The sequence below is a fragment of the Lolium perenne genome, chromosome 5, assembly GCF_019359855.2.
Source record: "Lolium perenne isolate Kyuss_39 chromosome 5, Kyuss_2.0, whole genome shotgun sequence".
Taxonomy (NCBI): Eukaryota; Viridiplantae; Streptophyta; class Magnoliopsida; order Poales; family Poaceae; genus Lolium; species Lolium perenne.
This window is the reverse complement of record NC_067248.2, coordinates 187,791,280-187,863,368: the sequence shown is the minus strand read 5'-3', so window position 1 is coordinate 187,863,368 and position 72,089 is coordinate 187,791,280. Positions and strand designations below refer to the sequence as shown.

At 45.5% G+C, this 72,089-nt stretch overlaps 2 protein-coding genes and 5 pseudogenes across 2 annotated transcripts; all 7 read right to left on the bottom strand.

Moving 5' to 3' along the window:
- Positions 1-30,346: 30,346 nt before the first annotated feature.
- On the bottom strand, positions 30,347-31,331 carry LOC127303917 (uncharacterized; annotated as a pseudogene).
- A 1,845-nt stretch (positions 31,332-33,176) lies between these two features.
- Positions 33,177-34,259, bottom strand: LOC127303916 (uncharacterized; annotated as a pseudogene).
- A 1,940-nt stretch (positions 34,260-36,199) lies between these two features.
- On the bottom strand, positions 36,200-36,871 carry LOC127303915 (uncharacterized; annotated as a pseudogene).
- Positions 36,872-39,066: 2,195 nt separating this feature from the next.
- On the bottom strand, positions 39,067-39,957 carry LOC127303914 (uncharacterized). The gene has a single exon (XM_051334629.1). It carries the CDS (start codon positions 39,955-39,957, stop codon positions 39,067-39,069), a length of 891 nt encoding a protein of 296 aa, XP_051190589.1.
- A 6,962-nt stretch (positions 39,958-46,919) lies between these two features.
- Positions 46,920-48,014, bottom strand: LOC127303913 (uncharacterized; annotated as a pseudogene).
- A 9,004-nt stretch (positions 48,015-57,018) lies between these two features.
- On the bottom strand, positions 57,019-58,113 carry LOC127303912 (uncharacterized; annotated as a pseudogene).
- Positions 58,114-59,985: 1,872 nt separating this feature from the next.
- On the bottom strand, positions 59,986-61,080 carry LOC127303911 (uncharacterized). The gene has a single exon (XM_051334627.1). It carries the CDS (start codon positions 61,078-61,080, stop codon positions 59,986-59,988), a length of 1,095 nt encoding a protein of 364 aa, XP_051190587.1.
- Between the last annotated feature and the right edge of the window lie 11,009 nt (positions 61,081-72,089).

Here is a 72,089-nt window from a genome sequence, read left to right as displayed (position 1 = left end):
TTGGCTCCGTTTGCTTTGCCAACTGCGCAAAACGGGGCCGCCGGGACATGCGGTATGGCCGTACCGGGCGCGCGACACCACCCCTCCGCCAACGCGCGAAACGGAAAACATTTAGCACATAAAATGACGCGGCCTAGACCGAAAAACATTTTTTCCTCCATTTATTGAGCGATGGAAAGTGTCGCCCCGATTCAGATCCGGACGGTTTCCGGCGGATTCGGCGGGGCACCGCAGAAGCGGGTGGGATTCCCGGATGGCTTCCGCGCGCATACGGCATGTGATAGGTGGTGCGTAGGAGGTATCCTACCGCCGCTCGGAGGTCCCGCGCGATACGAAATGCGCGCCATGTAGTCGCTTCACAAAAAAAAGCCCTTCCGGCACCCCGAAAATGGAAAAACTGTCGCCCGTGGTTCGGATTGGAAATCCGCGACCGGGGCCTTGCTTCCCATCCTAAGGCCCACGCACGTGCCAAATATGGCCTCGTTCCGACAAACTATGTGGTGAAACGGGCCGTTTCCTACTCATTTCCCCTAAAAGCCATAGAACTCCGGACGAGATAGCCCTGTTCGTGAAGGGTTCTCCAAGATAATTGCCGTATCCCAGTTCCGTCTTTTGCAGTGGTTACCAGGACACATAAAATGACGCCACGCGGCTCCGCTCGATTTTTTGGCTCCGTTTGCTTTGCCAACTGCGCAAAACGGGGCCGCCGGGACATGCGGTATGGCCGTACCGGGCGCGCGCGTGCACCCGTCCGCCAACGCGCGAAACGGAAAACATTTAGCACATAAAATGATGCGTCCTAGACCTAAAAACATTTTTCCCTCCATTTATTGAGCGAAGGAAAGTGTCGCCCAGCTTCAGATCCGGACAGCTTTCCAGCGGATTCGCGGGGCACCGCAGGAAGCGGGTGGGATTCCCAGATGGCTTCCGCGCGCATACGGCATGTGATAGGTGGTGCGTAGGAGGTATCCTACCGCCGCGCGGAGGTCCCGCGCGATACTGAAATGCGCGCCATGTAGCTGCTTCACAAAAAAAAGCCCTTCCGGCACCCCGAAAATGGAAAAACCGTCGCTCGTGGTTCGGATTGGAAATCCGCGACCGGGGCCTTGCTTCCCATCCTAAGGCCCACGCACGTGCCAAATATGGCCTCGTTCCGACAAACTATGTGGTGAAACGGGCCGTTTCCTACTCATTTCCCCTAAAAGCCATAGAACTCCGGACGAGATAGCCCTGTTCGTGAAGGGTTCTCCAAGATAATTGCCGTATCCCAGTTCCGTCTTTTGCGGTGGTTACCAGGACACATAAAATGACGCCACGCGGCTCCGCTCGATTTTTGGCTCCGTTTGCTTTGCCAACCGCGCAAAACGGGGCCGCCGGGACATGCGGTATGGCCGCACCGGCGCTGCGCGCAGCACCCGTCCGCCAACGCGCGAAACGGAAAACATTTAGCACATAAAATGATGCGTCCTAGACCTAAAAACATTTTTCCCTCCATTTATTGAGCGAAGGAAAGTGTCGCCCAGTTCAGATCCGGACGGTTTCAGCGGATTCGGCGAGCACCGCAGAAGCGGGTGGGATTCCCAGATGGCTTCCGCGCGCATACGGCATGTGATAGGTGGTGCGTAGGAGGTATCCTACCGCCGCGCGAGGTCCCGCGCGATACTGAAATGCGCGCCATGTAGCTGCTTCACAAAAAAAGCCCTTCCGGCACCCCGAAAATGGAAAAACCGTCGCCCGTGGTTCGGATTGGAAATCCGCGACCGGGCCTTGCTTCCCATCCTAAGGCCCACGCACGTGCTCAAATATGGCCTCGTTCCGACAAACTATGTGGTGAAACGGGCCGTTTCCTACTCATTTCCCCTAAAAGCCATAGAACTCCGACGAGATAGCCCTGTTCGTGAAGGGTTCTCCAAGATAATTGCCGTATCCCAGTTCCGTCTTTTGCAGTGGTTACCAGGACACATAAAATGACGCCACGCGGCTCCGCTCGATTTTGGCTCCGTTTGCTTTGCCAACTGCGCAAAACGGGGCCGCCGGGACATGCGGTATGGCCGTACGGGCGCGCGCGTGCACCCGTCCGCCAACGCGCGAAACGGAAAACATTTAGCACATAAAATGACGCGTCCTAGACCTAAAAACATTTTTCCTCCATTTATTGAGCGAAGGAAAGTGTCGCCCAGCTTCAGATCCGGACAGCTTTCCGGCGGATTCGCGGGGCACCGCAGAAGCGGGTGGGATTCCCAGATGGCTTCCGCGCGCATACGGCATGTGATAGGTGGTGCGTAGGAGGTATCCTACCGCCGCGCGAGGTCCCGCGCGATACCGAAATGCGCGCCATGTAGCTGCTTCACAAAAAGCCCTTCCGCACCCCGAAAATGGAAAAACCGTCGCCCGTGGTTCGGATTGGAAATCCGCGACCGGGGCCTTGCTTCCCATCCTAAGGCCCACGCACGTGCCAAATATGGCCTCGTTCCGACAAACTATGTGGTGAAACGGGCCGTTTCCTACTCATTTCCCGTAAAAGCCATAGAACTCGGACGAGATAGCCCTGTTCGTGAAGGGTTCTCCAAGATAATTGCCGTATCCCAGTTCCGTCTTTGGAGTGGTTACCAGGACACATAAAATGACGCCACGCGGCTCCGCTCGATTTTGGCTCCGTTTGCTTTGCCAACTGCGCAAAACGGGGCCGCCGGGACATGCGGTATGGCCGCACCGGGCGCGCTGGCACCCGTCCGCCAACGCGCGAAACGGAAAACATTTAGCACATAAAATGATGCGTCCTAGACCTAAAAACATTTTTTCCTCCATTTATTGAGCGAAGGAAAGTGTCGCCCAGTTCAGATCCGGACGGTTTCCGGCGGATTCGCGGCACCGCAGGAAGCGGGTGGGATTCCCAGATGGCTTCCGCGCGCATACGGCATGTGATAGGTGGTGCGTAGGAGGTATCCTACCGCCGCGCGGAGGTCCCGCGCGATACTGAAATGCGCGCCATGTAGCTGCTTCACAAAAAAAAGCCCTTCCGGCACCCCGAAAATGGAAAAACCGTCGCCCGTGGTTCGGATTGGAAATCCGCGACCGGGGCCTTGCTTCCCATCCTAAGGCCCACGCACGTGCCAAATATGGCCTCGTTCCGACAAACTATGTGGTGAAACGGGCCGTTTCCTACTCATTTCCCCTAAAAGCCATAGAACTCCGGACGAGATAGCCCTGTTCGTGAAGGGTTCTCCAAGATAATTGCCGTATCCCAGTTCCGTCTTTTGCAGTGGTTACCAGGACACATAAAATGACGCCACGCGGCTCCGCTCGATTTTTGGCTCCGTTTGCTTTGCCAACTGCGCAAAACGGGGCCGCCGGGACATGCGGTATGGCCGCATCGGCGCGCGCGTGCACCCGTCCGCCAACGCGCGAAACGGAAAACATTTAGCACATAAAATGACGCGTCCTAGACCTAAAAACATTTTTCCCTCCATTTATTGAGCGAAGGAAAGTGTCGCCCCAGTTCAGATCCGGACAGTTTCCAGCGGATTCGGCGGGGCACCGCAGGAAGCGGGTGGGATTCCCAGATGGCTTCCGCGCGCATACGGCATGTGATAGGTGGTGCGTAGGAGGTATCCTACCGCCGCGCGGAGGTCCCGCGCGATACTGAAATGCGCGCCATGTAGCTGCTTCACAAAAAAAAGCCCTTCCGGCACCCCGAAAATGGAAAAACCGTCGCCCGTGGTTCGGATTAGAAATCCGCGACCGGGGCCTTGCTTCCCATCCTAAGGCCCACGCACGTGCCAAATATGGCCTCGTTCCGACAAACTATGTGGTGAAACGGGCCGTTTCTACTCATTTCTAAAAGCCATAGAACTCCTGACGAGATAGCCCGTTCGTGAAGGGTTCTCCAAGATAATTGCCGTATCCCAATTCCGTCTTTTGCAGTGGTTACCAGGACACATAAAATGACGCCACGCGGCTCCGCTCGATTTTTTGGCTCCGTTTGCTTTGCCAACTGCGCAAAACGGGGCCGCCGGGACATGCGGTATGGCCGTACCGGGCGCGCGCGTGCACCCGTCCGCCAACGCGCGAAACGGAAAACATTTAGCACATAAAATGACGTGTCCTAGACCTAAAAACATTTTTCCCTCCATTTATTGAGCGAAGGAAAGTGTCGCCCCAGTTCAGATCCGGACAGTTTCCAGCGGATTCGGCGGGCACCGCAGAAGCGGGTGGGATTCCCGAGATGGCTTCCGCGCGCATACGGCATGTGATAGGTGGTGCGTAGGAGGTATCCTACCGCCGCGCGGAGGTCCCGCGCGATCTTGAAATGCGCACCATGTAGCTGCTTCACAAAAAAAGCCCTTCCGGCACCCCGAAAATGGAAAAACCGTCGCCCGTGGTTCGGATTGGAAATCCGCGACCGGGGCCTTGCTTCCCATCCTAAGGCCCACGCACGTGCCAAATATGGCCTCGTTCCGACAAACTATGTGGTGAAACGGGCCGTTTCCTACTCATTTCCCCTAAAAGCCATAGAACTCCGGACGAGATAGCCCTGTTCGTGAAGGGTTCTCCAAGATAATTGCCGTATCCCAATTCCGTCTTTTGCAGTGGTTACCAGGACACATAAAATGACGCCACGCGGCTCCGCTCGATTTTTTGGCTCCGTTTGCTTTGCCAACTGCGCAAAACGGGCCGCCGGGACATGCGGTATGGCCGTACCGGGCGCGCGCGTGCACCCGTCCGCCAACGCGCGAAACGGAAAACATTTAGCACATAAAATGACGCGTCCTAGACCTAAAACATTTTTCCCTCCATTTATTGAGCGAAGGAAAGTGTCGCCCCAGTTCAGATCCGGACAGTTTCCAGCGGATTCGGCGGGGCACCGCAGGAAGCGGGTGGGATTCCCAGATGGCTTCCGCGCGCATACGGCATGTGATAGGTGGTGCGTAGGAGGTATCCTACCGCCGCGCGGAGGTCCCGCGCGATACTGAAATGCGCGCCATGTAGCTGCTTCACAAAAAAAAGCCCTTCCGGCACCCCGAAAATGGAAAAACCGTCGCCCGTGGTTCGGATTGGAAATCCGCGACCGGGGCCTTGCTTCCCATCCTAAGGCCCACGCACGTGCCAAATATGGCCTCGTTCCGACAAACTATGTGGTGAAACGGGCCGTTTCCTACTCATTTCCCCTAAAAGCCATAGAACTCCGGACGAGATAGCCCTGTTCGTGAAGGGTTCTCCAAGATAATTGCCGTATCCCAATTCCGTCTTTTGCAGTGGTTACCAGGACACATAAAATGACGCCACGCGGCTCCGCTCGATTTTTTGGCTCCGTTTGCTTTGCCAACCGCCCAAAACGGCGCCGACTGGACATGCGGTCTGGCCGTACCGGGCGCGCGCGTGCACCCGTCCGCCAACGCGCGAAACGGACAACATTTAGCACATAAAATGACGCGTCCTAGACCTAAAAACATTTTTCCCTCCATTTATTGAGCGACTAAAAGTGTCGCCCAGTTCAGATCCGGACGGTTTCAGCTGGATTCGGCGGGGCACCGCAGGAAGCGGGTGGGATTCCCAGATGGCTTCCGCGCGCATACGGCATGTGATAGGTGGTGCGTAGGAGGTATCCTACCGCCGCGCGGAGGTCCCGCGCGATACTGAAATGCGCGCCATGTAGCTGCTTCACAAAAAAAAGCCTCCCCAGTTTAGGGTTTAGGGTTTAGGGGAGCTACTTTTGCACCATTAGACCTTGCACCACACTTTGACACATATCATAGGTCCACATGCAAGGTTTGGTGGGGTTCCGGTGCTCCGGCGGTCGTTATCCCCCTCCTCCCCCAAAACAGCGGAACGCGTGCCCCGGCGGGTCTACCCCCCTAGATTTCTCCGCGCGAGGGTGCACCAATGTAACTTTTCATTCTTTTAGGTTTGTTTAGTACATATACACATGTAGAACCAAGATTGGGACCCTTTGGCACATATACCCGCAGCTAGAGCCATTATCACACGATCGAGGGTGTGCCTGATCTACTGGTTAGGGTTAGGTGTAGGGTTAGGGCTAGGGTTTAGGGGCTAGGGTTTAGGTTAAAGGTAAGTATTTATGGTTAGGTATATGTTTAGGGTATAGGGTTAGGGTTAGGGTTTATGATGCATGGTTCTGCAGCTCCGGTGTCGTGGTTTAGGGTTTTAGAGGGGTTTTAGTGCTCGAAGCCTCCCCAGTTTAGGGTTTAGGGTTTAGGGGAGCTACTTTTGCACCATTAGACCTTGCACCACACTTTGACACATATCATAGGTCCACATGCAAGGTTTGGTGGGGTTCCGGTGCTCCGGCGGTCGTTATCCCCCTCCTCCCCCAAAACAGCGGAACGCGTGCCCCGGCGGGTCTACCCCCTAGATTTCTCCGTGCGAGGGTGCACCAATGTAACTTTTCATTCTTTTAGGTTTGTTTAGTACATATACACATGTAGAACCAAGATTGGGACCCTTTGGCACATATACCCGCAGCTAGAGCCATTATCACACGATCGAGGGTGTGCCTGATCTACTGGTTAGGGTTAGGTGTAGGGTTAGGGCTAGGGTTTAGGGGCTAGGGCTAGGGTTTAGTTTAAAGGTAAGTATTTATGGTTAGGTATAGGATTAGGGTTTAGGGTTAGGGTTAGGGTTTATGATGCATGGTTCCGTAGCTCCGGCGTCGTGGTTTAGGGATTTAGAGGGGATTAGGGCTCGAAGCCTCCCCAGTTTAGGGTTTAGGGTTTAGGGGAGCTACTTTTGCACCATTAGACCTTGCACCACACTTTAACACATATCATAGGTCCACATGCAAGATTTGGTGGGGTTCCGGTGCTCCGGCGGTCGTTCTCCCCCTCCTTCCCCCAAAACAGTAGGCGGGTCTACCCCCCTAGATTTCTCGTGAAACTTGAGGCATACACATATATTATGGAGATGTACATGTAACTTCAAATTCAAATTCGACATTTTTTTTTCGAAATGGGGGTCATCCCCGGCTTCTGCATCATGATGATGCACACATCCTTTTATTAAAAAAAATTTAAAGTATAAATGTTTACAAATCACTCATCATCGAGGATTGATACAAGAATCAACCATCGAAAGAAACACATAGTAAGACTACACATCAACATAGTCTTCTAGTATGACGCCAACCAGCTCGGCACAAGATATCCCGAGCGACCATCGTGAGCCGTGTGCATCCATAAGCAATGGCATCCCGCTGCCCCTCCGGAGAGAGTAGGGCCCAAAGTTGGACCCAATGGGAAACCATATGAATAACCTGGAAAAAATGAAAGGAAGGTTTTTTATTAAAAATTATGTCATTCCTACTCTTCCAAATAGACCAACATAAAGCAGAAACCCCAATCCGGATAAAAGCTTTTGATTGTCTATCGACTCCATTCAACCAATTACCAAACATATTGGTAATATTGGTGGGAGGTGGGAGAGCATAAGTAAAATTCACAAGACGCCATAAGAGTTTAGCTAAAGGGCATTCAATAAAAAGGTGTTGAATGGTCTCCTGCTCCCCCAGAAAACACACTTTGTACACTTAGAGAAACAAAAAAGATAAATCTGGGTGTGAATATTCAACCAGATCCGACAAGATTTATTCACATCAGAAAAGTATGATTTCTCTCGATAATCTGAGACGATAGAAGCAAAGTTTCTTGACAAGCAAATACAAATAATTAACTAGGCATGGATCTTGGAGAAGTCGTCGCAATTGCCTGGCTTCGTCCGCCACGGATTATCACTCTTCGGCTCGCTGATCACTCATCTCCGTCGTCCACGGATCATCACTCTTCCGATCAGCACCAGTCCACGATCGCATCCTCGTGTTCGCCAATAATCACTACTCTTCGGCGCATCACTACGCTCCAGCCATCGCTCATCATTCATCTTCGTCCGTTTGCCATGAGGGGGACTTGTCTGCTGGGTGTTGTCGCTGAGGAAGCTGGTGCCTTCAAGATTGCTAGTTCAGCCAGCGCGCTTGCAAGTTCACCATTTAACCTTGCTATTTCAGCCGCAGCATTTCTCTCGTGCCTCGTTCAGCTTCGATCTCTCGCTACCCTGCATTTGCGACACAGACGTCCCCTCAGCTCGTCTTCCATCTTGCAACCGGGGCAAAACACAAGGTAACGCATGAAGAACCATATCTTAACGTAGAGCTGGTAGCTCACGTAAGCATCTTTAGCTGCATACTCCAGGTTTAAATCAGACAACGGCTGCTCTTCCCGATAATTGTGCCTCTCTCGAGGGAATTTGCTCTTCATCCTGGCTGTACGACTCGTCGATGATGCTAGTTGCAAGACTAGCCATTCCATCCCTCATTAAGTTTCCTCTCTCGTTGAGACCTTTGACGATGACAATTTCCTGGATATCGATCCAGTTCTGCCTTGGAATTATAATCTTCTCGTAATATAACTTTATAAAATCTGCTCTCTTGTCAACGCTAGAACACAATTCCTTGATCTTGAAGGAATGAGCGCAGCGCCGGACATTCCCCGTTGGTCCTGAAAGCAAAAATTTAGTACTTGCGAGATCAACACTTGAATAAAATTTGGGACTACGAAGCTAGTCTATATGCAATCTCATAGCTTGAATATAAAATTTGAAACTACATAAGTTTAGTAAGTTCATGATCAACAGTCTGAAAATTATCTAGTCATAATTCATTTGGTACTAATAGAATGCATGAACAACACTTTTATGAAATGTGTAAGTGCAATTGTTTAGTCATTGAAATTTCATTTTGCATCATATAATTTTGAAACTAACAAAATTCTATTAAATGCAAGATCAAGACTCTGAAATTTGCTTGTCATAATTAATTTGGTATAATGAAATCCAAGACATGCTAGATGAGCATATGGATAGATTCAATTTGATGCAAAAATTTAGTACTTGCGAGATCAACACTTGAATAAAATTTGGGAATACGAATGTTTAGTCTATGCAATCTCATAACTTGAATAAAATTGACATAAGTTTAGTAAGTGCATGATCAAGAGTCTGAAAATTATCTAGTCATAATCCATTTGGTACTAAAAGAATGCATGACCAACACTTTTATGAAATGTGCAAGTGCAAATTTTTTAGTCATTGAAATATCATTTTGCATCATATAATTAATTTGGTATAATGAACTCCAGTACATGCTAGATGAGCATATGGATAGATTCAATCTGCAAGATCAGCACACCATGCTTTGTGGCTTTTGTTACACAAAACACATAAACAAAACTAGTTTTGCAGCTAGCACGGTTTGTAGTTTAATTTGTTGCACTCGAGATTAACTAAAACAGATCAAGATTAACTAAAACAGAGCACTCGAGGGTGACTTGGTTCATCATGCACTAGCGATTAACTAAAATCTGAGCAAGATTAACAAAATCAGAGCAAGATTAAGTAAATCAGAGCAAGATTAAGGTCTACAAACCAGGAAAAGTGGCAGACGAGGACGTGGTTCCTCATGCACAGTTGAGCGACGGCGAGGTAGTTGTCTTCTTCGTGGTTGGGGTCCTCCGGAGTGTACTCGAGATCCAATCCTACAAACTTGTTCTCTTCTTCTTCCGCATACCACTGCGCGTACATCTTCAGGTACTTGCTCATCGTCTCCTCCTCGTTTGTGTAGACAACTTCGATCTCCTTGCCGCCATGGACGGTGAAGGTCCTGATCTGAGTAATGGCCTGCATTGCTGACGGCGGAGGAGGCAGAAGCGGTTGCGGAACAGAGGAAGAGGAAGAAGAAGCAGCGTCCATGGCGCGGAGGAGGCAGAAGCGGCGGAGGAGGAAGCGGCGGAGGAGGCAGAAGCGTCTTGGCGCGGAGGAGGGTTTTTTCCGTCTAGTGGGAGTGGAACCGGCAAGAAGCGGAGTGGAACCGTCAAGCGGAGAGGCGGAGGAGGGAATTTCTGATTTATTATAATTAGTAAAAACAGAGGAGGAGGGGTCCATTTTACCCGGCCCCTAATCCACATAAAATTACCGGAAATGGCCCAACCCACCCGTCAGATGGCCCCACACGTCAGTGGGTGCCATTTTGCCCCACCCACCCCAAAATGGCCCAACCCAAAAGCACCTTTCTCCCCTGTCTCACTCTCTCTCACCCAGCCGCCACTGCCGCCTCTTCCTCTCCCAACTCCGTCGGCCGAAGCTCCGTCAAGCAGCTCCGTCAAGCTCCGTCGGCCGAAGCTCCACGTACTGCCTCCGTCGGCCGAAGCTCAGGTTAATTTGGGGGATGAGCGGGGGATTTTCTAGGGTTTGCCGTACTTAATCTCGGGGGATTTTAATTGGGGTTTTTTTGTCCGAGCGGCGATTTTCCTAGGGTTTGATCGATTCAAAGTAGATTCTAGTGCTAGAGTAGATTTTCCTGGTTTAGATTGATTCAAAACATGTGCTAGTGCTGCTAGTGCGAATGTCAATCTGAACCTAAACATCCCAACTTAGTTTTAATTAATGTGTAATTAATAGTTTCATAGTTCTCAAATTGTTCACTGCTTGTTATTAGGTAGACACCATGGACCCCTATGACTATGAAGTTGCCATTTTGGTCCCATCCAAGAAGGCCGTTGAGACCATCGACATCAGCTCATCCTCCGAAGGTGAGGATGGTGCTCTAGATAGGGTTCACGTCAAGCAAGAGAAAGCTGATGATGCTGCAGCAATGGATTGTGCAGCTGAGCATGAGGAAGTTGCTCCTCCTCCTCCTGCTGATGTCCATCTGACTCGTCGAGGTAAAATATATATATAGTAGTTATAGATGCAGGATATAGGTCAAATGCTTAATTAGTCTCGGTTTGGCATAATAGCTAGTCAATTTGTAGCATTCAAGGAATACTTCAGTTTCTATAAATACTGTTGGTTTGATATACTTCAGTTTTAGGAAAACTTTAAACTAGGCCTTATTCCCTGGTTTCCTTATATATGTAGGTCCCAGGATAGAGGCAGGTGAGGAATGGGATGACTTTTGCATGTATCCCAATCTAGTGGAAATGAATCCTACACAAGTTGATACCCTGAGATATCTTGTTGACGAAAAGCGCCCCGCAATTCCTTTTTATGTGTGCACTATAAAGAGTGCAAGTACCGTGGAAGGCTGTTCCAGAATGGTAAATATAATTACTCCATCTCGATCAAGGATGTTTTTGCATCTTTATATGTTGACAATTACTTCATCTGAACGAAGTTTTGCATCTTATAATCTGCAGTACTTCAACCGGAAGTTTACCAAGAAGTACATCTCGAAGAATATGCAGCTTCCAGATAATGACTTTCTTGTCTCTTACAGTGAGAGACATGGTGTGAAAGTGAGGATTTTCCAGGGCAAAGGGAAGTTTGACGGTGCAGTGATCACAACAAACTGGAGTGCTGTGGTGCGGAAGAGCAAGATGAAGGCAAATGATATCTTTGTGTTTTGGTTCCGCATTCGCGCCCGGGGCGGTCTCAAGTTGTATGTCAGGAAGCTCGAGAAATGAGCTAGCAGGCTGAACCTCTCTAATTAAGCTAGTAGACTATATATATGTGTGTAGTATGAGCTCAACTAATATGAGCGTTGAACCTCTTATCGATCGATCTGGTACTATCTAATGGCCTGTTGGTCTATGTAATGTGCTCAAGTAAATGAGCGTTGAACCTCCTCGGTAGTATCTATAATTAACGTGTCCTTTTGGTACTATGTTATTGAGCTCAAGGCTGGCACTATATATGTGTAATATAATGTGCTTTTGGTGGTCTATATATGCTGGAGTATATATAGATATATATAGTTTGCTAGCCGTAATTAATTATTAGTCATATATTAGCCTGTTGCTTAGCTAATGCTCCTGTACAAATTAACTGTTGTCCTAAATCAGTATCCCCTCTGATAGATTATGTAACAAGATCATATCCATAACTATAAAAAAAAAAGTTGCCTTAGTTCCACTATGTAAAGGATAAAGGATGGTAAGCTGACAAGATCTCTCCAATAGCTCCACTGGTTAACTGGCACGTTGACACATCTAGAGGTGCTGGGTTCGAGTCCCAGCCCTCACTCTTTTTGTTTTTTTTTTTTGGCGCCCAGGAGAAGCCCAAATATCCCTTCCGAATCCAACTCCCTCCGATAACCTAGCAGAAATTCGAATCTCCGACGACGAGCGGCGGCGGCGGCGGCGGCGGTGGCGGCCCCGTCCCTCTCCGACGACGAGCCCCGTCCCTCTCCGACGACGAGCCCCGGCCCTCTCCGACGCCGAGCCCCTCCGCATCTCCCGGTCTGCACCCCTCTCACCTCTCCCCTCTCGATCTGTTCTTCTTCGTCAGTTCACAATATCGAATCTCTGTGATCCAATATGTGCTGTTACTAGGACTAAAGTACCGAGTCCGAGGTGACGGCGGTGAGGCGCTGCGTCCGAGCAAGGGATCTGCTGTCCATCTGCCTCGCCGACGACGAGCCCCTCGCCCTCTCCAGGACGAGCCCCTCGCCCTCTCCAGGACGAGCCCCTCCGCATCTCCCGGTCTGCACCCCTCTCATCTCTCCCCTCTCGATCTGTTCTTCTTCATCAGTTCACAAAATCGAATTGAACTGCTTTGTGCATTGCTTGAAATTGGAACCTTTGTGCGATTAGGTGTGTGCTAATTGCATCATTTTGTTCTTCCGCGAGATGGACGGTACGCTGGATTACAACAAGAATTAGAAGGCTGTCCCCTGACCACCGACAGGGAGTGGCAGCGGTTATGCAGGGTGGTCGCTTGACTGCTGCCAATGTTGATCAGGTGCTGTGCCCATGTCGTAGCTGTCTCAACCGGTGCACAAAACCTCTAGATGTAGTAGAGTCTCATTTGCTTCTTTTTGGGATGGCAAGCACTTATGACCGATGGGTCTTCCATGGAGAACCATTACATCCTGTACCTGAAGCTGGACATGGAGGACAAGGAGGTGCACCTGAAGCCGGACATGGACATGGAGGTGAACCTGAGGCTGGACATGGAGGTGAACCTGAGGCTGGACATGGAGGTGATGCAGGGGCACACCATGTTGGTGGAGGTGATGCAGAGGCACACTATTATGGTTTGCAAGAGGAAGATGGTTACGAAGATGATAGAATTCCTGATCTGCTTGCTGATTTGTACAACTCAGAACCGCAAGGTGCTGGAAAGGACACTATATTTGCTGAGTTGATAGAGGAAGCCAAGCGCGCAGCCAGCGATGGGGGTACAATGTCAAGGTTTTCACTCACAGTCAAGTTACTTCAGGCCAAGTCGTACTACCGGATTAGCAACGTTGCATTCAACGCGATACTCCTGATTTTGGCCTTGCAATACCCTAATAGCTCAATACCAAAGTCATACGAGGAGGCACTTAGCATAGTCGGCAGGTTGGGACTTGGTTATGAGAGTATCCATGTGTGCCCGAATAATCGTGTATTGTTCCTAAGGATTATGCCAAGGAGAATAATTGCCCCAAGTGCAAAGCCTCCAGATGGAAAGATGCTGATGGTAGGAGAAAGATCCCAGAGAAGGTGCTAAGGCACTTCCCATTGATTCCAAGGCTGCAAAGAATGTTTCTTTCAAAGGAGCAATCAAAGGAAGTACAGTGGCACAAACTCAAGCGGCAAGACTTGGAGAATGATCTCAGTCATCCAGCAGACGGGGATGCATGGAAGGATTTTGACAATATTCATAAAGACTTTGCCGCTGATGCCAGGAACATAAGGCTTGGACTTGCCACGGATGGTTTTAATCCCTACGGGAATATGAGCAACTCCTACAGCATGTGGCCTGTATTCGTGGTGCCATACAACCTTCCGCCGTGGGCATGTATGGATCAGTCCAACTTCATGCTTGCATTGCTAATCCCTGGTCCATCCTCTCCGGGAAAAGATTTTGATGTCTTCATGGAGCCTTTGATGGAAGAGCTGCAGGAGCTCTGGAAAGGTGTAAAATCGTATGATGCCAATAGTCCAGACAAGTTTGATCTCCGTGCTGCAATCTTATGGTGTATTCATGATTATCCGGCACTGCACACATTGTCAGGGAGGGCCACAGCTGGTTACCAGGCATGTGTGCGTTGTGACAAAGAGAATTGCTCCAAGAAATTAAGGAACAAAATCTGCTTTATTGGGCACCGCCGTTGGCTACCTCGGCACCATCCTTGGAGAAATAGCAAAGAATTCGATGGTGCTTCTGAAAGCCGTGAGAAGCCAGCGGAATTCACTCCCGGAAGAGCTGAAGCAACAGCTTGATAGGGTTAGAGATGTGATACCAGGCAAGCTTCGAAGAAAAGGAAACGTGAGGACGGTCGGTGTTGGAGCCGTAGATCATGTTTGTGGGACTTGCCATCTTGTGAAGATCTAAAGCTGAGGCATAATCTCGATGTAATGCACATCGAGAAAAACATCTGTGACAATTTGCTTGGTACTTTCATGAACATACAAGGCAAGACCAAAGACACTGTGAATTCAAGGCTTGATTTGGAAGACATGGGCATAAGAGGTGACTTGCATTTGCAGCCTGTTTCAGCTGACTCTTTTGAGATGCCACAGGCGTGGTATACAATGAGTAAACAAGAAAAAATTGCTTTTTGTGAATTCATAAAAGCTGTGAGGTTTCCAGATGGGTACGCGTCTAACATATCCAAGTGTGTTCTTTCTTGATAAGTGCAAGCTTCAAGGGCTGAAGACCCATGACTGTCATATATTGCTTCAAAGGATCTTACCGGCTGGCCTTCGAGGAACAAGCCATGAGGACATATTTGACCCGGTTGCTGAACTTGGAAATTTCTTCGTGAGAGCTGTGCTGCAACACACTGACGAGAGCCGTTCTGGACAGACTTGAAAAGGAAATCGTAGTTATTCTTTGCAAACTTGAGAAGATCTTCCCCCCATCTTTCTTCGACGTGATGGTGCATTTGGCCATCCATTTACCAAAAGAGGCAAGGCTTAGAGGCCCAGTGCATTACGGTTGGATGTACCCAGTCGAAAGAAGGTTGCTAACATTGAAGCGTTATGTCCGGAACAATGCCAGGCCGGAGGGATCGATTGCCGAAGCATATATTGTTGATGAGTGCCTGACATTTTGCTCGAGATACTTCGACGATGTTGAAACAAGATTCAACCGTCCAAGCAGAAATCCGGAGCGGGATGATTCACATATTGGTGATGTGTCTGTTTTCAAACACGGTGTGAAATTTATTGGAGCCTCTCAATATGTGTTTGCTGGTGAGGACTATGACAACATGGTGTTGTATGTGCTCCGAAGTTGCCCTGAGGTTGATCCATACATCGAGTACGTTTCTCTTCATCCCCTTATATAGATAGGTTATTGCAGCCTCTCCAAATAATAATTAGGATCTATTTTCTGTTGCCATTCCAGCCTGTGCAAACAAGAGTTGAACCAACAAGGTGGTCAGATCAATGTTGATAGATGGCTTGCCAAGAACTTTGCTAGATGGTTTCATACTCATGTGAGATCTTTAGCTGGTTTATTTCTGAAGATTGGAAAAGTTCATGATATAATTTTGCTGTGTGTGTTACTCACCCCCGGTTGATTTTATGCAGATTGGAAAAATGCGAAATGATGTCTGTCCTGATCTCTATGCTTTGGCGTGCAAACCAGATTTTAGAGTGAGACTATATTCGGCATGTGTTGTTGACAGTGTTCGGTACCATACTGTTGACCGCGAGAAGAACAGGAAGACACAAAATAGTGGAATCGTTTCTGAGGGAGATCATGATGGCAACAGCATTGACTTCTTTGGTCAGCTCAAATCCATCATCAGATTGCAATACAACTCCAGCGGTGGCGTCCATCGGTCAGTTGTCCTCTTCCGGTGTGACTGGTTTGACCTTGGTGGTAGGAAACCCGGGATCGACGATGATGGACACTTCAAGAGTGTTAACACGAAAAGTTTTGGTACAAGACTGATCCTTTCCTTCTGACATCACAAGCAACCAAGGTCTTCTATGTGCCAGACACCAAGTTGAAAGGAAAATGGCAAGTTGTGCAGAAATTTCACCATAGACATCTATGGAGTGTAAAAGAAAATGAACAGGGACCCGGTGTTGCTTTGTACTATCATATCAAGATGAAGATTCCAGTCAAGTTCCCTCTGCAAGAAAAAGAAGGCACTGCACGGAGTAGGACGAGAAGTGACCAGGAACGTGTGCTACTTGAAAAAGTCATTGTGGACAAACTGAAGAAACATAGCAAAGAGGTTGTGCCCGAAGAAATCGAGGAGGTTGATCAGACAATGTACCAATATTGCAGCGATGAGGATGATGATGATGATGATGGAGGAAATAGGACTAGGAAGCGTCAAGTTTTCGAAGAAGATGAGTAGCAGTTTGTGTTGAATATGTCAGCTATTTGTTCCCAGAATTTGTCAGCTATTTGTTCCCAGAATTTGTGTTGAATATGTCAGCTATTTGTTCCCAGAATTTATGTTGAATATGTCAGCTATTTGTTCCCAGAATATGTCAGCTATTTGTTCCCAGAATTTGTGCCCAATTTTTATGTTCAATATTCCCAGAATTTATGTTGAATATGTCAGCTATTTGTTCCCAGAATTTGTGCCCAATTTTTTGGGGACTCCATGCCCAATTTTTAGGGGAATCCATGCCCAATTTTTTCAATACATGGCTGACGCCGCGACCATATATGGCGGCGCCGCCGTGCATGGCTGACGCCGCGACCATATATGGCGGCGCCGCCGTGCAAAAGTAGCTGCTACACATTTTCAACAGAACTCATTTTCAACGAACACATTTTCAACTGAACAGAATTGCACACATACATAGACATGGTTCAAATTCAGGAACTAAACATTGTGGCACGAGCAGGACAAATGGTTGGAATTACAACACAATAACTCTAGCATATACTCTAGCTTCTTCTCCTCCGGACCAACAGATCACTGAATTCACCCTAATTTCAGTTCCTACACATCACCCAGGTACAACAGATGACAAAAGCTACAGATAGCACCCAAACCATGAAGCCTCCCATTTTCTTTGGTTCAGGGTTGCTCTGTTTCCTTGCAGCAAGCAGAAACTTTTCTTCCTGGAGCCTCTCAATTTCTACCTGGAGCCTCTCAATTTCTTCATCTCGATCCCAAACAGCATCACGCAGATCACGAACTAACTCTTTGTGACGTGCATCCAGCGGATCATCAATCCACTTAAACACTTTACACCCTATTCCACCAGCAATCTGACAGATGAAGAACAAAAGAGGATAAGTAAGCCATAGTAGAAAAGAAACTTCAGAAGACGGCGGGCGAAATTCAGAATGGGGGCGGGGGGGCGTGCTCGAAGACTAACCGAGCGAATTTTGCAGTTCCGGTATCTTCTCCCAGGATTCGGATCACTCCAAGAAATCCATTGCGGCATCTTCTCGCCACAGTCACATACGTCGGCGGGCTCATAATCGAATGGCCGCTGCCGATACGGGATGGGCGTGCCCGGCCGCCGGCGGCGACGCGACGACGCTCCTGACCTAGAAGAACTGCCCGAGCAGGCTGGGAACTGCGCCGCCATGCAACAGATGCACCTGGTCGGAGGGATTTTGGTCGGAGGAGGAACCCTAGCTAGATGCACCTGGTCGGAGGGATTTTGGTCGAGGTGGAGGGATTTTTAAGACAACTGATTAGTCTATCATGTCTATATACATGGATAACCATACTTGTGTCAACAACACTATTGTAGCAAAGCGGTAGGGAGTGGTAGTGCGGCAGCGCCAGGTCGAGGGTTCGAGTCCCCGCAAGCGCAATTTTTGCCAGTTATTTCCATCGGGAGCCACTCCAACCCCGGATGGGCCGTCGGGCCAGCAATTCAACCCCCGGATGGGCCGTCGGGCCAGCAATTCAACCCCCGGATTCTGCCTTTTATTTCGCATTGCCTCTTTTGCTATGTTGGATGAATTTCTTTGATCCATTAATGTCCAGTAGCATTATGCAATGTCCAGAAGTGTTAAGAATGATTGTGTCACCTCTGAATATGTCAATTTATAATGTGCACTAACCCTCTAATGAGTTGTTTCGAGTTTGGTGTGGAGGAAGTTTTCAAGGATCAAGAGAGGAGTATGATGCAACATGATCAAGGAGAGTGAAAGCTCTAAGCTTGGGGATGCACCCGGTGGTTCACCCCTGCATATATCAAGAAGACTCAAGCGTCTAAGCTTGGGGATGCCCAAGGCATCCCCTTCTTCATCGACAACATTATCAGGTTCCTCCCCTGAAACTATATTTTTATTCCATCACATCTTATGTGCTTTTTCTTGGAGCGTCGGTTTTTTTTTTGTTTTGTTTGAATAAAATGGATCCTAGCATTCACTTTATGGGAGAGAGACACGCTCCGCTGTAGCATATGGACAAGTATGTCCTTGGTTTCTACTCATAGTATTCATGGCGAAGTTTCTCCTTCGTTAAATTGTTATATGGTTGGAATTGGAAAATGATACATGTAGTAATTGCTATAAATGTCTTGGGTAATGTGATACTTGGCAATTGTTGTGCTCATGATTAAGCTCTTGCATCATATGCTTTGCACCCATTAATGAAGAAATACATAGAGCATGCTAAAATTTGGTTTGCATATTTGGTTTCTCTAAGGTCTAGATAATTTATAGTATTGAGTTTGAACAACAAGGAAGACGGTGTAGAGTCTTATAATGTTTTCAATATGTCTTTTATGTGAGTTTTACTGCACCGGTTCATCCTTGTGTTTGTTTCAAATAAGCCTTGCTAGCCTAAACCTTGTATCGAGAGGGAATACTTCTCATGCATCCAAAATACTTGAGACAACCACTATGCCATTTGTGTCCACCATACCTACCTATACTACATGGTATTTTCCGCCATTCCAAAGTAAATTGCTTGAGTGCTACCTTTAAACAATTCAAAATTTATCACCTCTGATTTGTGTCAATGTTTTATAGCTCATGAGGAAGTATGTGGTGTTTATCTTTCAATCTTGTTGGGCAACTTTCACCAATGGACTAGTGGCTTCATCCGCTTATCCAATAATTTTGCAAAAAGAGCTGGCAATGGGATTCCCAGTACCAAATTAATTAACAAAAATAGACACTCCTCCATGGTATGTGATTGTTGGACGGCACCCGAAGAATTCGGTTAGCCATGGCTTGTGTAAGCAAAGGTTGGGAGGAGTGTCATCATAATAAAACTAAAATAAAAAGGCACTCCTTCATGGTATGAGATTGTTGGTGCACCCGAGGATTCGGTTAGCCATGGTTTGTGAAAGAAAGGTTGGAAGGAGTGCCACCCAAAATAAAATAAAATGGGAGCCGCTCTTTGAAGGTTTGTCCGGCAAGGGGTTAGAGTACCCGCTACCATTCGTTGACAACAACATACACCTCTCAAAACTTTATTTTTATGCTCTCTTTATGTTTTCAAAATCAAAGCTCTAGCACAAATATAGCAATCGATGCTTTTCCTCTATGGAGGACCATTCTTTTACTTTCAATGTTGAGTCAGTTCACCTATTTCTCTCCACCTCAAGAAGCAAACACTTGTGTGAACTATGCATTGATTCCTACATACTTGCTTATTGCACTTATTATATTACTCTATGTTGACAATATCCATGAGATATACATGTTACAAGTTGAAAGCAACCGCTGAAACTTAATCTTCTTTTGTGTTGCTTCAATACCTTTACTTTGAATTATTGCTTTATGAGTTAACTCTTATGCAAGACTTATTGATGCTTGTCTTGAAGTGCTATTCATGAAAAGTCTTTGCTTTATGATTCACTTGTTTACTCATGTCATATACATTGTTTTGATCGCTGCATTCACTACATATGCTTTACAAATAGTATGATCAAGATTATGATGGCATGTCACTCCAGAAATTATCTGTGTTATCGTTTTACCTGCTCGGGACGAGCAGAACTAAGCTTGGGGATGCTGATACGTCTCCGACGTATCGATAATTTCTTATGTTCCATGCCACATTATTGATGTTATCTACATGTTTTATGCACACTTTATGTCATATTCGTGCATTTTCGGAACTAACCTATTAACAAGATGCCGAAGTGCCGATTCTTGTTTTCTGCTGTTTTTGGTTTCAGAAATCCGAGTCAGGAAATAGGCTCGGACATGGACGAAATCCAAGCCCCGGGGCCTATTTGCCCACGAAGCTTCCCGAAGTCCGAAGGAGAGACGAAGAGGGGCCACGGAGGGGCCACACTATAGGGCGGCGCGGCCCCCTTGGCCGCGCCGGCCTGTAGTGTGGGGCCCCGTGCCGCCTCTTGACCTGCCCTTTCGCCTATAAAAAGTCTCCGTGACGAAACCCCAGTACCGAGAACCACGATACGGGAAAACCTTCCCGGAGACGCCGCCGCCGCCGATCCCATCTCGGGGGATCCAGAGATCGCCTCCGGCACCTGCCGGAGAGGGGACTCATCTCCCGGAGGACTCTACGCCGCCATGGTCGCCTCCGGTGTGATGTGTGAGTAGTCTACCCCTGGACTATGGGTCCATAGCAGTAGCTAGATGGTTGTCTTCTCCCCATTGTGCTATCATTGTCGGATCTTGTGAGCTGCCTAACATGATCAAGATCATCTATCTGTAATTCTATATGTTGCGTTTGTTGGGATCCGATGAATAGAGAATACTTGTTATGTTGATTATCAAAGCTATGCTTATGTGTTGTTTATGATCTTGCATGCTCTCCGTTATTAGTAGATGCTCTGGCCAAGTTGATGCTAGTAACTCCAAGAGGGAGTATTTATGCTCGATAGTGGGTTCATGCCTCTGTGAATCTGGAGGAGTGACAAGAACCACTAAGGTTATGGATGTGCTGTTGCCACTAGGGATAAAACATTAGTGCTATGTTCAAGGATGTAGTCACTAGTTACATTACGCGCAATACTTAATGCAATTGTCTGTTGTTAGCAACTTAATACTGGAGGGGGTTCGGATGATAACCTGAAGGTGGACTTTTTAGGCATAGATGCAGTTGGATGACGGTCTATGTACTTTGTCGTAATGCCCAATTAAATCTCACTATACTCATCATGATATGTATGTGCATGGTCATGCTCTCTTTATTTGTCAATTGCCCAACTGTAATTTGTTCACCCAACATGCTGTTCGTCTTATGGGAGAGACACCTCTAGTGAATTGTGGACCCCGGTCCAATTCTCTTTACTGAAATACAATCTACTGCAATACTGTTCTACTGTTTTCTGCAAACAATCATCTTCCACACAATACGGTTAATCCTTTGTTACAGCAAGCCGGTGAGATTGACAACCTCACTGTTTCGTTGGGGCAAAGTACTTTGGTTGTGTTGTGCAGGTTCCACGTTGGCGCCTGAATCTCTGGTGTTGCGCCGCACTACATCCCGCCGCCATCAACCTTCAACGTGCTTCTTGGCTCCTCCTGGTTCGATAAACCTTGGTTTCTTTCTGAGGGAAAACTTGCTGTTGTGCGCATCATACCTTCCTCTTGGGGTTGCCCAACGAACGTGTGAAATACACGCCATCACTCCCAGAAACACTTCTGCAACGGTCCGATTTTCCGTGGCGGAAGGGCGCCCAAGCGCGACGGACCGAAAAAATCATCGTAGGACTTTGCCTGACGCAGTTTCGACAACAGAACCCATATCGTCGGGTTAGGCCCATAGGAGACGAAAAATACCCCTTAGCGGACGATTTTGGGACGTTGTCTATCAGAACTTTTCTTGTAGTGTTTGGCGTCTAGGATTAAGTGCTCCCAGCAGAGCGTCAGATGTTGTGCGGTGGCGCCGATGATCCTGGCGTCAGGAATATTGAGCGTGCAGGCGGTCTTGAAGTTCTTGTGATAGTAGGGGCTGTAGTACCGCACGTTGGTGGTTCCGTCACTGGTGGTGTTGAGGATTAGAGGGGAGATCCACGCCGGGTAGAAGGGCGCCCGGGCACAGGAAGATTGCCATTGCCGGCACACCAATCCGAAGCTCGGGTGGCTCGACCACAGCAGATGATCTAGGATCCGGACCAGTACCTTCACCGGGAGAGATGACCAGTCATGTGACAGCGATGTCGTCGCCTCCATCTCCTCGTCAAGGTGAGCTCGCGCAGTATCCGGTATCCGGGCCTTTATGATTGTTACCGCCAGGCACTGGGCGAGCTAAAAAATACTGGAGACACGATAATTTGGACGCTAAACCGATGGGAGCGGTTATGGAGGGGATCAGATCGCTAGCGGAGTAAATATAGGGGATTGGATCTGACTTGGACTGGAGTAAGAGTACCGGTAGTTTGTTTCCTTTCTTTACGGAAAACATGTGGAGATCGAGTCGGACTCGGTATGAACGTATGATTGAAGTTCCCTAGAGACATGTCGTACCTTACACGAGAGAGAAAGAAAGAGTTCCGTCTAATTTTTCGTTTAGGGATGGCAACCACTTCTTTTTCGTACCTGGAACATTTTCGTACTTCAATCAAACAGTTCCTATGTATTGTTTACTATTTAGGGATGGCCACCACTTATTTTTTCCGTAGACTTCGATTACGAAGCGGATTCACACTAGTAGAAAATAGGCCTAATGTCGCAGGCTGTATGAGCCTTTTGTCGCGGGCGGTTAGCCGGGACAACGGAGGCGCGACAAAAGGCCCAATGTTTTGTCCCGGCCCGCTTACCACCCACGACAAAAGGTTCACCATGTGGCAGTCGCGGGGCGCGCAGGGGACACCCCTTTTGTCGCGGGTGGTAACACAGCCCGCGACAAAAGGCTCTCTACGTGACGCGTGTAGGACACTGCTCCTTTAGGGTTTAAGGGGTGCAGTCACCCCTGCCACCGCCCCCCCTTTTATTTCATTTTTTCATTTCAAAATAAATTTTCATACATTTGTACGCTACTACAAGCTGTACACGTTCATTCATTATATATAGATCGAGCAAACAAATATTCGAAGGAAAAGCCATTCGTAGATTCTCCTTACATATACATGGAGCTCACGACTACCAGGACTATAGCCCATCGTCTATTCGAACTATTACACGGGGATCATGACCAGGTCCTACATTGATTAAACAAGCCTCTTTCGTCTATCATTTCTCTCATCAGAAGTCCCGCCACTTCCTCTGCAATTCCTAGTAGGTGTTCGTGTGGTTGGAGCTTCTCCCACATGAACTCGACCTATATAGGAAAATGAGATGAATATGATTATATCAATCTTGATAACGAAATATTGACGATAATAAATTAAAGTTGTGAATGTTATTGATTACGTTGAATCTATTATCGTTCTTCTCAGTGGTTAACATGCGAATGGACTCGCAAACGTAGTATCCACGTACACTAGTAGGAAATCCCTTATAGGTGGGATTTAGTTCTGTGGCGCACCACCAAAAATGCGCCACAGAAAGTTGTTTTGTGGCGCTTGATGTCTACGCACGCTTCTATTCCTGTAGACAGTGTTGGGCCTCCAAGGTTTATCGAACTCAGGGAGGTAGAGGTCAAAGATATCCCTCTCAAGCAACCCTGCAATTACGATACAAGAAGTCTCTTGTGTCCCCAACACACCTAATACACTTGTCAGATGTATAGGTGCACTAGTTCGGCGAAGAGATAGTGAAATACAAGTGATATGGATGAATATGAGTGGTAATAACAATCTGAAATAAATATGGCGGCAAGTAAACATGCAGTAGAACAGTAAATAAATGGAGATTCGATGTTCAGAAACAAGGCCTAGGGATCATACTTTCACTAGTGGACACTCTCAACAATGATCACATAATAAAACTACTCTACACTCTCTTGTTGGATAACAAACACCATTCATTGTGTAGGGCTACAAAAGCACACCTCAAGCCGGAGTAAACAAGCTCCACAACATCCGGAGTTCATATTTAAGTAACCTCTAGAGTGCATAATAGACCGTTGCAATTTAGACCGAGTACTAACATAGCATGCACACTGTCACCATCAGCTATGAAAGGGGAAATAGATCGCATGAATACTATCATAGTAATAGTTAACTCCATAATCTACAAGAGATTACAATCATAACCTATGCCAAGTACTACATGATGCACACACTGTCAACATTACATCATGGAGGAGGAATAGAGTACTTTAATAACATCACTAGAGTAGCACATAGATTAATAGTGATACAAAGCTCATCATATGGATCTCAATCATGTAAGGCAGCTCATGAGATCATTGTATTGAAGTACATGGGAGAGAGATGAACCACATAGCTACCGGTAGAGCCCTCAGCCTCGAGGGAGAACTACTCCCTCCTCATCATGGGAGACAGCGATGGCGATGAAGATGGCGGTGATGTTGATGGAGATGCCTTCCGGGGGCAATTCCCCGTCCCGGCGGCGTGCCGGAACAGAGACTTCTGTCCCCCGAATCTTGGCTTCGCGATGGCGGCGGCTCTGGAACTTTTCTCGTATCGTGGCTTATTGTGTCGAAGTTTTAGGTCACGAGGAGTCTTATAGGCAAAGAGGCGGAGTCGGAGGGCCCCTGGGGGACCCACACAGTAGGGGGGCGCCCCCCCTTGGCCGCGCCGCCTTTTGGGGTGGGGTCCCCTGGCTCGCCTCTGGCCCCTCTTCGGTGCTCTGGAAGCTTCCGTGAAATATAAGATCGTGGGCGTTGATTTCGTCCAATTCCGAGAATATTTCCTTTGTAGGATTTCTGGAACCAAAAACAGCAGAAAACAGGAACTGGCACTGTGGCATCTTGTTAATAGGTTAGTTCCGGAAAATGCATCAAAACGATATAAAGTGCGAGCAAAACATGTAGGTATTGTCATAAAACAAGCATGGAACATCGGAAATTATAGATACGTTGCTTAGTTCCTACTCGCTCTCGAGTAGGTAAACGATAAAAAGAATATTTTCTGTAGTGACATTCTACTTACATAATCTTGATCATACTATTGCAAAGCATATGAGATGAATGAAGTGATTCAAAGCAATGGTAAAGGTAATGACTAAACAACTGAATCATATAGCAAAGACTTTTCATGAATAGTACTTTCAAGACAAGCATCAATAAGACTTGCATAGGAGTTAACTCATAAAGCAATAAATTCATAGTAGAAAGCTTTGAAGCAACACAAAGGAAGATATAAGTTTCAGCAGTTGCTTTCAACTTCAACATGTATATCTCATGGATAATTGTCAACACAAAGTAATATGATGAATGCAAATAAGTAAATATGTAGGAATCAATGCACCCAGTTGACACAAGTGTTTGCTTCTAAGATAGAAAGAATTAGGTAAACTGACTCAACATAAAAGTAGAAGAAAGGCCCTTCGCAGAGGGAAGCATGGATTACTATATTTGTGCTAGAGCTTTTATTTTGAAAACATAGAAACAATTTTGTCAACGGTAGTAATAAAGCATATGCGTTATGTATAAGATATCCTATAAGTTGCAAGCCTCATGCATAGATTACCAATAGTGCCCGCACCTTGTCCTAATTAGCTTGGATTTACATGGATTATCATTACATAACATATGTTTCAACCAAGTGTCACAAAGGGGTACCTCTATGCCGCCTGTACAAAGGTCTAAGGAGAAAGCTCGCATTGGATTTCTCGCTTTTGATTATTCTCAACTTAGACATCCATACCGGGACAACATAGACAAGAGATAATGGACTCCTCTTTAATGCATAAGCATTCAACAACAAATAATATTCTCATAAGAGATTGAGGATTGTTGTCCAAACTGAAACTTCCACCATGGATCATGGCTTTAGTTAGCGGCCCAATGTTCTTCTCTAACAATATGCATACTCAAACCATTTTATCATGATAAATCACCCTTACTTCAGACAAGACGAACATGCATAGCAACTCACATGATATTCAAAAAAGGTGAAATAGTTGATGGCGTCCCAAGGAACATGGTTACCGCTCAACAAGCAACTTATAAGAAATAAGATACATAAGTACATATTCAATACCACAATAGTTTTTTAAGCTATTTTTCCCATGAGCTATATATTGCAAAGACAAAGAATGGAATTTTAAAGGTAGCACTCAAGTAATTTACTTTGGAATGGCAGAGAAATACCATGTAGTAGGTAGGTATGGTGGACACAAATGGTATAGTTTTTGGCTCAAGGATTTTGGATGCACGAGAAGTATTCCCTCTCAATACAAGGCTTTGGCTAGTAAGGTTGTTTGAAGCAAACTCAAGTATGAACCGGTACAGCAAAACTTACATAAGAACATATTGCAAGCATTATAAGACTCTACACTGTCTTCCTTGTTGTTCAAACACCTCACCAGAAAATATCTAGACTCTAGAGAGACCAATCATGCAAACCAAATTTTAACAAGCTCTATGTAGTTCTTCATTAATAGGTGCAAAGTACATGATGCAAGAGCTTAAACATGATCTATATGAGCAAAACAATTGCCAAGTATCAAATTATTCAAGACCATATACCTATTATCACATGCAGCATTTTCTGTTTCCAACCATATAACAATGAACGAAGCAGTTTCAACCTTCACCATGAACATTAAAAGAAAAGCTAAGAACACCAGTGTTCATATGAACAAGCGGACCGTGTCTCTCTCCCACATAAGCATGAATTTATTCATAGAATGAAAATAACAAAACGAAAATAAAAGCACACAGACGCTCCAAGTAAAGCACATAAGATGTGACGGAATAAAAATATAGTTTCACTAGAGGTGACCTGATAAGTTGTCGATGAAGAAGGGGATGCCTTGGGCATCCCCAAGCTTAGACGCTTGAGTCTTCTTGAAATATGCAGGGATGAACCACGGGGGCATCCCCAAGCTTAGACTTTTCACTCTTCTTGATCATATTGTATCATCCTCCTCTCTTGACCCTTGAAAACTTCCTCCACACCAAACTCAAAACAAACTCATTAGAGGGTTAGTGCCTAATCAAAAATTAACATATTCAGAGGTGACACAATCATTCTTAACACTTCTGGACATTGCTCAAAGCTACGGAAAATTAATGGAACAAAGAAATCCATCAAACATAGCAAAACAGGCAATGCGAAATAAAAGGCAGAATCTGTCAAAACAGAACAGTCCGTAAAGACGAATTTTTCTGGGGCACTTAACTTGCTCAGATGAAAAATGCTCAAATTGAATGAAAGTTGCGTATATATCTGAGGATCACGCACGTAAATTGGCAGATTTTTCTGAGTTACCTACAGAGAATCAAATTCGTGACAGCAAGAAATCTGTTTCTGCGCAGTAATCCAAATCTAGTATCAACCTTGCTATCAAAGACTTTACTTGGCACAACAATGCAATAAAATAAAGATAAGGATAGGTTGCTACAGTAGTAACAACTTCCAAGACACAAATATAAAACAAAATTGCTGTAGTAAAATAAAAACATGGGTTATCTCCCAAGAAGTGCTTTCTTTATAGCCATTAAGATGGGCTCAGTAATTTTAATGATGTTCTCTCAAGAAATAAGAGTTGAAGCAAAAGAGAGCATTAAAAAGCAAGTACGAAACAAATTTAAGCCTAACCCACTTCCTATGAAAAGGAATCTTGTACACAAATAAATTCATGTAGAACAAAGTGACAAGCATAGGAAGATAAAACACAAGTAACTTCAAAATTTTCAGCATGTAGAGAGGTGTTTTAGTAACATGAAAATTTCTACAACCATATTTTCCTCTCTCATAATAATTTCCAGTAGCATCATGAACAAACTCAACAATATAACTATCACATAAAGCATTCTAATCATGAGTCTCATGCATAAAATAATTACTACTCCCAACATAAGCATAGTCATTCTTATTAATTGTAGTGGGAGCAAATTCAACAAAGTAGCTATCATTTTTATTCTCATCACCATAATCATCAAATATATGAGGCATAGTATAATCATAATATACTTTATCCTCCATAGTAGGTGAACTGAAAATATGATAGTCATCATTGTAATCATCATATATAGGAGGTAAAGTATCATCAAAGTAAATTTTCTCCTCAAAACTTGGGGGACTAAAAATATCACAACCAGCTTCCCCAAGCTTAAATTCTTCCATAGCATTAGCAATAATAGTGTTCAAAGAGTTCATGCTAATAACATTGCTACAACTATTTTGCAAACAAAGTTCCATGGGTTTTTTAATTCTCTCTTCAAACACATCATGTCCTAATTCAATATAAAGTTCATTAAGATCTCTAATTTTTTGTTGTTTTCCATTAAGCCTAACTAGTGAAAATAAAAATAAGAAACAAAAAGATGCAATTGCAGGATCTAAAGGAAATAGCTTCGAGCACTCACACACCGGCAACAGTGCTAGGAAATCGCTTAGTAGTCGGAGGATGTGAATGCCTTTTACCTTACCTCCCCGGCAACGGCGCCAGAAAATAGCTTGATGTCTACGCACGCTTCTATTCCTGTAGACAGTGTTGGGCCTCCAAGAGCAGAGGTTTGTAGAACAGCAGCAAGTTTCCCTTAAGTGAATCACCCAAGGTTTATCGAACTCAGGGAGGTAGAGGTCAAAGATATCCCTCTCAAGCAACCCTGCAATTACGATACAAGAAGTCTCTTGTGTCCCCAACACACCTAATACACTTGTCAGATGTATAGGTGCACTAGTTCGGCAAAGAGATAGTGAAATACAAGTGATATGGATGAATATGAGTGGTAATAACAATCTGAAATAAATATGGCAGCAAGTAAACATGCAGTAGAACAGTAAATAAACGGAGATTCGATGTTCGGAAACAAGGCCTAGGGATCCTACTTTCACTAGTGGACACTCTCAACAATGATCACATAATAAAACTACTCTACACTCTCTTGTTGGATAACAAACACCATTCATTGTGTAGGGCTACAAAAGCACACCTCAAGCCGGAGTAAACAAGCTCCACAACATCCGGAGTTCATATTTAAGTAACCTCTAGAGTGCATAATAGACTGTTGCAATTTAGACCGAGTAATAACATAGCATGCACACTGTCACCATCATCTATGAAAGGGGAAATAGATCGCATCAATACTATCATAGTAATAGTTAACTCCATAATCTACAAGAGATTACAATCATAACCTATGCCAAGTACTACATGATGCACACACTGTCAACATTACATCATGGAGGAGGAATAGAGTACTTTAATAACATCACTAGAGTAGCACATAGATTAATAGTGATACAAAGCTCATCATATATATCTCAATCATGTAAGGCAGCTCATGAGATCATTGTATTGAAGTACATGGGAGATAGATGAACCACATAGCTACCGGTAGAGCCCTCAACCTCGAGGGAGAACTACTCCCTCCTCATCATGGGAGACAGCGATGGCGATGAAGATGGCGGTGGTGTCGATGGAGATGCCTTCCGGGGGCAATTCCACGTCCCGGCGGCGTGCCGGAACAGAGACTTCTGTCCCCCGAATCTTGGCTTCGCAATGGCGGCGGCTCTGGAACTTTTCTTGTATCGTGGCTTATTGTGTCGAAGTTTTAGGTCACGAGGAGTCTTATAGGCGAAGAGGCGGAGTCGGAGGGGCCCTGGGGGACCCACACAGTAGGGGTGCGCCCCCCCTTGGCCGCGCCGCCTTGTGGGGTGGGCCCCCCTGGCTCCCCTCTGGCCCCTCTTCGGTGCTCTGGAAGCTTCCGTGAAATATAAGATCGTGGGCGTTGATTTTGTCCAATTCCGAGAATATTTCCTTTGTAGGATTTCTGGAACCAAAAACAGCAGAAAACAGGAACTGGCACTGTGGCATGTGTTAATAGGTTAGTTCCGGAAAATGCATCAAAACGATATAAAGTGCGAGCAAAACATGTAGGTATTGTCATAAAACAAGCATGGAACATCAGAAATTATAGATATGTTGGAGACGTATCAGCGCACCAGGCACGGTGCGCCACAGAAATAGCTTAATTTTGTGGCGCACGAACAATCCATGCGTCACAGAAACTTGGTGGGGCCAGCCCCAATCATTGGTTTCACTACTTCTGTGGCGCACAGGACCACGTGCGCCACAGAAATAAGACATTCTGTGGCGCACTGGTCCTGGTGCGCCACAGAATTAAGACTTTCTGTGGCGCACGTGGGATGGGTGGCCACAAAAACAACACATTTCTGTGGCGCACATGAGTTCCGTGCGCCACAGAAGTTTTTTTGGCTCACCACGCAACTCCACCCCCCGTGGAACGCCTTTTTTACCTCTCTAAAAAATAAAAGGAATAGATAGAAATTTCAAAAAATAAAATCCTTCGAGATTCCCATGTATTATGTCATCTGGCACCACCGAAATTTAACAAACATGAATTTCAACTTTTTTGCAAAATTGCGTTGGAAAATCATCAAACTGGTTTTCTGGTCGCATACGAACTCGGAAAAAATGCACAATATATAAAAATGTTCCCACGAAAATTCTACATCCGAATTCCCCAAAACTCCCTTGGCTCTTGACTTTGTCCCAATTTGTAAGACCATATGTTTGTTCCATAATTGTTTTGTTTCTCCGTTGTATCTGCACGTCCTGACTTTGGAACAAAGGCAACTTCACCTTCACGCTGAACAAGGTCAACATGGATGGTGTCAGGCCAATCGTACAATCTCGGAAGGAAAACCTTGTTCTACATCCACTTGATGTTAGTCTTCTTCATCGTCGTCGTCAATGTGCCGGTAAACAATGTCCTCCCCTCTAGGTCTTGTATCTTCTCCCACTCCATGGCGTGCTCGTTCAGTTTGACAATGTTGACTGGTGTCCCACGACGTCCGATAAGGACGGCCATCAGATCGCCATGGTCGGACTTGACCAAGTAGCTGTCATCATGCTCGAATGTAAAACTTCCAGGCTTCTCGAGAATGTTGAATCCTTCATCGTGTTTTCTCTCGTCGTACACTTCTAATGCGCCGTCCCTATTAAGCAGGTAGAGGAAGCCGTCATGGAGAACCGGGTTACTGCAGTCCTGCGATGCCCAAGAGCATGGTCCATCGCAATCAGAGCTCGTGTAGCTCCACTCCCCCCACACGTCGATTTCGTTGTTTCGGATGGAACGGCCGATTTCGAGCCAGCCATACCGCGAGTGGACGCCGAACATGGTGCGGACACCGCCGTAGACGACGGAGTCGAACGTGGGCCGGTCGTGCTTTGAGCGTGCAGGCGGTCTCGAAGTTCTTGTGATAGTAGGGGCTGTAGTACCGCACGTTGGTGGTTCCGTCGTTGGTGGTGTTGAGGAGCAGAGGGGAGATCCACGCCGGGTAGAAGGGCGCCCGGGCACGGGCATATTGCCATTGCCGGCACACCAATCCGAAGCTCGGGTGGCTCGACCACCGCAGATGATCTAGGATCCGTACTAGTACCTTCACCAGGAGAGATGACCAGTCATGTGACAGCGATGTCGTCGCCTCCATCTCCTCGTCAAGGTGAGCTCGCGCAGTATCCGGTATCCGGGCCTTTATGATTGTTACCGCCAGGCACCGGGCGAGCTAAAAAATACTGGAGACACGATAATTTAGACGCTAAACCGATGGGAGCGGTTATGGAGGGGATCAGATCGCTAGCGGAGTAAATATAGGGGATTGGATCCGACTTGTACTGGAGTAAGAGTACAGGTAGTTTGTTTCCTTTCTTTACGGAAAACATGTGGAGATCGAGTCGGACTCGGTATGAACGTATGATTGAAGTTCCCTAGAGACATGCCGTACCTTACATGAGAGAGAAAGAAAGAGTTCCGTCTAATTTTGCGTTTAGGGATGGCAACCACTTCTTTTTCGTACCTGGAACATTTTCGTATTTCAATCAAACAGTTCCTATGTACATGTTTACTATTTAGGGATGGCCACCACTTCTTTTTTCCGTAGACTTCGATTACGAAGCGGATTCGCACTAGTAGAAAATAGGCCTAATGTCGCAGGCTGTAAGAGCCTTTTGTCGCGGACGGTTAGCTGGGACAACGGAGGCGCGACAAAAGGCCCAATCTTTTGTCCCGGCCCGCTTACCACCCACGACAAAAGGTTCACCACGTGGCAGTCGCGGGGCGCGCAGGGGACACCCCTTTTGTCGCGGGTGGTAACACAGCCCGCTACAAAAGACTCTCTACGTGACGCGCACAGGACACAGCTCCTTTAGGGTTTAAGGGGTGCAGTCACCCCTGCCACCGCCCCCCCTTTTATTTCATTTTTTCATTTCAAAATAAATTTTCATACATTTGTACGCTAGTACAAGCTGTACACGTTCATTCATTATATATAGATCGAGCAAACAAATATTCGAAGGAAAAGCCATTCGTAGATTCTCCTTACATATACATGGAGCTCACGACTACCAGGACTATAGCCCATCGTCTATTCGAACTATTACACGGGGATCATGACCAGGTCCTACATTGATTAAACAAGCCTCTTTCGTCTATCATTTCTCTCATCAGAAGTCCCGCCACTTCCTCTGCAATTCCTAGTAGGTGTTCGTGTGGTTGGAGCTTCTCCCGCATGAACTCGACCTATATCGGAAAATGAGATGAATATGATTATATCAATCTTGATAACGAAATATTGACGATAATAAATTAAAGTTGTGAATGTTATTGCTTACGTTGACTCTATTATCGTTCTTCTCAGTGGTTAACATGCGAATGGACTCGCAAACGTAGTATCCACATAAACTAGTAGGAAAACGCTAATAGGTGGGACTTAGTTCTGTGGCGCACCACCAAAAATGCGCCACAGAAAGTTGTTTTGTGGCGCACCAGGCACGGTGCGCCACAGAAATAGCTTAATTTTGTGGCGCACCAACAATCCATGCGTCACAGAAACTTGGTGGGGCCAGCCCCAATCATTGGTTTCACTACTTCTATGGCGCACAGGACAACGTGCGCCACCGAAATAAGACATTCTGTGGCGCACTGGTCCTGGTGCGCTACGGAATTAAGACTTTCTGTGGCGCACCTGGGATGGGTCGCCACAAAAACAACACATTTCTGTGGCGCACATGAGTTCCGTGCGCCACAGAAGTTTTTTTTGGCTCACCATGCAAATCCACCCCCCCTTGTGGATCGCATTTTTTACCTCTCTAAAAAATAAAAGAAATAGATAGAAATTTCAAAAAATAAAATCCTTCGAGATTCCCATGTATTATGTCATCTAACACCACTGAAATTTAACAAACATGAATTTCGACTTTTTTTGCAAAATTGCGTTGCAAAATCATCAAACTGGTTTTCTGGTCGCATACGAACTCGAAAAAAAACGCACAATATATCAAAATGTTCCCACGAAAATTCTACATCCGACCAATTTGTAAGACCATATGTTTGTTCCATAATTGTTTTGTTTCTCCGTTGTATCTGCACGTCCTGACTTTGGAACAAAGGCAACTTCACCTTCACGCTGAACAAGGTCAACATGGATGGTGTCAGGCCAATCGTACAATCTCGGAAGGAAAACCTTGTTCTACATCCACTTGATGTTAGTCTTCTTCATCGTCGTCATCAATGTGCCGGTAAACAATGTCCTCCCCTCTAGGTCTTGTATCTTCTCCCACTCCATGGCGTCCTCGTTCAGTTTGACAATGTTGACTGGTGTCCCACGACGTCCGATAAGGACGGCCATCAGATCGCCACGGTCGGACTTGACCAAGTAGCTGTCATCATGCTCGAATGTAAAACTTCCAGGCTTCTCGAGAATGTTGAATCCTTCATCGTGTTTTCTCTCGTCGTACACTGCTAATGCGCCGTCCCTATTAAGCAGGTAGAGGAAGCCGTCATGGAGAACCGGGTTACTGCAGTCCTGCGATGCCCAAGAGCATGGTCCGTCGCAATCAGAGCTCGTGTAGCTCCACTCCCCCCACACGTCGATTTTGTTGTTTCGGATGGAACGGCCGATTTCGAGCCAGCCATACCGCGAGTGGACGCCGAACATGGTGCGGACACCGCCGTAGACGACGGAGTCGAACGTGGGCCGGTCGTGCTTTGGTAGTTCGAGGACGTCGCTGGAGAGAAGTTGGGCGTCTAGGATTAAGTGCTCCCGGCAGAGCGTCAGATGTTGCGCGGTGGCGCCGATGATCCTGGCGTCAGGAATATTGAGCGTGCAGGCGGTCTCGAAGTTCTTGTGATAGTAGGGGCTGTAGTACCGCACGTTGGTGGTTCCGTCGCTGGTGGTGTTGAGGAGCAGAGGGGAGATCCACGCCGGGTAGAAGGGCGCCCGGGCACGGGCATATTGCCATTGCCGGCACACCAATCCGAAACTCGGGTGGCTCGACCACCGCAGATGATCTAGGATTCGGACTAGTACCTTCACCAGGAGAGATGACCAGTCATGTGACAGCGATGTCGTCACCTCCATCTCCTCGTCAAGGTGAGCTCGCGCAGTATCCGGTATCCGAGCCTTTATGATTGTTACCGCCAGGTACCGGGCGAGCTAAAAAATACAGGAGACACGATAATTTGGACGCTAAACCGATGGGAGCGGTTATGGAGGGGATCAGATCGCTAGCGGAGTAAATATAGGGGATTGGATCCGACTTGTGCTGGAGTAAGAGTACAGGTAGTTTGTTTCCTTTCTTTACGGAAAACATGTGGAGATCGAGTCGGACTCGGTATGAACGTATGATTGAAGTTCCCTGGAGACATGCCGTACCTTACACGAGAGAGAAAGAAAGAGTTCCGTCTAATTTTGCGTTTAGGGATGGCAACCACTTCTTTTTCGTACCTGGAAGTTTTTCGTATTTCAATCAAACAGTTCCTATGTACATGTTTACTATTTAGGGATGGCCACCACTTCTTTTTTCCGTAGACTTCGATTACGAAGCGGATTCGCACTAGTAGAAAATAGGCCTAATGTCGCAGGTTGTAAGAGCCTTTTGTCGCGGGCGGTTAGCCGGGACAACGGAGGCGCGACAAAAGGCCCAATCTTTTGTCCCGGCCCGCTTACCACCCACGACAAAAGGTTCACCACGTGGCAGTCGCGGGGCGCGCAGGGGACACCCCTGTTGTCGCGGGTGGTAACACATCCCGCGACAAAAGACTCTCTACGTGACGCGCACAGGACACTGCTCCTTTAGGGTTTAAGGGGTGCAGTCACCCCTGCCACCGCCCCCCTTTTATTTCATTTTTTTCATTTCAAAATAAATTTTCATACATTTGTACGCTAGTACAAGCTGTACACGTTCATTCATTATATATAGATCGAGCAAACAAATATTCGAAGGAAAAGCCATTCGTAGATTCTCCTTACATATACATGGAGCTCACGACTACCAGGACTATAGCCCATCGTCTATTCGAACTATTCCATGGGGATCATGACCAGGTCCTACATTGATTAAACAAGCCTCTTTCGTCTATCATTTCTCTCATCAGAAGTCCCGCCACTTCCTCTGCAATTCCTAGTAGGTGTTCATGTGGTTGGAGCTTCTCCCGCATGAACTCGACCTATATCGGAAAATGAGATGAATATGATTATATCAATCTTGATAACGAAATATTGACGATAATAAATTAAAGTTGTGAATGTTATTGCTTACGTTGAATCTATTATCGTTCTTCTCAGTGGTTAACATGCGAATGGACTCGCAAACGTAGTATCCACATAAACTAGTAGGAAAACGCTAATAGGTGGGACTTAGTTCTGTGGCGCACCACCAAAAATGCGCCACAGAAAGTTGTTTTGTGGCGCACCAACAATCCATGCGTCATAGAAACTTGGTGGGGCCAGCCCCAATCATTGGTTTCACTACTTCTGTGGCGCACAGGACAACGTGCGCCACAGAAATAGCTTAATTTTGTGGCGCACCAACAATCCATGCGTCATAGAAACTTGGTGGGGCCAGCCCCAATCATTGGTTTCACTACTTCTGTGGCGCACAGGACAACGTGCGCCATAGAAATAAGACATTCTGTGGCGCACTGGTCCTGGTGCGCTACAGAATTAAGACTTTCTGTGGCGCACGTGGGATGGATCGCCACAAAAACAACACATTTCTGTGGCGCACATGAGTTCCGTGCGCCACAGAAGTTTTTTTGGCTCACCACGCAAATCCACCCCCCCCTTGTGGATCGCATTTTTTACCTCTCTAAAAAATAAAAGAAATAGATAGAAATTTCAAAAAATAAAATCCTTCGAGATTCCCATGTATTATGTCATCTAGCACCACTGAAATTTAACAAACATGAATTTCGACTTTTTTTTGCAAAATTGCGTTGCAAAATCATCAAACTGGTTTTCTGGTCGCATACGAACTCGAAAAAAAACGCACAATATATCAAAATGTTCCCACGAAAATTCTACATCCGAATTCCCCAAAACTCCCTTGGCTCTTGACTTTGTCCCAATTTGTAAGACCATATGTTTGTTCCATAATTGTTTTGTTTCTCCGTTGTATCTGCACGTCCTGACTTTGGAACAAAGGCAACTTCACCTTCACGCTGAACAAGGTCAACATGGATGGTGTCAGGCCAATCGTACAATCTCGGAAGGAAAACCTTGTTCTACATCCACTTGATGTTAGTCTTCTTCATCGTCGTCATCAATGTGCCGGTAAACAATGTCCTCCCCTCTAGGTCTTGTATCTTCTCCCACTCCATGGCGTCCTCGTTCAGTTTGACAATGTTGACTGGTGTCCCACGACGTCCGATAAGGACGGCCATCAGATCGCCACGGTCGGACTTGACCAAGTAGCTGTCATCATGCTCGAATGTAAAACTTCCAGGCTTCTCGAGAATGTTGAATCCTTCATCGTGTTTTCTCTCGTCGTACACTGCTAATGCGCCGTCCCTATTAAGCAGGTAGAGGAAGCCGTCATGGAGAACCGGGTTACTGCAGTCCTGCGATGCCCAAGAGCATGGTCCGTCGCAATCAGAGCTCGTGTAGCTCCACTCCCCCCACACGTCGATTTTGTTGTTTCGGATGGAACGGCCGATTTCGAGCCAGCCATACCGCGAGTGGACGCCGAACATGGTGCGGACACCGCCGTAGACGACGGAGTCGAACGTGGGCCGGTCGTGCTTTGGTAGTTCGAGGACGTCGCTGGAGAGAAGTTGGGCGTCTAGGATTTAGTGCTCCCGGCAGAGCATCAGATGTTGCGCGGTGGCGCCGATGATCCTGGCGTCAGGAATATCGAGCGTGCAGGCGGTCTCGAAGTTCTTGTGATAGTAGGGGCTGTAGTACCGCACGTTGGTGGTTCCGTCGCTGGTGGTGTTGAGGAGCAGAGGGGAGATCCACGCCGGGTAGAAGGGCGCCCGGGCACGGGTATATTGCCATTGCCGGCACACCAATCCGAAACTCGGGTGGCTCGACCACCACAGATGATCTAGGATCCGGACTAGTACCTTCACCAGGAGAGATGACCAGTCATGTGACAGCGATGTCGTCGCCTCCATCTCCTCGTCAAGGTGAGCTCGCGCAGTATCCGGTATCCGGGCCTTTATGATTGTTACCGCCAGGCACCGGGCGAGCTAAAAAATACTGGAGACATGATAATTTGGACGCTAAACCGATGGGAGCGGTTATGGAGGGGATCAGATCGCTAGCGGAGTAAATATAGGGGATTGGATCCGACTTGTACTGGAGTAAGAGTACAGGTAGTTTGTTTCCTTTCTTTACGGAAAACATGTGGAGATCGAGTCGGACTCGGTATGAACGTATGATTGAAGTTCCCTAGAGACATGCCGTACCTTACACGAGAGAGAAAGAAAGAGTTCCGTCTAATTTTGCGTTTAGGGATGGCAACCACTTCTTTTTCGTACCTGGAAGTTTTTCGTATTTCAATCAAACAGTTCCTATGTACATGTTTACTATTTAGGGATGGCCAACACTTCTTTTTTCCGTAGACTTCGATTACGAAGTGGATTCACACTAGTAGAAAATAGGCCTAATGTCGCAGGCTGTAAGAGCCTTTTGTCGCGGGCGGTTAGCCGGGACAACGGAGGCGCGACAAAAGGCCCAATCTTTTGTCCCGGCCCGCTTACCACCCACGACAAAAGGTTCACCACGTGGTTGTCGCGGGGCACGCAGGGGACACCCATGTTGTCGCGGGTGGTAACACAGCCCGCGACAAAAGACTCTCTACGTGACGCGCACAGGACACTGCTCCTTTAGGGTTTAAGGGGTGCAGTCACCCCTGCCACCGCCCCCCCTTTTATTTCATTTTTTCATTTCAAAATAAATTTTCATACATTTGTACGCTAGTACAAGCTGTACACGTTCATTCATTATATATAGATCGAGCAAACAAATATTCGAAGGAAAAGCCATTCGTAGATTCTCCTTACATATACATGGAGCTCACGACTACCAGGACTATAGCCCATCGTCTATTCGAACTATTACATGGGGATCATGACCAGGTCCTACATTGATTAAACAAGCCTCTTTCGTCTATCATTTCTCTCATCAGAAGTCCCGCCACTTCCTCTGCAATTCCTAGTAGGTGTTCATGTGGTTGGAGCTTCTCCCGCATGAACTCGACCTATATCGGAAAATGAGATGAATATGATTATTTCAATCTTGATAACGAAATATTGACGATAATAAATTAAAGTTGTGAATGTTATTGCTTACGTTGAATCTATTATCGTTCTTCTCAGTGGTTAACATGCGAATGGACTCGCAAACGTAGTATCCACATAAACTAGTAGGAAAACGCTAATAGGTGGGACTTAGTTCTGTGGCGCACCACCAAAAATGTGCCACAGAAAGTTGTTTTGTGGCGCACCAGGCACGGTGCGCCACAGAAATATCTTAATTTTGTGGCGCACCAACAATCCATGCGTCACAGAAACTTGGTGGGGCCAGCCCCAATCATTGGTTTCACTACTTCTGTGGCGCACAGAACAACGTGCGCCACAGAAATAAGACATTCTGTGGCGCACTGGTCCTGGTGCGCTACAGAATTAAGACTTTCTGTGGCGCACGTGGGATGGGTCGCCAAAAAAACAACACATTTATGTGGCGCATAGATAGAAATTTCAAAAAATAAAATCCTTCGAGATTCCCATGTATTATGTCATCTAGCACCACTGAAATTGTTTTGTTTCTCCGTGGTATCTGCACGTCCTGACTTTGGAACAAAGGCAACTTCACCTTCACGCTGAACAAGGTCAACATGGATGGTGTCAGGCCAATCGTACAATCTCGGAAGGAAAACCTTGTTCTACATCCACTTGATGTTAGTCTTCTTCATCGTCGTCGTCAATGTGCCGGTAAACAATGTCCTCCCCTCTAGGTCTTGTATCTTCTCCCACTCCATGGTGTGCTCGTTCAGTTTGACAATGTTGACTGGTGTCCCACGACGTCCGATAAGGATGGCCATCAGATCGCCATGGTCGGACTTGACCAAGTAGCTGTCATCGTGCTCGAATGTAAAACTTCCAGGCTTCTCGAGAATGTTGAATCCTTCATCGTGTTTTCTCTCGTCGTACACTGCTAATGCGCCGTCCCTATTCAGTAGGTAGAGGAAGCTGTCATGGAGAACCGGGTTACTGCAGTCCTGCGATGCCCAAGAGCATGGTCCGTCGCAATCAGAGCTCGTGTAGCTCCACTCCCCCCACACGTCGATTTCGTTGTTTCGGATGGAACGGGCGATTTCGAGCCAGCCATACCGCGAGTGGACGCCGAACATGGTGCGAACACCTTCGTAGACGACGGAGTCGAACGTGGGCCGGTCGTGCTTTGGTAGTTCGAGGACGTCGCCGGAGAGAAGTTGGGCGTCAAGGATTAAGTGCTCCCGGCAGAGCGTCAGATGTTGCGCGGTGGCGCCGATGATCCTGGCGTCAGGAATATTGAGCGTGCAGGCGGTCTCGAAGTTCTTGTGATAGTAGGGGCTGTAGTACCGCACGTTGGTGGTTCCGTCGCTGGTGGTGTTGAGGAGCAGAGGGGAGATCCACACCGGGTAGATGGGCGCCCGGGCACGGGCAGATTGCCATTGCCGGCACACCAATCCGAAGCTCGGGTGGCTCGACCACCACAGATGATCTAGGATCCGGACCAGTACCTTCAGTGGGAGAGATGACCAGTCATGTGACAGCGATGTCGTCGCCTCCATCTCCTCGTCAAGGTGAGCTCGCGCTTATCCGGTATCGGGGCCTTTATGATTGTTACCCGCCAGGCACCAGGCGAGCTAAAAAATACTGGAGACACAATAATTTGGACGCTAAACCGATGGGAGCGGTTATGGAGGGGATCAGATCGCTAGCAGAGTAAATATAGGGGATTGGATCCGACTTGGACTGGAGTAAGAGTACCGGTAGTTTGTTTCCTTTCTTTACGGAAAACATGTGGAGATCGAGTCGGACTCGGTATGAACGTATGATTGAAGTTCCCTAGAGACATGCCGTACCTTACACGAGAGAGAAAGAAAGAGTTCCGTCTAATTTTGCGTTTAGGGATGGCAACCACTTCTTTTTCGTACCTGGAACATTTTCGTACTTCAATCAAACAGTTCCTATGTACGTGTTTACTATTTAGGGATGGACACCACTTCTTTTTTCCGTAGACTTCGATTACAAAGCGGATTCGCACTAGTAGAAAATAGGCCTAATGTCGCATGCTGTAAGAGCCTTTTGTCGCGGGCGGTTAGCCGGGACAACGGAGGCACGACAAAAGGCCCAATCTTTTGTCCCGGCCCGCTTACCACCCACGACAAAAGGTTCACCACGTGGCAGTCGCGGGACGCGCAGGGGACACCCCTTTTGTCGCGGGTGGTAACACAGCCCGCGACAAAAGACTCTCTACGTGACGCGCGCAGCACACTGCTCCTTTAGGGTTTAAGGGGTGCAGTCACCCCCTGCCGCCGCCCCCCTTTTATTTCATTTTTTCATTTCAAAATAAATTTTCATACATTTGTACGCTACTACAAGCTGTACACGTTCATTCATTATATATAGATCGAGCAAACAAATATTCGAAGGAAAAGCCATTCGTAGATTCTCCTTACATATACATGGAGCTCACGACTACCAGGACTATAGCCCATCGTCTATTCGAACTATTACACGGGGATCATGACCAGGTCCTACATTGATTAAACAAGCCTCTTTCGTCTATCATTTCTCTCATCAGAAGTCCCGCCACTTCCTCTGCAATTCCTAGTAGGTGTTCGTGTGGTTGGAACTTCTCCCGCATGAACTCGACCTATATAGGAAAACTAGCAGGGTGACCCGCACATTCGCGCGGCTAGATTTTTTTATATCTTATTCGATATAACTTATTTTGTTTGTTATTGGTCATATATACATAGTTCATTAATTTCTAAGATGAATTTTTCTTTAATTTTATTTGTTCCTCCATTAGCATTTATATAAAATTCGAACTATACTTTAAATAAGGATTATAAAAACCCCGTACTAATCAACATGATTATACAAAAGGAGTATTATGCATAAGGTATTAGATTGCCGCTAACGACTATAGTGGGTACAAAACACTGACATTAATGAGATCATTGAAATGTCTGCCCGTGCTGCTAAACAATAATGTGTCGTACTAATTTTTGCCTTTTGTTTCTCTCTCGGTCCCTGATGTGTATCGTTTCACCAATGGTGATGCATTTTTGGTTGCTACAATATGGCTGGCCACATACTACAATAAATCCATCAGCATTCATCGCTGGAACATTTCGAATCATAGGAACATGAATTAAAGCATGGTGACAGGTATCTATATATATATGTTGCTATGTTTAAAGAGGTATTTTCATAGATCGTCCATAGAACTAACCCTATCCTTAAACATATGACTTGCATGACCTCTTATGATTGTCTCCATGCTTTGTAGTCTTCTTTTCTATTTTATCTACCCTTTCATAAATATCATTTTTATATAATGAAATTGATTCTTAATCTGATATATAGCAAAAGTCCAACACATCGGCCTATGTAATACAATATGTATGGTTCACAACCGAATGATTGGCACACATGCATCTCATATCCGATCTAGAAATTAAACCGCATCTATATATCTTTCGAGCATTATATGTAGACTATCTAGAAGAGAGCTTGTAGCTAGTTGCATCTCCTAATTAGTCAAGACGCTATTAGGGGAGTGATGTTTTGGCACATGGGAGCATATGCTCCCATTAATTTGAAATGCATTTTAGACATATCTTGAAATGTTAAAAAAATTAAAACAAAAATTTGCAAGTACATCTTCATGTGCTACACGCTTATAAAGTTATTTCATGAAAAAATATCTTGTCGTGTGGTGTGTGTAAAAAAGACAAAATTCAGAGCTAAAAATAAGGCTTTTCACAAGATAAATTTTCTCTTTTTTACATAGATCACAAAAATTATCATTTTTCCGCGAAACTTCACGAACACACATGTATTATGGAGACATACATGTAGAATTTTTTGTTAAAAAATTTCAACATTTCAAAATAGGTTTTTTCGTAGCGGGAGCATATGCACCCGGGAACCGAATTGAGTTTCTGCTATTATTGGCAGGTTCTTTCTTTGACATCAAAGTCAGCAGGCATGTCTTCCTCTCGTTTCAAATCACAGGGGACATCGAAGTGTGCGAGAAGATTCAATTTGGACAGTGAACTATAGGTAGAGGCTGCCTCTTGCAAGACAGCGGCTTAAGCGTGCGACAGCGCGCCGGGCGGCGATCGCGATGCATGAGGCGGTGAGTGACCAGGGCTTTGCATCAGCTCTTTTTCATTGTCATCGGAACCATACGTCCATTGCTGTTTGGTCTGAACCTTGCTGTCCTCAGAATTATTCATCAGGACATGTGTTATGTGTAGGGATGGGATTAACATCTCACTACAGGAATGGATGCATACGCCGACGGCCAGCTGCCCTCGGCGTAGCCACGCCTGGCCCTCGGCGTAGGCTACGCCGACGGCAGCCCTCGGCGTATGGCGTCGGCGTTTAGGTCCCTCGGCATAGACAATATTGCCGTCGGCGTAGCCCTGCCCTCGGCGTAGCACGCTACGCCGACGGCAAAACCGTCGGCATACAAATTTTAAAAATTTGAATTTTCATTTTTCCAAAAAAAATTCAAAAAAAAAATCGAAAAAAAAATAATTTTTTTATATGCCGAGGGCTTTGCCGTCGGCATAGAGTTTTAAAATTTTTTAAATTTTAATTTTTTTACACCATTTTTTTTACTTGTTTATCTTTCACCTATACACTTTTAACTCTAAGTACACTTAATCCTAGGTCAAATTACAATCATGGTTAAACTTCCCAGCCTGTCACCCATCCTCACACTACTCCAACCTCAGCACGCTTAACTTTTTGGTTCCATTCGGGTGAGCTTCCCTTAAAGAATTGACACCTTACTGATAAAAATAGCCTATCAACCCTATTAACCCTTGGACCGTGATGTCACAACTCTTTATTTTTGAATTCCAAAAAATTACTTAAGTAAACAACAATGAATATATAAGTAACAATGAATAATAATATTGAATTCAAATAACAATAAAATGATTTTATTTTTTGGTTTTTTATTTAATATGGAATAATTAATATCTTTAAATCGAAAAATCGAAATTCCACAAATAATATGTCTAAATCGATCAGAAAAATGAGAGGAATCTAAATATAACATCCATATCATCATTTGAACCTAAAAATTAGATTAATCCAAATATGACGTCCAGCTTGCCATCTGGCCAAAACGGCCCCCTCGGGAGATGCGAAATGGCCGTACAGGACGCGCTGGTGCACCGTTCGCCAACATGCTAAACGGAAAAAAATTAGCATATAAAGTGATGTGTTATAGACCTAAAAACATTTTTCGCGGAATTTATTGAGCGACGGAAAGTGTACCCCTAGTTCAAATCCGGTCAGTTTCCAGCGGATTCGGCGGGACACCGCAGGAAGCCGCAGGGATTTCCAGATAGCTAGCACGCACATATGGCATGTGATATGTGGTGCGGAGGCGGTGTCCTACCAATACGCGGAGGTCTCGCGCAATACTAAAATACGCCTCATGTAGCTGCTTCACAAAAAAAAACTCGTTTTGGCACCCTGAAAATGAAAAAACCATCGCCCATGGGTCGGATTGGAAATCCGCTCCCGGGGCCATGCCTTCCTTCCTAGGGAACACACATGTGCCAAATATGGCCTCGTTCCGACAAACTATGCGGTGTCACAGACCGTTTCCTACTCATTTGCCCTAAAAGCCATAGAACTCCGGACGTGATAACTCTGTTTGTGAAGGATTTTCCAAAATAATTACCGTATCCTAATTCCAATTTTTGGAGTGGTTACTATGACACATAAAATGACGCCATGCGGCTCCAAGGGATTTTCTAACTTAGTTTAAATTGCCATCCAGCCAAAACGGGCCCCCACGGAGATGCGGTATGGCCGTATCGGGCGCGCTGGTGCACCCGTTCACCATCGCGCTAAATGGAAAAAATTTAGCACATAAAGTGATGTGTTGTAGACCTAAAAACTCTTTTCCCGGAATTTATTGAGCGACGGAAAGTGTACCCCTAGTTCAAATCCGGTCACTTTACAGCGGATTCGGCGGGACACAACAGGAAGCCGCAGGGATTCCCAGATAGCTAGCACGCACATATGGCATGTGATATGTGGTGCGGAGGCAGTGTCCTACTAGTACGCGGAGGTCTCACGCAATACAAAAATACGCCCCATGTAGCTGCTTCACAAAAAAAACCCGTTTTGGCACCCCAAAAATGAAAAAACCATCGGCCATGGGTCGGATTGGAAATCCGCTTCCGGGGCATTGCTTCCCATCCCAGGGACCACGCACGTGCCAAATATGGCCTCGTTCCGACAAACTATGCGGTGTCACGGACCGTTTCCTACTCGTTTCCCCTAAAAGTCATAGAACTCCGGACTTGATAGCCCTGTTTGTGAAGGGTGTTCCAAAATAACTGCCGTATCCCAATTCCGTCTTTTCGAGTGGTTACTAGGACACATAAAATGACGTCATGCGGCTCCGCGGGATTTTCTGACTTGGTTTAAATCGCCATCTGGCCAAAACGGGAACCCGATGACATATAAGAAAGTGTTTGAATTGTTACTATATTAACATGATATACATGATTCAAATATGCATGATTTTGACATAAACGGATAGAGGATGTTTTTCTGAACATTTTGATAACTTATACGCATTTTTCTGACATCATATGAATTAGTTATGATTTTTACAAAGTTAGACAAATTTGACAAATAGTCTACGCCGAGGGTGGCCGTCGGCGTAGCCCTGTCTACGCCTAGGGCCAAACATATGCCGAGGGCTGCCCTCGGCGTAGACTTCGCTACGCCGACGGCAACGATACGCCGAGGGTGAGACTCGCTGGCTAGCCGTGCCGGGCCATACGCCGACGGCCCCGACATTTGGCCGTCGGCGTATGCCACGGCCCTCGGCGTACGTCGCCATTCCTGTAGTGTCTAATCACACACGCATATGAATGCTTGCGGATATTATTATCCAAAAATCAATGGGCGTTGCTATTGTGCCTTTGATCTATTGAGCGACCTTCCGACTTGAGCTTGTATTGGGCTTTCTGATGTCGTGCCTCCGATTTGCCGGTTGGCGGCCGTCTCAACCTCGACAATTCATAGATGAGTTGATCTTGCAGACTTCAACCAACTGATTGTGTGGCCGGGTATTTGTGTAGCTGAACATCGACAATTCATGGATGACTTGATCTTGCAACTTAGCTGTACCCGATTGCGTGGCAGCTTTTCTCTGTATCGTATGTCGGGCCGACGACCGAAGGTGCTGTGCTGGGATACTTCAGAAGAGGAACCTGAAGACCAACCTAGCCATCGCCATTTTCCAGATCCTCCTCTGCGTGCTGTTCGTCCAGCTGCAGGCGCTCCGCTGCTACTGCGGCTGCGCGTGCGTCGACACGGTCGCGGACGGGAGCTGCAGGATCGGTCGGTTATTTTATATACTCCGTAGAAGATCTAAAGTCGTGTTACTTTGAATAGATCTTTTATAGTAGGTGCCGGTGCGTGGATATCTATCCAGTTTTTTTAAACGATCTGGCCTGATCGTGTTTATCTCCGTTTTTTTCGTGGGTAGCGGGTGCGTAATATCTGTTCAGTTTTTTTCCGACCTGGTCGTGTATATCTGCGTGTGTGATATCTATTCACTTTTCGTAAACAACTCAGGCTGGTACTGTGGGTTGCGATCCTCACGGCGTATACTGATCTGGTAACTTATTAAATCTAGTCCATTCATCATTTTGCAATGTTTAATCTACACCATCATTTGTCTTGTATTTTAATAATATAATAGATAGATGTGATGAATATGATTATATCAATCTTGATAACGAAATATTGACGATAATAAATTAAAGTTGTGAATGTTATTGCTTACGTTGAATCTATTATCGTTCTTCTCAGTGGTTAACATGCGAATGGACTCGTAAACGTAGTATCCACATACACTAGTAGGAAAACGCTTATAGGTGAGACTTAGTTCTGTGGCGCACCACCAAAAATGCGCCACAGAAAGTTGTTTTGTGGCGCACCAGGCAAGGTGCGCCACAGAAATAACTTAATTTTGTGGCGCACCAACAATCGATGCGTCACAGAAACTTGGTGGGGCCAGCCCCAAACATTGGTTTCACTACTTCTGTGGCGCACAGGACCACGTGCGCCACAGAAATAAGACATTCTCAAGTAAGCACCTGGTCCTGATGCGCCACATAATTAAGACTTTCTGTGGCGCACGTGGGATGGATCGCCACAAAAACAACACATTTCTGTGGCGCACATGAGTTCCGTGCGCCACAGAAGTTCTTTTGGCTCACCACGCAACTCCACCCCCCGTGGATCGCCTTTTTTACCTCTCTAAAAAATAAAAGAAATAGATAGAAATTTCAAAAAATAAAATCCTTCGAGATTCCCATGTATCATGTCATCTAGCACCACTGAAATTTAACAAACATGAATTTCTACTTTTTTTGCAAAATTACGTTGCAAAATCATCAAACTGGTTTTTTGGTCGCATACGAACTCGGAAAAAAAACGCACAATATATCAAAATGTTCCCACGAAAATTCTACATCCGAATTCCCCAAAACTCCTTTGGCTGTTGACTTTGTCCCAATTTGTAAGACCATATGTTTGTTCCATTATTTTTTTGTTTCTCCGTGGTATCTGCACCTCCTGACTTTGGAACAAAGGCAACTTCACCTTCACGCTGAACAAGGTCAACATGGACGGTGTCAGGCCAATCGTACAATTTCGGAAGGAAAACCTTGTTCTGCATCCACTTGATGTTAGTCTTCTTCATCGTCGTCGTCAATGTGCCGGTAAACAATGTCCTCCCCTCTAGGTCTTGTATCTTCTCCCACTACATGGTGTGCTCGTTCAGTTTGACAATGTTGACTGGTGTCCCACGACGTCCGATAAGGACAGCCATCAGCTCGCCATGGTCGGACTTGAACAAGTAGCTGTCATCGTGCTCGAATGTAAAACTTCCAGGCTTCTCCAGAATGTTGAATCCTTCATCGTGTTTTCTCTCATCGTACACTGCTAATGCGCCGTCCCTATTCAGCAGGTAGAGGAAGCCGTCATGGAGAACCGGGTTATTGCAGTCCTGCGATGCCCAAGAGCATGGTCCGTCGCAATCAGAGCTCGTGTAGCTCCACTCCCCCCACACGTCGATTTCGTTGTTTCGGATGGAACGGCCGATTTCGAGCCAGCCATACCGCGAGTGGACGCCGAACATGGTGCGGACACCGTCGTAGACGACGGAGTCGGACGTGGGCCGGTCGTGCTTTGGTAGTTCGAGGACGTCGCCGAAGAGAAGTTGGGCGTCTAGGATTAAGTGCTCCCGGCAGAGCGTCAGATGTTGCGCGGTGGCGCCGATGATCCTGGAGTCAGGAATATTGAGCGTGCAGGCGGTCTCGATGTTCTTGTGATAGTAGGGGCTGTAGTACCGCACGTTTGTGGTTCCGTCGCTGGTGGTGTTGAGGAGCAGAGGGGAGATCCACGCCGGGTAGAAGGGCGCCCTGGCACGGGAAGATTGCCATTGCCGGCACACCAATCCGAAGCTCGGGCGGCTCAACCACCGCAGATGATCTAGGATCCGGACCAGTACCTTCACCGGGAGAGATGACCAGTCATGTGACAGCGATGTCGTCGCCTCCATCTCCTCGTCAAGGTGAGCTCGCGCAGTATCCGGTATCCGGGCCTTTATGATTGTTACCGCTGTGCACCGGCGAGCTAAAAAATACTGGAGACACGCTAATTTGGACGCTAAACTGATGGGAGCGGTTATGGAGGGGATCAGATCGCTAGCGGAGTAAATATAGGGGATTGGATCCGAATTGGACTGGAGTAAGAGTACCGGTAGTTTGTTTCCTTTCTTTACGGAAAACATGTGGAGATCGAGTCGGACTCGGTATGAACGTATGATTGAAGTTCCCTAGAGACATGCCGTACCTTGCACGAGAGAGAAAGAAAGAGTTCCGTCTAATTTTGCATTTAGGGATGGCAACCACTTCTTTTTCGTACGTGGAACATTTTCGTACTTCAATCAAACAGTTCCTATGTACGTGTTTACTATTTAGGGATGGCCACCACTTCTTTTTTCCGTAGACTTCGATTACGAAGCGGATTCGCACTAGTATAAAATAGGCCTAATGTCGCAGGCTGTAAGAGCCTTTAGTCGCGGGCGGTTAGCCGGGACAACAGAGGCGCGACAAAAGGCCCAATCTTTTGTCCCGGCCCGCTTACCACCCACGACAAAAGGTTCACCACGTGGCAGTCGCGGGGCGCGCAAGGGACACCCCTTTTGTCGCGGGTGGTAACACAGCCCGCGACAAAAGACTCTCTACGTGACGCGCGCAGGACACTGCTCCTTTAGGGTTTAAGGGGTGCAGTCTGCCCCTTCCACCGCCCCCCTTTTATTTCATTTTTTCATTTCAAAATAAATTTTCATACATTTGTATGCTACTACAAGCTGTACACGTTCATTCATTATATATAGATCGAGCAAACAAATATTTGAAGGAAAAGCCATTCGTAGATTCTCCTTACATATACATGGAGCTCACGACTACCAGGACTATAGCCCATTGATGACCCACAAGTATAGGGGATCGCGATAGTCTTCGAGGGAAGTAAAACCCAAATTTATTGATTCGACACAAGGGGAGGTAAAGAATACTTATAAGCCTTAACAACTGAGTTGTCAATTCAGCTGCACCTGGAAAAGCACTAGCAACAGGGGTGATGTGAAAGTAGCAGTAATATGAGAGCAATAGTAACAGAATACGTAAAGAGCAAGAATAGCAATATGAGAGCGATGGCACCAGAAGATAGTTGATACTACTTCCAATGACATATAGAACGAGTATGTAATGATGAGAGATGGACCGAGGTTCCCAGCGATCTACACTAGTGGTAACTCTCCAATAAGTGACAAGTGTTGGGTGAACAAATTACAGTTGGGCAATTGATAGGAATCAAAGGCATTAAGACAGAACATCCAGATTATTAATTATGTAGGCATGTTTTCCAATTATAGTCGTACGTGCTCGCAATGAGAAACTTGCACAACATCTTTTGTCCTACCAGCCGGTGGCAGCCGGGCCTCAAGGGAAACTACTGGATATTAAGGTACTCCTTTTAATAGAGTACCGGAGCAAAGCATTAACACTCCGTGAAAACATGTGTCCCTCACATCACCGCCATCCCCTCCGGTTGTCCCAATTTCTGTCACTTCGGGGCCTTTGGTTCCGGACAGTGACATGTGCATACAACTTGTAGATACAATCTAAGCAATAAGTATAGAGCTCAAATCTAAGATCATGCCACTCGGGCCCTAGTGACAAGCATTAAGCATAACAAGATTGCAGCAACAATAACTTCACAAACTATATAGATAGACTAATCATAATGTATCATCCATCGGATCCCAACAAACACAACACCGATTACATCAGATGAATCTCAATCATGTAAGGCAGCTCATGAGACCATTGTATTGAAGTACATGGGGGAGAGTATACCGATATAGCTACTGCTAGAACCCGTAGTCCATGGGGGAACTACTCACGGAGCATGATGGAGGCGGTGGCGTTGATGGAGATGGCTTCCGGGGGCACTTCCCCGTCCCGGCAGGGTGCCGGAACAGAGTTCTGTCCCCCGAATTGGAGTTTCGCGATGGCGGCGGCGCCCCTGGAGTCTTTCTGGAGTTTTGTCAATTGGTACGGTGTTTTTAGGTCGAAAGGGATTTTATAGGCGAAGAGGCGGCGCAGGGGGGCACCTGGGGGCGCCACACCCTAGGCCGGCGCGGCCAGGGTCTGGCCCGCCGCCATGTGGAGTGGTGGCCCCCTGGCCCCTCTCCGACTCTTCTTCGGTGTTCTGGAGCCTTCCGGGAAAAATAGGAGGTTTGGCATTGATTTCGTCCAATTCCGAGAATATTGCCCGAACAGCCTTTCTGGAACCAAAAACAGCAGAAAACAGGAACTGGCACTGTGGCATCTTGTTAATAGGTTAGTTCCGGAAAATGCATGAAATCATCATAAAGTGCAAGCAAAACATGTAAGTATTGTCATAAAACAAGCATGGAACGACAGAAATAATGGATACGTCGGGGACGTATCAGCATCCCCAAGCTTAGTTCCTGCTCGTCCCGAGCAGGTAAACGATAAAAAGAATAATTTCTGTAGTGACATGCTACTTACATAACCTTGATCATACTATTACAAAGCATATGAAATGAATGAAGTGACTCAAGGCAATGATTTATAGTTGCTAACAAGTAGATAACATATAGCAAAACTTTTCATAAAGAGTACTTTCAAGACAAGCATCAAAAGATTGCACAAAAGTTAACTCATAAAGCAATAGATTCAAAGTAAAGGCATCGAAGCAACACAAAGGAAGATATAAGTTTCAGCGGTTGCTTTCAACTTTCAACATGCATATCTCATGGATATTGTCAACATAAAGTAATATGATGAATGCAAATATGCAAGTATGTAAGAATCAATGCACAATTAACACAAGTGTTTGCTTCTAAGGTGGAAGGAAGTAGGTAACCGACTCAACATAAAAGTAAAAGAATGGTCCTTCAAAGAGGAAAGCATCGATTGCTATATTTGTGCTAGAGCTTTGATTTTGAAAACATAGAGAGAGCATAAAAGGTAAAGTTTTGAGAGGTGTTTGTTGTTGTCAACGAATGGTAATGGGTACACTAACTACCTCGCCAACCGGATTCTCAAGAGCGGCTCCCATGAATTATTTGCTTGTTTATGTGGCACTCCTTCCAACCTTTCTTACACAAACCATGGCTAACCGAATCCTCGGGTGCCTGCCAACAATCTCATACCATGATGGAGTGCCTTTTTATTTTAGTTTTATTATGATGATGACACTCCCCCCAACCTTTGCTTACACAAACCATGGCTAACCGAATCCTTCGGGTGCCGTCCAACAATCACATACCATGGAGGAGTGTCTATTTAAGTTAATTAATTTGGGACTGGGAATCCCGTTGCCAGCTCTTTTTGCAAAATTATTGGATAAGTGGATGTGCCACTAGTCCATATGAGAGTCCGTCAAAAGTAAATGACAAGGTTGAAAGCTAAACACCACATACTTCCTCATGAGCTATGAAACATAAACACAAATTGGGAAGCATTTTGAAGGTTTTAAAGGTAGCACTCAAGCAATTTACTTTGGAATGGCAGGAAATACCACATAGTAGGTAGGTATGGTGGACACAATTGGCATAGTGGTTGGCTCAAGGATTTTGGATGCATGAGAAGTATTCCCTCTCGATACAAGGCTTAGGCTAGCAAGGTTGTTTGAAGCAAACACAAGTATGAACCGGTACAGCAAAACTTACATAAGAACATATCGCAAGCATTATAATACTCTACACTGTCTCCCTTGTTGCTCAAACACTTTACCAGAAAATATCTAGACCTTAAGAGAGATCAATTATGCAAACCAATTTTAACAAGCTTTACGGTAGTTCTCCACTAATAGGTTTAAACTACATGCAAAAACTTATGATCTACTTGAGAGTTCAAAACAATTGCCAAGTATCAAATTATCCAAGACATATGAGGCATTTTCTGTTTCCAACCAAATAAGAATAAGTGATGTGGCTTCCAACTTTTATCATTGAACATTAAAAGTAAAACGAAGAACAAGCGTTCATAAGAAAAAGCGGAGCATGTTTCTCTCCCAAACATGGATTGCTAGGATCCGAATTTATTCAAACAAAAATAAAAATAAAAACACACAGACGCTCCAAGTAAAGCACATATGATGTGACCGAATAAAAATATAGTTTCAGGGGAGGAACCTGATAAGTTGATGAAGAAGGGGATGCCTTGGGCATCCCCAAGCTTAGACGCTTTAGTCTTCTTGAAATATGCAGGGATGAACCACGGGGCATCCCCAAGCTTAGACTTTTCACTCTTCTTGATCATATATCATCCTCCTCTCTTGACCCTTGAAAACTTCCTTCACAACAAACTTCTCATAAACTTCATTAGAGGGGTTAGTACTCAAAAAATTTGAATCCACCTTGGTCCTGTAGTGGCACATTGCAAGAACTCCATAAAACATTAGCTACAGCTCTCTACGTCTAGAAAACCTCGCTTTAAGTCCACAAGAGACAATGCAAAAAACAGAGACAGAATCTGCCAAAACAGAACAGCCAGTAAAGACGAATTTTAATAAAATACTTCCGTTGCTCAAATCAGAAAACTCAAAACTAATGAAAGTTGCGTACATATCTGAGGAACACGCACGTAAATTGGCACAATTTTCTGAGTTTCCTACAGAGAATTAGACCAAGATTCGTGACAGATAGAAATCTGTTTCTGCGCAGAAATCCAAATCTAGTATCAACCTTCGATTAGAGGCTTCACTTGGCACAACAAAACACAAAACTAAGATAAGGAGAGGTTGCTACAGTAGTAAACAACTTCCAAGACACAAATATAAAATAAAGTACTGTAGCAAAATAACACATGGGTTATCTCCCAAGAAGTTGCTTTCTTTATAGCCATTAAGATGGGCTCAGCAGTTTCGATGATGCACTCGCAAGAGATAGTATTTGAAGCAAAAGAGAGCATCGAGAAGCAAATTCAAAACACATTTAAGTCTAACATGCTTCCTATGCAAAGGAATCTTGTACACAAATAAATTCATGAAGAACAAGGTGACAAGCATAAGAAGATAAAACAAGAGTAACTTCAACAATTTCAGCATATAGAGAGGTGTATTAGTACCATGAAAATTTCTACAACCATATTTCCCTCTCTCATAATAATTTTCAGTAGCTTCATGAACAAACTCAACAATATAACTATCACATGCAGCATACTTTTCATGGTTTCCTAACACATAATTTTTATCAACCTCAAAAATAGTGGGATTAAAACTTTCGAACCCACTTTTATCAATAATATAATAAGGTGATTGATCAATCTCAAGAGATATGGGACTCATAGAATAAGTCAAGAACTCTCCAATCCCATTTTCATTAGTAGTACAATTAATATTATCGTAACATAGGACCATCTTCTAGAGCTTTATCATAAACATTTGCCAAGCAAAATTCTTTAGTACCATGCATTTCGACATCAGGCACAAACAAAGCATTGTCATAAGATTTATCAAAGTAGCATGGATTATCATATATAACAGTAGCATAATTATTCTCACAAGTTTTACTCATAGGTACTATTTCAAGAGAATCCACAGGAACATAACATTCAACCTTTTTCGGTAAGCATGGAGGACAATCAAATAGTGTAAGAGATAAAGAGTTACTCTCATTAGAAGGTTGACATGGGTAGCTAATCCATTCTTCCTCCTTTTGTTTGTCGCTCTCCTCTTCTTTTTCATCCAATGAGCTTTCAGGTTCATCAATTTCCTCCTCTTTTTCATCCAATGAGCTTTCAGGTTCATCAATTTCTTCTTCCACCGGTTCCTGCAAATTGTGAGTGCATTCTTGTGCATTAATGTGTCTCTCTTTATAATCAAGGATATAAGGATTCCTACTGTAGCATTCTATGCAAGAATTAAGGATAGTAGAGACATAATCTTTAAGGTCCTTACAAATAGCACAAGTTTCATAATTCTCAACCATGAAGGATTCTATCTCGGAGGCTCCCATAAATAAGACAAATTGTTCTACCTCTTCGAACCCATAATGAATATAGCAATTCCGATTATAGTTCTTAATTAAAAATTCCTCACTAAAGCCACATTGAAATTTAAGATGTTTAGTATCCTCTTTAGAGCAACAGTTTATATCATGGCGTCTAAGCAAGATTCTAGCAATTATATTTAATTTCTCTATCATAGCACTCATTATTTTACCAGTTCTTGATTCTCTATAATTATTATAACATTCTATAAGCTCCAAGTAGGTTGTAGGTTCTCCCATAACAGCAGTTTTTAATTTTTAGATTTTTCAAATTTTTATGGATTTTCGGGTATATGAGGAAAGTAAAACAAGACAAAAATAAACTAAGCAAAAGTAAACTAAGCAAAATAACACTAGACAGAAATAAACTAAGCACAAATAAACTAGAAAAAATTAAACTAAGCAAAACAAAATAAAATAAAACAGAGAGAGAGGTAGAGTGTACTCCCCAGGTGAACTTATGAGTAGAGCTATGCCTCCCCGGCAACGGCGCCAGAAAACAGTCTTGATGACCCACAAGTATAGGGGATCGCGATAGTCTTCGAGGGAAGTAAAACCCAAATTTATTGATTCGACACAAGGGGAGGTAAAGAATACTTATAAGCCTTAACAACTGAGTTGTCAATTCATTTGCACACGGAAAAGCACTAGCAACAGGGGGTGATGTGAAAGTAGCGATAATATGAGAGCAATAGTAACAAGAATACAGCAGTAATAGCAATATGAGAGCGATGGCACCAGAAGATAGTTGATACTACTTGCAATGACATATAGAACGAGTATGTAATGATGAGAGATGGACCGAGGTTCCCAGCGATCTACACTAGTGGTAACTCTCCAATAAGTGACAAGTGTTGGGTGAACAAATTACAGTTGGGCAATTGATAGGAATCAAAGGCATTAAGACAGAACATCCAGATTATTAATTATGTAGGCATGTTTTCCAATTATAGTCGTACGTGCTCGCAATGAGAAACTTGCACAACATCTTTTGTCCTACCAGCCGGTGGCAGCCGGGCCTCAAGGGAAACTACTGGATATTAAGGTACTCCTTTTAATAGAGTACCGGAGCAAAGCATTAACACTCCGTGAAAACATGTGTCCCTCACATCACCGCCATCCCCTCCGGTTGTCCCAATTTCTGTCACTTCGGGGCCTTTGGTTCCGGACAGTGACATGTGCATACAACTTGTAGATACAATCTAAGCAATAAGTATAGAGCTCAAATCTAAGATCATGCCACTCGGGCCCTAGTGACAAGCATTAAGCATAACAAGATTGCAGCAACAATAACTTCACAAACTATATAGATAGACTAATCATAATGTATCATCCATCGGATCCCAACAAACACAACACCGATTACATCAGATGAATCTCAATCATGTAAGGCAGCTCATGAGACCATTGTATTGAAGTACATGGGGGAGAGTATACCGACATAGCTACTGCTAGAACCCGTAGTCCATGGGGGAACTACTCACGGAGCATGATGGAGGCGGTGGCGTTGATGGAGATGGCTTCCGGGGGCACTTCCCCGTCCCGGCAGGGTGCCGGAACAGAGTTCTGTCCCCCGAATTGGAGTTTCGCGATGGCGGCGGCGCCCCTGGAGTCTTTCTGGAGTTTTGTCAATTGGTACGGTGTTTTTAGGTCGAAAGGGATTTTATAGGCGAAGAGGCGGCGCAGGGGGGCACCTGGGGGCGCCACACCCTAGGCCGGCGCGGCCAGGGTCTGGCCCACCGCCATGTGGAGTGGTGGCCCCCTGGCCCCTCTCCGACTCTTCTTCGGTGTTCTGGAGCCTTCCGGGAAAAATAGGAGGTTTGGCATTGATTTCGTCCAATTCCGAGAATATTGCCCGAACAGCCTTTCTGGAACCAAAAACAGCAGAAAACAGGAACTGGCACTGTGGCATCTTGTTAATAGGTTAGTTCCGGAAAATGCATGAAATCATCATAAAGTGCAAGCAAAACATGTAAGTATTGTCATAAAACAAGCATGGAACGACAGAAATAATGGATACGTCGGGGACGTATCACCCATCGTCTATTCGAACTATTACACGGGGATCATGACCAGGTCCTACATTGATTAAACAAGCCTCTTTCGTCTATCATTTCTCTCATCAGGAGTCCCGCCACTTCCTCTGCAATTCCTAGTAGGTGTTCGTGTGGTTGGAGCTTCTCCCGCATGAACTCGACCTATATAGGAAAATGAGATGAATATGATTATATCAATCTTGATAACGAAATATTGACGATAATAAATTAAAGTTGTGAATGTTATTGCTTACGTTGAATCTATTATCGTTCTTCTCAGTGGTTAACATGCGAATGGACTCGTAAACGTAGTATCCACATACACTAGTAGGAAAACGCTTATAGGTGAGACTTAGTTCTGTGGCGCACCACCAAAAATGCGCCACAGAAAGTTGTTTTGTGGCGCACCAGGCAAGGTACGCCACAGAAATAACTTAATTTTGTGGCGCACCAACAATCGATGCGTCACAGAAACTTGGTGGGGCCAGCCCCAAACATTGGTTTCACTACTTCTGTGGCGCACAGGACCACGTGCGCCACAGAAATAAGACATTCTGTGGTGCACTGGTCCTGATGCGCCACATAATTAAGACTTTCTGTGGCGCACGTGGGATGGGTCGCCACAAAAACAACACATTTCTGTGGCGCACATGAGTTCCGTGCGCCACAGAAGTTCTTTTGGCTCACCACGCAACTCCACCCCCCGTGGATCGCCTTTTTTACCTCTCTAAAAAATAAAAGAAATAGATAGAAATTTCAAAAAATAAAATCCTTCGAGATTCCCATGTATTATGTCATCTAGCACCACTGAAATTTAACAAACATGAATTTCTACTTTTTTTGCAAAATTACGTTGCAAAATCATCAAACTGGTTTTTTGGTCGCATACGAACTCAGAAAAAAAACGCACAATATATCAAAATGTTCCCACGAAAATTCTACATCCGAATTCCCCAAAACTCCCTTGGCTGTTGACTTTGTCCCAATTTGTAAGACCATATGTTTGTTCCATTATTTTTTTGTTTCTCCGTGGTATCTGCACCTCCTGACTTTGGAACAAAGGCAACTTCACCTTCACGCTGAACAAGGTCAACATGGACGGTGTCAGGCCAATCGTACAATCTCGGAAGGAAAACCTTGTTCTGCATCCACTTGATGTTAGTCTTCTTCATCGTCGTCGTCAATGTGCCGGTAAACAATGTCCTCCCCTCTAGGTCTTGTATCTTCTCCCACTACATGGTGTGCTCGTTCAGTTTGACAATGTTGACTGGTGTCCCACGACGTCCGATAAGGACGGCCATCAGCTCGCCATGGTCGGACTTGACCAAGTAGCTGTCATCGTGCTTGAATGTAAAACTTCCAGGCTTCTCCAGAATGTTGAATCCTTCATCGTGTTTTCTCTCATCGTACACTGCTAATGCGCCGTCCCTATTCAGCAGGTAGAGGAAGCCGTCATGGAGAACCGGGTTATTGCAGTCCTGCGATGCCCAAGAGCATGGTCCGTCGCAATCAGAGCTCGTGTAGCTCCACTCCCCCCACACGTCGATTTCGTTGTTTCGGATGGAACGGCCGATTTCGAGCCAGCCATACCGCGAGTGGACGCCGAACATGGTGCGGACACCGTCGTAGACGACGGAGTCGAACGTGGGCCGGTCGTGCTTTGGTAGTTCGAGGACGTCGCCGAAGAGAAGTTGGGCGTCTAGGATTATGTGCTCCCGGCAGAGCGTCAGATGTTGCGCGGTGGCGCCGATGATCCTGGAGTCAGGAATATTGAGCGTGCAGGCGGTCTCGATGTTCTTGTGATAGTAGGGGCTGTAGTACCGCACGTTTGTGGTTCCGTCGCTGGTGGTGTTGAGGAGCAGAGGGGAGATCCACGCCGGGTAGAAGGGTGCCCTGGCACGGGAAGATTGCCATTGCCGGCACACCAATCCGAAGCTCGGGCGGCTCAACCACCGCAGATGATCTAGGATCCGGACCAGTACCTTCACCGGGAGAGATGACCAGTCATGTGACAGCGATGTCGTCGCCTCCATCTCCTCGTCAAGGTGAGCTCGCGCAGTATCCGGTATCCGGGCCTTTATGATTGTTACCGCCAGGCACCGGGCGAGCTAAAAAATACTGGAGACACGCTAATTTGGACGCTAAACTGATGGGAGCGGTTATGGAGGGGATCAGATCGCTAGCGGAGTAAATATAGGGGATTGGATCCGAATTGGACTGGAGTAAGAGTACTGGTAGTTTGTTTCCTTTCTTTACGGAAAACATGTGGAGATCGAGTCGGACTCGGTATGAACGTATGATTGAAGTTCCCTAGAGACATGCCGTACCTTGCACGAGAGAGAAAGAAAGAGTTCCGTCTAATTTTGCATTTAGGGATGGCAACCACTTCTTTTTCGTACGTGGAACATTTTCGTACTTCAATCAAACAGTTCCTATGTACGTGTTTACTATTTAGGGATGGCTACCACTTCTTTTTTCCGTAGACTTCGATTACGAAGCGGATTCGCACTAGTATAAAATAGGCCTAATGTCGCAGGCTGTAAGAGCCTTTAGTCGCGGGCGGTTAGCCGGGACAACAGAGGCGCGACAAAAGGCCCAATCTTTTGTCCCGGCCCGCTTACCACCCACGACAAAAGGTTCACCACGTGGCAGTCGCGGGGCGCGCAAGGGACACCCCTTTTGTCGCGGGTGGTAACACAGCCCGCGACAAAAGACTCTCTACGTGACGCGCGCAGGACACTGCTCCTTTAGGGTTTAAGGGGTGCAGTCTCCCCCTTCCACCGCCCCCCTTTTATTTCATTTTTTCATTTCAAAATAAATTTTCATACATTTGTATGCTACTACAAGCTGTACACGTTCATTCATTATATATAGATCGAGCAAACAAATATTTGAAGGAAAAGCCATTCGTAGATTCTCCTTACATATACATGGAGCTCACGACTACCAGGACTATAGCCCATCGTCTATTCGAACTATTACACGGGGATCATGACCAGGTCCTACATTGATTAAACAAGCCTCTTTCGTCTATCATTTCTCTCATCAGGAGTCCCGTCACTTCCTCTGCAATTCCTAGTAGGTGTTCGTGTGGTTGGAGCTTCTCCCGCATGAACTCGACCTATATAGGAAAATAAGATGAATATGATTATATCAATCTTGATAACGAAATATTGACGATAATAAATTAAAGTTGTGAATGTTATTGCTTACGTTGAATCTATTATCGTTCTTCTCAGTGGTTAACATGCGAATGGACTTGCAAACGTAGTATGCACATACACTAGTAGGAAAACGCTTATAGGTGGGGCTTAGTTCTGTGGCGCACCACCAAAAATGCGCCACAGAAAGTTGTTTTGTGGCGCACCATGCACGGTGCGCCACAGAAATAGTTTAATTTTGTGGCGCACCAACAATCCATGCGTCACAGAAACTTGGTGGGGCCAGCCCCAATCATTGGTCTCACTACTTCTGTGGCGCACAGTACCACGTGCGCCACATAAATAAGACATTCTGTGGCGCACTGGTCCTGGTGCGCCACAGAATTAAGACTTTCTGTAGCGCACGTGGGATGGATCGCCACAGAAACAACACATTTCCGTGGCGCACATGAGTTCCGTGCGCCACATAAGTTTTATTGGCTCACCACGCAACTCCACCCCCCCCCCCCCCGTGGATCGCCTTTTTTACCTCTCTAAAAAATAAAAGAAATAGATAGAAATTTCAAAAAATAAAATCCTTCGAGATTCCCATGTATTATGTCATCTAGCACCACTGAAATTTAACAAACATGAATTTCGACTTTTTTTTTGCAAAATTGCGTTGCAAAATCATCAAACTGGTTTTCTGGTCGCATACGAACTCGAAAAAAACGAACAATATATCAAAATGTTCCCACGAAAATTCTACATCCGAATTCCCCAAAACTCCCTTGGCTCTTGACTTTGTCCCAAATTGTAAGACCATATGTTTGTTCCATAATTGTTTTGTTTCTCCGTGGTATCTGCACGTCCTGACTTTGGAACAAAGGCAACTTCACCTTCACGCTGAATAAAGTCAACATGGACGGTGTCAGGCCAATCATACAATCTCGGAAGAAAAACCTTGTTCTGCATCCACTTGATGTTAGTCTTCTTCATCGTCGTCGTCAATGTGCTGGTAAACAATGTCCTCCCCTCTAGGTCTTGTATCTTCTCCCACTCCATGGTGTGCTCGTTCAGTTTGACAATGTTGACTGGTGTCCCACGACGTCCGATAAGGACGGCCATCAGCTCGCCATGGTCGGACTTGACCAAGTAGCTGTCATCGTGCTCGAATGTAAAACTTCCAGGCTTCTCGAGAATGTTGAATCCTTCATCGTGTTTTCTCTCATCGTACACTGCTAATGCGCCGTCCCTATTCAGCAGGTAGAGGAAGCCGTCATGGAGAACCGGGTTACTGCAGTCCTGCGATGCCCAAGAGCATGGTCCGTCGCAATCAGAGCTCGTGTAGCTCCACTCCCCCCACACGTCGATTTCGTTGTTTCGGATGGAACGGCCGATTTCGAGCCAGCCATACCGCGAGTGGACGCCGAACATGGTGCGGACACCGTCGTAGACGACGGAGTCGAACGTGGGCCGGTCGTGCTTTGGTAGTTCGAGGACGTCGCCGGAGAGAAGTTGGGCGTCTAGGATTAAGTGCTCCCGGCAGAGCGTCAGATGTTGCGCGGTGGCGCCGATGATCCTGGAGTCAGGAATATTGAGCGTGCAGGCGGTCTCGAAGTTCTTGTGATAGTAGGGGCTGTAGTACCGCACGTTTGTGGTTCCGTCGCTAGTGGTGTTGAGGAGCAGAGGGGAGATCCATGCCGGGTAGAAGGGCGCCCTGGCACGGGAAGATTGCCATTGCCGGCACACCAATCCGAAGCTCGGGCGGCTCAACCACCGCAGATGATCTAGGATCCGGACCAGTACCTTCACCGGGAGAGATGACCAGTCATGTGACAGCGATGTCGTCACCTCCATCTCCTCGTCAAGGTGAGCTCGCGCAGTATCCGGTATTCGGGCCTTTAGGATTGTTACCGCCAGGCATCGGGCGAGCTAAAAAATACTGGAGACACGATAATTTGGACGCTAAACTGATGGGAGCGGTTATGGAGGGGATCAGATCGCTAGCGGAGTAAATATAGGGGATTTGATCCGACTTGGACTGGAGTAAGAGTACCGGTAGTTTGTTTCCTTTCTTTACGGAAAACATGTGGAGATCGAGTCGGACTCGGTATGAACGTATGATTGAAGTTCCCTAGAGACATGCCATACCTTACACGAGAGAGAAAGAAAGAGTTCCGTCTAATTTTGCGTTTAGGGATGGCAACCACTTCTTTTTCGTACCTGGAACATTTTCGTACTTCAATCAAACAGTTCCTATGTACGTGTTTACTATTTAGGGATGGCCACCACTTCTTTTTTCCGTAGACTTCGATTACGAAGCGGATTCGCACTAGTATAAAATAGGCCTAATGTCGCAGGCTGTAAGAGCCTTTGGTCGCGGGCGATTAGCCGGGACAACAGAGGCGCGACAAAAGGCCCAATCTTTTGTCCCGGCCCGCTTACCACCCACGACAAAAGGTTCACCACGTGGCAGTCGCGGGGCGCGCAAGGGACACCCCTTTTGTCGCGGGTGGTAACACAGCCCGCGACAAAAGACTCTCTACGTGACGCGCGCAGGACACTGCTCCTTTAGGGTTTAAGGGGTGCAGTCACCCCCTGCCACCGCCCCCTTTTATTTCATTTTTCATTTCAAAATAAATTTTCATACATTTGTACGCTACTACAAGCTGTACACGTTCATTCATTATATATAGATCGAGCAAACAAATATTCGAAGGAAAAGCCATTCGTAGATTCTCCTTACATATACATGGAGCTCATGACTAACAGGACTATAGCCCATCGTCTATTCGAACTATTACACGGGGATCATGACCAGGTCCTACATTGATTAAACAAGCCTCTTTCGTCTATCATTTCTCTCATCAGAAGTCCCGCCACTTCCTCTGCAATTCCTAGTAGGTGTTCGTGTGGTTGAAGCTTCTCCCGCATGAACTCGACCTATATAGGAAAATGAGATGAATATGATTATATCAATCTTGATAACGAAATATTGACGATAATAAATTAAAGTTGTGAATGTTATTGCTTACGTTGAATCTATTATCGTTCTTCTCAGGTTAACATGCGAATGGACTTGCAAACGTAGTATGCACATACACTAGTAGGAAAACGCTTATAGGTGGGACTTAGTTCTGTGGCGCACCACCAAAAATGCGCCACAGAAAGTTGTTTTGTGGCGCACCAGGCACGGTGCGCCACAGAAATAGCTTAATTTTGTGGCGCACCAACAATCCATGCGTCACAGAAACTTGGTGGGGCCAGCCCCAATCATTGGTTTCACTACTTCTGTGGCGCACAGGACAACGTGCGCCACAGAAATAAGACATTCTGTGGCGCACTGGTCCTGGTGCGCTACAGAATTAAGACTTTTTGTAGCGCACGTGGGATGGGTCGCCACAAAAACAACACATTTCTGTGGCGCACATGAATTCCGTGCGCCACATAAGTTTTATTGGCTCACCACGCAACTCCACCCCCCCGTGGATCGCCTTTTTTACCTCTCTATCTATATATACCTAATAATAAAGTATGAAGTGTTTCCGCGGTTAGATCCGTTATTGTGTTTTAGTCCGTCGTCCAGTATGCCTTTATACGTTCGTCCGCCCTGAGTCCTGCGATTGCACGATCGAGTGCGAGCCGTGCTCGGCTGGGTTTCCATATGTTTCGTGTGCAGCTAAGCTCCGCTACGGTCTCGATCGGCTAGCCTACATATACGTAATCTCCCCTGGCTAGCAGAGACCTTTTCTGGGTACTCGCGATCGATCAGCGCTGGGGAGCATTGGAGACGCGGCTGCTGATGATTAACGTGTAGCCCTATACTTCTGTTATTTTCTTATGCCGCTGGACCTAGATGAGATCCGCTTCCATATTCTCAAGTAGGACGTCACCCTGTAGCGTGTTTCAACAAGGAGAGGACGTGGAGTTCATCGGACTCTCGCACAGTTTCGAATCAGGCCTAGGCACTGACATCTTTCGTTCAGGTGGTCTTCTAGGAGAACGGCGAGGGCTCAGTCTTACACAGCGAGAGCCAAGGTACCTACGAGAACAAAGGCTGACTGCCTGATGCTTGGCTTGTGAAGGACCTAACTGCAGGCGTCCTCGTTCGTGTGCCGCGACATCGTCACCGGCAGCGTGCCTACTCGCAAATCGCATACAGGCTATTGTCCAAATCCATGGCTTTGGGGAGGTCGCCAATGTCAGTACCACACGGTCGTGGTTGGTAGTCTCTCTGGTCTCAAAGCGCTGCGCCGGCCGGGAGTATTAAGGCTGAACGTTCGGGCGCTGGACGTTCGGGCCAAGCTTTTGGCTCAGTCCGAGCTTTTCCTGGTTCGGCTCTGTTTTGGGCTCGGTCCATGTTAGATGCAGCCCGAGTCGAGCCTAATTTTCTGGTCCGTACGGGCTAAAAGCTCGCCCGGCTCGGTCCGAGCCAACCTGTTAGCTCGTGATTTTCTTTTTGAATTAACAGGGGGACGTGATCTGGACCTGGTTTGAGTGGTTTCTGGCCTAAAACGAAACGTGGATGGTGGAGTGGATCGATCAGGTCATCTGCCTATGCACAGCACAGGCGCTGCGCCGCCGCCACCCATGATATCGCCTCCACCGGCCGCCTAGCCCTCCCCCTTGCGCCCCATGGGAAGGGTACGTCGATTTCGAGGTTGAGGACGGCTGGAGCGGAGTGCGCAGCGAGGGCACCGTCGACTGAGTCCAGGAATGTCTTTGGCGCCGGCGCGTGACTGCCGTGGAGGACGAGCTCGGGGAGGTGGACCTATATGTGGCGCCAGCGACGGGAGAGTACGCTGGTGCGCGCGGCGGCGGGGGTCGAGCGGAGGTGCAGCAGGATGTTGTGGAGGAGGGCGTCGTGGAGGTCGATCCATCCGCACGTCGCCGGGTCGCGCCACAAGCACGTGCGTCGCCGCTAGGTCTCCTCCACTGCTACCCATGGTCCTCCACCGTGGGGCCCACATGGCAGTGACTATAGGCGTCCAGCTCGCGAGCCAGCCCGAGTTTCCGTCAAGCTCGAGCCGAGCCCATTTTTCGAGCTCGTGGAACAAACGAGCCAGCCTGAGTCGAGCCCATTTAGAGCGAGCTAAAAGCAGGCTCGGACAGAGCCTAGCCCGAGCTGGCTCGTGTCCACCTTTAGGGAGTATGCAGTTCCAACCCGAGCCTTCACATCTGCAGAGCCGGTTGCTGACAGCAAAGGATCCGCGGTCCGGCCGCTCCCTTCATCTGGAGAAGGAAAGCGTTGACGGCTTGAGAATCATCTATTTCAGAAAAGAAACACATCAGATCGGAACGGAACGTTGTAGAGTTGGGAGAAAAGCAGGGGTAAGTAATTGTGCACTAGCTTGCTTTTGGATAATAACCACACCTCTAATATAATTTTCTGCATGTCTCCGTTAGATTTGTTATTTGTCATTCAATTAAAAGGAGTTCTCAGTTCACAACAACAATGTGGATGTCTTCTTCCGACAGACCGACACAGACGATTCACACACGAGGGTTGCTACTGATTTTCTTCTGGAGGCGGTTTTATTTTAGCCTTTTTCTTATCTGTCAAAAATAGAAGCGGGCTAAAATGGGGTAAGTGTAAAGGCCCGTTAATATTTTTTGTAACGTAAAGGTAGGCTCCTAGCCTCCTACTATCCTTTTCTCTCTCCAGAAACATAGCCCCTGGTTTCTTAGAAGATAACTAGCTAGCCTCTTTCTATGTAGCAAGACATTGAAGTGATTCAGAATGGCCTCCAATGCCGGGATCATCTTGTCTAGGATTTAAAAGTTCCGCACACTCTCCTAGATTTGATTCTGAAGAGGACTGTAGGCGGTAGTGGTGTATTCATGCACAAGACATAAGTCCAGGTAACAAGAGTGCAAAGTAAGATTGTTTCCAGATGCCAAACACTAAAAAACATCCAGTGATTTGAACATATAATAATTTACTTCTATAAGTGCTGAATCATTTATCACCATCCAAACTATACTATGACCAATGATTGCAATGCAATGTCAGGTTAGAAGTATCGGCCGTCTACATAGTGTCGACATGATGGAGAGGGCCAATACTGGTGCCTGTCCTGCTCCATATTTTTCTGCTCCGAATGTCGGTATGCTCATAACTCCTTCGTGTTCCTGCTGATGGCTTCAGAATGGAAAAGACCATGGATGCAAATCAACTCCATGTGGGTATGCTCATAATTCCTTGCTGAACTTTGTATTGGTGAATTGGCCTGCTGCTTTTTCTGCTATGTATATGCTCAAATATGCTTTGGGACGATTTAGAAAGTGTGAACTGGTGGAGCACAAAACTTTGATGGATAATTATATGCCCACAATGTAGTCCATGGTAGCGTGTTGCTGCATAGTTTGATCTGTTCTCAACATACTTTGTCTACATAGGATAGAAGTACAAAGTACATAAGAAGGGTCCCTCAACAAGAAATTCCAATGGTTGGGGGTGTTTTGGACAAAATAAACCCAGGTTGTAAGGTTTTGGCAGCTGCAGATTGATGCAACTTGGAGACTCGATATTGAAGACCATCAAAATGTCAATGTATAAAAAATACATACTTTTTTAGAGTGCTCACCGAGTTAACACATAGATAGTCAAATTTACTGCTTCCATCCAATTTTGAGGAAAGATTTAGATCATGCGATTTGTTGTCAAAAAGTTTATTTTGTCACCCGTTGCAACGCACGGGCATTTATCCTAGTAAAAAATAAAAGAAATAGATAGAAATTTCAAAAAATAAAATCCTTCGAGATTCCCATGTATTATGTCATCTAGCACCACTGAAATTTAACAAACATGAATTTCAACTTTTTTTTTTTGCAAAATTGCGTTGCAAAATCATCAAACTGGTTTTCTGGTCGCATACGAACTCGAAAAAAATGTACAATATATCAAAATGTTCCCACGAAAATTCTACATCCGTATTCCCCAAAACTCCCTTGGCTCTTGACTTTGTCCCAAATTGTAAGATCATATGTTTGTTCCATAATTGTTTTGTTTCTCCGTGGTATCTGCACGTCCTGAGTTTGGAACAAAGGCAACTTCACCTTCACGCTTAACAAGGTCATTATGGACGGTGTCAGGCCAATCATACAATCTCGGAAGAAAAACCTTGTTCTGCATCCACTTGATGTTACTCTTCTTCATCGTCGTCGTCAATGTGCCGGTAAACAATGTCCTCCCCTCTAGGTCTTGTATCTTCTCCCACTCCATGGTGTGCTCGTTCAGTTTGACAATGTTGACTGGTGTCCCACGACGTCCGATAAGGACGGCCATCAGCTCGCCATGGTCGGACTTGACCAAGTAGATGTCATCGTGCTCGAATGTAAAACTTCCAGGCTTCTCGAGAATGTGGAATCCTTCATCGTGTTTTCTCTCGTCGTACACTGCTAATGCACCATCCCTATTCAGCAGGTAGAGGAAGCCGTCATGGAGAACCGGGTTACTGCAGTCCTGCGATGCCCAAGAGCATGGTCCGTCGCAATTAGAGCTCGTGTAGCTCCAATCCCCCCACACGTCGATTTCGTTGTTTCGGATGGAATGGCCGATTTCGAGCCAGCCATACCGCGAGTGGACGCCGAACATGGTTGATAACCCACAAGTATAGGGGATCGCGGCAGTCTTCGAGGGAAGTAAAACCCAAATTTATTGATTCGACACAAGGGGAGGTAAAGAATACTTATAAGCCTTAACAACTGAGTTGTCAATTCAGCTGCACCTGGAAAAGCACTAATAACAGGGGTGATGTGAAAGTAGCAGTGATATGAGAGCAGTAGTAACAGTAACACAGCAGCAATAATAGTAATATGAGAGCAATGGCACCAGAAAATAGTTGATACTACTTCCAATGACATGTAGAACGAGTATATAATGATGAGAGATGGACCGGGGTTCCCAGCGATCTACACTAGTGGTAACTCTCAATAACAAGTAACAAGTGTTGGGTGAACAAATTACAGTTGGGCAATTGATAGGAATCAAAGCATTAAGACAGAACATCAAGATCATTAATCATGTAGGCATGTTTTCCATATATAGTCATACATGCTCGCAATGAGAAACTTGTACAACATCTTTTGTCCTACCAACCGGTGGCAGCCGGGCCTCAAGGGAATCAACTGGAAATTAAGGCACTCCTTTTAATAGAGCACCGGAGCAAAGCATTAACACTCCGTGAAAACATGTGATCCTCATATCTAAGCCTTCCCCTCGAGTTGTCCCAATTTCTGTCACTTTGGGGCCTTTGGTTCCGGACATAGACATGTGCATACAACTTGTAGATACAATCTAAGCAATAAGTATAGAGCTTAAATCTAAGATCATGCCACTCGGGCCCTAGTGACAAGCATTAAGCATAACAAGATTGCAGCAACAATAACTTCACAAACTTTATAGATAGACTAATCATAATGTATCATCCATCGGATCCCAACAAACACAACACCGATTACATCAGATGGATCTCAATCATGTAAGGCAGCTCATGAGACCATTGTATTGAAGTACATGGGATAGAGAGTACCAACTAGCTACTGCTAGAACCCGTAGTCCATGGGGGAACTACTCACGGAGCATGATGGAGGCGATGGCGTCGATGGAGATGGCTTCCGGGGGCACTTCCCCATCCCGGCAGGGTGCCGGAACAGAGACTTCTGTCCCCCAAATTGAAGTTTCGCGATGGCGGCGGCGCCCCTGGAGTCTTTCTGGAGTTTCGTCAATTGGTCTCGCGTTTTTAGGTCGAAAGGGCTTAAATAGGCGAAGAGACGGAGTCGGAGGGGCGCCAGGGCTCCCTCCCCATAGGCCGGCGCGGCTAGGGTGGAGCCCGCGCGGCCCTGTCGTGTGGAGCCCCCTGGCCCATCTTTGTCTCCCCTTCGGTGTTCTGGGGTCTTCTGGGAAAAATAAGATGTTTGGCGTTGATTTTGTCCAATTCCGAGAATATTGCCCGAACAGCCTTTCTGGAACCAAAAACAGCAGAAAACAGGAACTGGCACTGTGGCATCTTGTTAATAGGTTAGTTCCGGAAAACGCATAAAATCAACATAAAGTGCAAGCAAAACATGTAAGTATTGTCATAAAACAAGCATGGAACATCAGAAATTATGGATACGTTGGAGACGTATCAAGCATCCCCAAGCTTAGTTCCTGCTCGTCCTCGAGTAGGTAAATGATAAAAAGAATAATTTCTGTAGTGACATGCTACTTACATAACCTTGATCATACTATTACAAAGCATATGAGATGAATGAAGTGACTCAAGGCAATGATCTATAGTTGCTAACAAATAGATAACATATAGCAAAACTTTTCATGAAGAGTACTTTCAAGACAAGCATCAAAAGCCTTGCACAAGTGTTAACTCATAAAGCAATAGATTCAAAGTAAAAGCATCGAAGTAACACAGAGGAAGATTAAGTTTCAGCAATTGCTTTCAACTTTCAACATGCATATCTCATGGATAATGGTCAACACAAAGTAATATGATGAATGCAAATAAGCAAGTATGTAAGAATCAATGCACAGTTGACACAAGTGTTTGCTTCTAAGATGGAAAGAAGTAGGTAAACTGACTCAACATAAAGTAAAAGAAAGGCCCTTCGCAGAGGGAAGCAGGGATTAAATCATGTGCTAGAGCTTTTTAAGTTTTGAAATCATATAGAGAGCATAAAAGTAAAGTTTTGAGAGGTGTTTGTTGTTGTCAACGAATGGTAGTGGGCACTCTAACTACCTCATCCAGACTTTCAATAGCGGCTCCCATGAAGGACGTTATCTCTACCAGCAAGGTAGATCATCCCTCTTCTCTTTTGTTTACACATGTACTTTAGTTTTATTATTTATGGATGACACTCCTCCCAACCTTTTGCTTACACAAGCCATGGCTAACCGAATCCTCGGGTGCCTTCCAACATTCACATACCATGAAGGAGTGTCTATTTGCAAAATTAAGTTGCTTACTGATGAATCAGAGCAAAACATGTGAAGAGAATTATTAATGAAGGTTAATTAATTGGGGCTGGGAACCCCATTGCCAGCTCTTTTTGCAAAATTATTGGATAAGCGGATGAAGCCACTAGTCCATTGGTGAGAGTCTGTCAAGAGTAAATGACAAGGTTGAAAGATAAAACACCACATACTTCCTCATAAGCTATAAAACATCAACACAAATTGAGAAGCATTTTGAAGGTTTAAAGGTAGCACATGAAGTATTTACTTGGAATGGCAGGAAATACCACATAGTAGGTAGATATGGTGGACACAAATGGCATAGGTTTTGTCTCAAGGTTTTGGATGCACGAGAAGCATTTCCTCTCAGTACAAGGCTTTGGGCTAGCAAGTTTATTTGAAGCAAACACAAGTATGAACCGGTACAGCAAAACTTACATAAGAACATATTGCAAGCATTATAATACTCTACACTGTCTTCCTTGTTGCTCAAACACTTTTACCAGAAAATATCTAGACCTTAAGAGAGACCAATCATGCAAACCAATTTCAACAAGCTCTACAGTAGTTCTCCACTAATAGGTTTAAACTACATGAAAAAAACTTAATCATGATCTACTTGAGAGCTCAAAACAATTGCCAAGTGTCAAATTATTCAAGATAATATGAGGCATTTTCTGTTTCCAACCAAATAACCATAAGTGATGTAGCTTCCAACTTTTATCATTGAACATTAAAAGTAAAACGAAGAACAAGTGTTCATATGAAAAAGCGGAGCGTGTCTCTCTCCCAAACAAGGATTGCTAGGATCCGATCTTATTCAAACAAAAACAAAAATAAAAGCACATAGACGCTCGAAGTAAAGCACATAAGATGTGACCGAATAAAAATATAGTTTCAATAGAAGAACCTAATAAGTTGATGAAGAAGGGGATGCCTTGGGCATCCCCAAGCTTAGACGCTTGAGTCTTCTTGAAATATGCAGGGATGAACCACGGGGGCATCCCCAAGCTTAGACTTTTCACTCTTCTTGATCATATATCATCCTCCTCTCTTGACCCTTGAAAACTTCCTTCACACCAAACTTCTCATAAACTTCATTAGAGGGGTTAGTACTCAAAAAACTTGAATTCACATTGGTCCTGTAGTGACACATTGCAAGAACTCAATAAAACATTAGCTACAGCTCTCCACGTCTAGAAAGCCTTGCTTAAAGTCCGCAAGAGACAATGCAAAAAACAGAGACAGAATCTGCCAAAACAGAACAGCCAATAAAGACGAATTTTAAAGAGGTACTTCCGTTGCTCAAATCAGAAAACTCAAAATTAACGAAAGTTGCGTACATATCTGAGGAACACGCACGTAAATTTGCATAATTTTCTGAGTTACCTACAGAGAAAACATCCCAGATTCGTGACAGATAGAAATCTGTTTCTAGCAGAAATCCAAATCTAGTATCAACCTTCGATTAGAGGCTTCACTTGGCACAACATTGCAATAAAATAAAGATAAGGAGAGGTTGCTACAGTAGTAACAACTTCCAAAACACAACAAAACAGTAGAAAAATAAACACATGGGTTATCTCCCAAGAAGTTCTTTCTTTATAGCCATTAAGATGGGCTCAGCAATTTTAATGATGCACTCGCAAGAAATAAGAGTTGAAGCAAAAGAGAGCATCAAGAAGCAAATTCAAAACACATTTAAGTCTAACCCACTTCCTATGCATAGGAATCTTGTACACAAATAAATTCATGAAGAACAAAGTGATAAGCATAAGAAGATAAAACAAGAGTAACTTCAAAATTTTAAGCATATAGAGAGGTGTTTTAGCACCATGAAAATTTCTACAACTATATTTTCCTCTCTCATAATAATTTTCAGTAGCTTCATGAACAAACTTAATAATATAACTATCACATATAGCATGCTTTTCATGATCCATAAACACATAATTTTTATCAAGCTCAAAAATAGTGCGATTAAAACTTTCAAACACACTTTTATCAATAATATAACAAGATGGTTGATCAATCTCAAGAGATATGGGACTCATAGATAATGTCAAGACCTCCCCAATCCCATTTTCATTAGTAGTACAATTAATATTATCAAGTAACATAGGACCATCATCAAGAGCTTTATCATAAACATTTGCTACGCAAAATTCTTTAGTACCATGCATTTCGACATCAGGCACAAACAAAGCATTATCATAAGATTTATCAAAGTAGCATAGATTATCATAAATAACAGTAGCATAATTATTCTCACAAGTTTTACTCATAGGTACTATTTCAAGAGAATCCACAGGAACATAACATTCATCCGCCTTTGGTAAGCATGGAGGACAATCAAATAGTGTAAGAGATAAAGAGTTACTCTCATTAGAAGGTTGGCATGGGTAGCTAATCCATTCTTCCTCATTTTGTTCATCACTCTCCTCTTCTTTTTCATCCAATGAGGTTTCAGGTTCATCGATTTCCTCCTCTTTTTCATCCAATGAGCTTTCAGGTTCATCAATTTCTTCTTCCACTGGTTCCTGCAAATTGTGAGTGCATTCTTGTGCATTAATGAGTCTCTCTTTATAATCAATGATATAAGGATTATCACTGTAGCTTTCTATGCAAAAATTAAGGATAGAAGAGACATAATCTTTAAGGTCCTTACAAACAGCACAAGTTTCATAATTCCTAGCAATGAAGGATTCTATCTCAGAGGCTCCCATAAATAAGACAAATTGTTCTACCTCTACGAACCCAAAATGAATATAGCTATTCCAATTATAGTTCTTAATTAAAACTTCCTCACTAAAGCCACATTCAAATTTAAGATGTTTAGTATCCTGTTTAGAGCAACAGTTTATATCATGGCGTTTAAGCAAGATTTTAGCAATTGTATTCAGTTTTTCTATCA

What these genes read in the sequence shown, in the direction of transcription:
- LOC127303911 (XM_051334627.1), bottom strand. Translation starts at nt 61,080, where the DNA reads ATGGAGGTGACGACATCGCTGTCACATGACTGGTCATCTCTCCCGGTG.
- LOC127303914 (XM_051334629.1), bottom strand. Translation starts at nt 39,957, where the DNA reads ATGGAGGCGACGACATCGCTGTCACATGACTGGTCATCTCTCCCACTG.